Source organism: Lissotriton vulgaris, chromosome 7 (assembly GCF_964263255.1).
Source record: "Lissotriton vulgaris chromosome 7, aLisVul1.2, whole genome shotgun sequence".
Lineage (NCBI taxonomy): Eukaryota > Metazoa > Chordata > Amphibia > Caudata > Salamandridae > Lissotriton > Lissotriton vulgaris.
The window spans coordinates 196721461-196793549 of NC_141695.1; positions in this window are offsets into that span (position 1 = coordinate 196721461).

The following is a 72089-nucleotide window of genomic DNA, read 5'->3' on the forward strand; positions in this document are numbered from 1 at the left end:
TGGGGTTGCCGCTCCTCATTGCAAGACTATTGCTGGTCGGATGACCAAGAAGGGGTTTGAGCCAAATGCTCATTCTGCTTCCGGTGAGCATTGACTCTGGAACCTGCAACTCATCTTTACTCTATGCTGCCTCCCCTTGCCTCCTTTGAGGGAGCGTTCTCCAGCACCCCCTGTGTGGGGTTAATTGCGGATTGTCGCCTGTAAAATGTTTATTTTTTTTTTTGCTTTCCTTTCCTCTTTTTTTTCCTGCAAATACTAAATAAAAATTTTATGAAAAATCCCTACTCATGACGAAATTCACATGAACATCATCTCGGATTCTTGGAATATTCCAGCTGTAACATATGTCTTTATCTTGAAGTACTATGTTTCTTTTGTACTATGCTTCGTTTGTCTAACTACCTTACTTGTGAAGCGCTCTGATACCCATAAGGGTCTTGTTCGCGCTATACAAAACCTTTAAAATAAAATACAAATGTTAATGATAAAGTATTTATAGAGCGCATGGCTGCCGCAGCAACAGGGCGTCCCAGTGCTAAAACAACCAAGTGAGATGATGAAAATAAGAAAAATTAGCATTGTGTAAATAGCCATGTTTTTACCATGTGAATGGGGAGGGAGTTCCAGAGGGCAGGGGCTAACTGCCTAAAAGAGCGCTCGCCCGCTCTGGCCCTATGTATCTGGGGAATTCTGGCCAGAAGCAGGTCTGCCGTGCAGGGGCATATTAGGAGCATAAATCTCTCAGGATTCTAGGGCCACTGTCCGCCAAAATTCTGTGAGCAATCTACAGCATTTTAAAGTGCACTCTCTACTCAAAAGGAAGCAAGTGAAGCCGGCGAAGGAGACAGGAGACACAACAGTATTTAGGGCAAGCAAAAATTGCGCGAGAAACTGCGTTTTGAACGCCCTGGAGCCTTTTGACATTGGATTTATTAACTACCAAAAAAAGCACATTACAATAATCTAGTCTGGTGAGGAGAGAAGATTAAATGATCAATTGGCGAGTTTTAGAGTCAAAGAGGCCCAGTATAGATTTCAGCCCCCGTAGTAGCCTGAAACATTTCCCTGCCACTGATTTGTGATGGGTCTCAAAAGTAAGATCACTGTCCATCATTATGCTGAGATTTTTCACCACTGGCCTGGGTGTGGTGGGAAGTCCGAGAGCAGGGGGGCACCATTCCTTGCCCCAGAGATAGCGATCCCTGCCCACCAGAAGGATCTCGGATTTAGAAGAATTAAGTTGCAGATAGTTTGCAGCCATCTACTCTGAAATAGCTGTCAAGTCTTGTCCAAATTTCGCCCTATCCTGGCTGGAATTATAGAAAAGGCAAACACCAGCTGGGTGTCATCCGCATATGACACCAGGGAGATGCCCCGGGTTTTGGCCAGCAGAGCCAGTGGCCTCACAAAGATATTAAATAATGTCGGGCTGAGTGCTTAGCCCTGGGGAACCCCACAGCACAGTGGGTGAGTATTGGAGTGGGAGGGGCTGAAACGTCAAAGGTCCGATCCTTCATGAAAGATGACAGCCAAGAGACGGCCACGCCATTGACACCGATCTCCTCCAAACGGCGGAGCAAGTTCTCATGGGAGACCATGTCAAAGGCCGCTCTTAGATCCAGCAGATCCAGCAGAATTAACACTGTGGCTCTGCCGGCGTCCAAGAAGGTCCGTAGTTGTTCCGCGACTGCCAACAAAGCGGACTCAGTGCTATTCTGAGACCGAAATGTAATGAAGGTTTTTTTAGTAGAGGAAGCACCTTGGCATGCTTCTAAGGCTTAGAACCACCGCCGAGGACTGGGAGAGATGTATTAACTCCAAGCACTCCGGCAGAAGCCACTGCTGGTATTTCTGGAAGGCATCTGGATTCAATCAATCAATCAATCAATCTTAACACTTGAATAGCACGCTACTCACCCGGAAGTGTCTAAAGGCGCTTGGGGGAAGGGGTCCGCTACTGTTCGAACAGCCAGGTCTTGAGTTGTCTCCTGAAGGCGAGGTGGTCCTGGGTCAGCCGAAGGTGGTTGGGGAGGGAGTTCCATGTCTTGGCCGCCAGGTAGGAGAAGGATCTGCCTCCGGCGGTGGCTCTTCGGATGCGTGGTACGGCGGCGAGGGCGAGGCTAGCAGACCGTAGCTGGCGGGTGGGCGTGTGGAAGGTCAGGCGGCCGTTGAGGTACTTGGGGCCCAGGTCGTGGAGAGACTTGTGTGCGTGGGTGAGGAGCCTGAACATGATCCTCTTGTTGACGGGGAGCCAGTGCAGGTCCCTCAGGTGGCCGGAGATGTGGCTGCGTCGGGGGATGTCCAGGATGAGTCGGGCGGAGGCGTTTTGGATGCGTTGGAGTCTTTTCTGTAGCTTGGCTGTGGTTCCGGCGTAGAGGGTGTTTCTGTAGTCCAGTCGGCTGGTGACGAGGGCCTGGGTGACCGTCTTCCTGGTTTCGGTCGGGATCCATCGGAAGATCTTGCAGAGCATGCAGAGGGTGTGAAAGCATGAAGAGGAGAGGGCGTTGACTTCTCTGGTCATCGAGAGGGAGGAGTCCAGGATGAAGCCCAGGTTGCGTGCGTGGTCTGTTGGCTTAGGGGCGGTGCCCAGGGCTGGGGGCCACCAGGAGTCATCCCAGGTTGAGGGTGATGTACCAGGAGGAGGACTTCCGTCTTGTCTGAGTTCAGTTTCAGGCGGCTGTTCTTCATCCACTCTGCGACGTCTTTCATCCCTTCGTGGAGGCTGGTTTTCGCGGTGTTGGGTTCTCTGGTGAGGGAGAGGATCAGCTGGGTGTCGTCGGGGTAGGAGATGATGTTGAGGTTGTGTTGGCGTGCGATGGATGTGAGAGGTCTCATGTAGATGTTGAAGAGGGTGGGGCTGAGTGATGATCCTTGCGGGACGCCGCAGATGACTTTGGTGGCCTCGGAATGAAATGGGGGGAGGCGGACTCTCTGTGTTCTTCCGGTGAGGAACGAGATGATCCACTTCAGTGCCTTCTCTTGGATGCCGGTGTTGCTGAGGCGTTGGACTAGGGTGCGGTGGCAGACAGTGTCGAACGCTGCGAAGAGGTCCAGGAGGATGAGCGCCGCTGTTTCCCTGTTGTCGAGAAGGGCTCGGATGTCGTCGGTGGCTGCGATGAGGGCGGTCTCGGTGCTGTGGTTGGCTCTGAAACCGGAATGCGAGGGGTCGAGGGATCCATTCGTCTCGAGGAAGGCAGCAAGCTGTCTGTTGGCGATCTTCTCGATGACTTTGGCAGGAAAAGGGAGGAGCGAGATGGGGCGAAAGTTTTTGAGGTCGGTGGGGTCCGCTGTTGGTTTCTTCAGTAGAGCGCTGAGCTCGGCATGCTTCCAGCTCTCCGGGAAGGTGGCGGTGTCGAAGCAGGTGTTGAGTTGGGGTGCGATGGTGGAGTCGGCCTTGTTGAAGATGTGGTGGGGGCAGGGGTCAGTCGGAGATCCGGAGTGGATGGTGTTCATCGTGCGGGCTGTGTCTTTGGTGGTCACCGTGGTCCAGGTGCGGAGGGTGGCGGTGGGGTGTGTTGGTTAGAAGGTTGGGTACGAGGATGGTGCGCCGAAGCTGTTGTGGATGTCAGCAATCTTGCGTTGGAAGAACGAGGCGAGGGAGTCGCAGAGATCTTGTGAAGGGGTGATGTCGTTGTTGCCCGTGCTGGGGTTGGAGAACTCCTTGACGATGCTGAAGAGTTCCTTGCTGTCGTGGGCATTGTTGTCCAGTCGATCCTTCAGTGATTTCTTCTTGGTGGTGCGGATGAGATGGTGGTGCTTGCGGGTGGCGTGTTTGAGGGCGGTCATGTTGTCAGTGGTCTGGTCAAGGAGCCAGGCTTTCTCGAGGGTGCGGCAGGTCTTCTTGGAGTCCTTGAGTTCGCCGGTGAACCAGGGGGCCTTCTTGCCGCTGGGTTTGTTGGGAGGGTTCTTCAGGGGTGCGAGGTCGTCGGCGCAGGCGGTCAGCCACTGCGTGAAGTTGTGGGCTGCTTCGTTGGGGTCCGTTGTGCTGGCAGGTGGGTTCTGGCTGAGGGAGGTGGTGAGCTGGTCAGCGGTGATCTTGCTCCAGCTACTGTGAGGTACCTGTTGCGGGTGGTGGTGGGTAGTGGTTTTTCTAAAGCTGAAGTGGACGCAGCTGTGGTCTGTCCAGTGAAGTCCGGTGGAGTGGCTGAAGGCGATGTGCTTGCTGGATGAGAAGACGGGATCAAGCGTGTGGCCGGCGTAGTGGGTGGAGGTGTTGACCAGTTGCTTGACTCCGAGGTTGGCGAGGTTGTCCAGCAGGGTGACGGTGTTGCGGTCCTTGTTGTTCTCCAGGTGGAAGTTGAGGTCCCCTAGGAGGATTTAGTCGGCGGAGGGGAGGGCGTGTGGGCTAATGAAGTCCATGATGTCTTCGCTGAATAGTGTGCGTGGTCCCGGGGGTCTGTAGATGAGGGTCCCTCTGAGGGTTGTCTTTGGGTCAGTGTGAATCTGGAAGTGGAGGTGTTCGGCGGCGGCGTAGGTGTCGTCGGCGTCGGTCGTGATGTGGATGGTGTTCTTGTGGACGATGGCGATGCCTCCTCCAGTCTGGTTGACGCGGTCCCTCCTGATGATCTTGTATCCATTCGGGATGGTGATGGCGATGTCGGGGGCTGTGGAGGCGTTCATCCATGTTTCAGTGAGGAAGGCGATGTCTGGTGAGGTTGTGTCGAGGAGGTTCCAGAGTTCGACGGCGTGTCTGTGGACGGAGCGGGTGTTGAGCAGTCGCCATTTGTGGCTAAATGGGAGGGAGGAGCAGCTGAGAGGCGGGAGCGGGGAGGACACAAAACGAAAAGGGGGCGTGGCCACGTGAACGGCGGCGGGAAGTGGGGAGCGGGGTGGGCAAGGCATATGGGGACTGCAGTTGAAAACTTACAACAAGGCTAAAATTACAACAAGGCTAATCAGCAACGCACACAGGCACAGGGGGACAACAGCAGTGAAATACAAAAAAGACTATGAAGTAAACAGCATGCAAACACGGCGGAGGGGCAGGGAACTGCGAGGCAGGCAGTTAGGGTGGAGAGGCAGGCACAACGAGGCTGCAAGCAGAGAGGGTCGAGGGGCACCCACACAGCTGGTGGCCGTGCGGCGCGGGGGTGTCCTGAGAACAGGTCACCCATAGGATCTGCTGGAGATCCCGATTTTACCTTAATACACAGGGCTTCCATGACTTGATAATTGATCGGGGGAAGCCCTGCCAGCAATTGGGACTTGGTACCTGCCGATACGTGCTGGTCTGTGCCTTGAAGACTGTCCCCAGAGTGGGAGCTACTGAAAATACGCTCAACCTTCCCCAAAAAGAATTTGACCAGTGCTTCACATTGCAGACTTCAGGATATAACTCTGTCAGTGGCAACAGAGGGCTTTACCAGGTCCTACAGCTGAGAGAAGATAGTTTTAGTGGGGCTGTTGCTCGCGGTTATCTGGTTAGCATAGTGTGCAGCCCTAGTCTTATGGACCAGTTTATGGTAAGCCTTGATCGCCACTCTATAATCTATTTTAGCCAGCAGGTCATAGGATTTGAATTTGAATTTGAATTTAAAATTTCTTATAAAGCGCACGTATACCTGCGGTTTCTTGGCGCTGTTACTAACAGGATCCTAAATTAAAAAGCTGGGGGAACAGGAAAGTTATTATTCGAAATATTTTGTGAACAGGTAGGTTTTGAGTTGGTTGCGGAATTGTGGGTAGAGAGAGATGGTACGGAGTTCAAGGGGAAGGGAGTTCCAGAGGGTAGGGGCGAGAGTGGCAAATTTAGAGCCTCCCCACTTCTTTCTCCGGAAGCGTGGGATGGTGAGGAGGGACTGGGAAGATGAACGAAGTTCCCTGGTGGGAACATAGGAAACAATCTCGGAGGAGATGAACGCAGGTGCGAGTCCGTGTCGGGCCCGGAAAGTGATGGAAGCAAGCTTGAATTGAATTCTGGCTCGCACAGGGAGCCAGTGAAGTGATTTTAGGAGCGGGGTGGAGTGGTGAAATTTGGGGAGTTTGAAAACCAGGCGGGCCGCCTGGTTTTGGATCTGTTGTAGGCGACGCAAACTGTAGGCGGGGATGCCGGCATACAGGGCGTTGCCATAGTCCAGGCGGGATACCACCATGGCCAAGATGATGAGCTTTAGAGCAGAGAAAGTGAAGAAACGGGACACCCTGCGTATAGTGCGCAGTGAAAGAAAAGAAGAAGACACCACAGAGCTAACCTGGGAGTGAAGAGTGAGTTGAGAATTAAGTTTTATACCAAGTGTTTTGACTGAGGAAGCGGGGGAAGGAGGGGGGCCAAGAGAAGGGGGCCAGAAAAGAGGGGACCAGGGGCTGGATGAACCACCCGTCAACACCAACTCGGTTTTGTCGGGGTTGAGTTTGAGGTGATTGCGGTTCATCCAGTCCCTGATGTGAAGCATAACAGATTGAAAGTTTAGAACAGAGGAAGGAGAAGATAGATTGAAGACAAGCTGGAGGTCGTCCGCATAATTAAATACGCCGACCTCCATCTGTTGAAGAGAGAAGATTAGGGGAGCAATATACAGATTGAACAAGAGGTGAGAAAGAGAGGAACCCTGGGGAACCCCGCACTGAACTTTCCGGACGTCCGCCGTGAAGTCACCCAGGCGAACAGCCTGGGTGCGGTCACTCAGGAAGGAGGACAACCAGACCAGGGCAGTCCCCCCGATCCCCGCCGCTCCGATACGGGAGAGGAGGATGGTATGATCCACCGTATCGAAGGCGGCTGAGAGATCGAGGAGTACAAGGGCCTGGTGCTGATTAGTGTCCATGCCCTCCCTGAGGGTGTCCAAGACCGACAGGACAACGGACTCCGTAGAGTGTGCAGGGCGGAAACCCGCTTGACGGGGGGCAAGAGCACCGTGATTCTCCACAAAAGAGCTCAGAGCACAGGTGACGTGGCGCTCGAGCACCTTGGCTAGGAATGGTAGGAGGGAGATAGGACGGAAATTGGCGGGGACAGAAGGGTCTGCCCCGGGTTTTTTTAGGATGGGCACAATTACCGCAGATTTCAAGGGCTTAGGAACGATGCCTTGGGCGATGAGCTGTTAAGAAGGTGAAGGGGAGGGTCAGGGCAGGAAACAAAGATATGGCGGAGAATGTGAGCGGGACAGGGGTCTAGAGGAGAGCCAGATTTGACCAGGGGAACCAAGGTAATCAGGCTCTCCCGAGTGATAGGGGGAAGTGAGGTAAGCACGCCCTTGGGGGGGGGACATTGGGGGTCGACAAAAGAGGGGGAGGGTGGCGGGATGTTAGCCTTGATGGTGATGATTTTGTGAATGAAATAGTTGTTGAGAGAAGAACAGAGTTCTTCGGACGGGGTTGGCTTAAGAGTAGTTCTGTCCGAGAACGCTAGGTTGTGGATGATGGTGAATATCTCCTTGGACTGGTTTTCCGCGGCTAAAATTTTGGAAGAGAAGTAAGATGTTTTTGCCTCCAAGATGTCTTTTTTATACTGGCTCAGGATGTTGGTATACTCCAGTTTTAGAGTGGGCAGTAATTTCTTCTCCATGCCCGCTCCGCGCGGCGTACTGTTAATTTGGTGGTCTTAAGCTCTTCGGTGAACCACCGATTAGCGTCCTTGTCGCGTTTGGAGGTAATGCGCTTGAGCGGGGCAAAAGCGTCGCGTCCGAAGGAGAGCCACTGATCTATGGCATCGACCTGGGAAAGTGTGGGAAGACCCTGTAGGGGGGGGAGGGATGAGGTAAGAAGGGAAGAGAGATTCTCCAGGTTGACACGACCCCATGATCGGACCCAGGTGTTTTTAGGCCGGGGGGGCTTAGCTGGAGGGAGGATGGGAAGAAGGAATGAGATCAGGTGGTGATCAGACCAGGAGCAAGGGGTAATAGAGAGTGAATCCACAGGGCAGTTCAGGGACCAGATCTGATCGAGTATATGACCTTTGATGTGGGTGGGGGAATGGACATGGGAAATGAAGTTAAGGGAGTGAAGGGTTTCGGAGAATTCCTTGGAGGATGGGCACTCAGCGGGGTCGGAGGGCCAGAAATTAAAATCGCCAAGGAGCAGAATGGAGGAGTTGTTGACTGTGATGGTGGCCAAGACCTCCAAAAAGTCGGGGAGAAACTGTGAGGGGGACTGAGGGGGACGGTAGGTGAGGAAGCAGGTCAGGGGGGGAGAGGTGGAGACTGTGCGGATCACCAGAAATTCAGTGGTCGCAATGTCAGGTAAGGATAAAATTTGGAAGGGGAGATTGGTGCGTGCGATGACCGCCACGCCACCCCCGGCCCTGCCAGAAGGGCGGTCCGCCCTGAGGGCATAGTAGGTGGCCGGTAGGGTGGATAGTAGGGCAGGGAGGGAGTCATCGCAGAACCATGTCTCGGTTAAAAAAAGAAGGTCGGGAGCATGGAGATCCAATAAGACTGAGAGTTCATGTGCATGGGCAACAGCAGACCGGGTGTTGAGATAAAAGGCTGTGAAGGCTTTGGGGGTTGATGAGGGAGCGGTGCTACAAGACACGGGAGGGGTGTCGACTGTGGGGAAAGGACAGAGAAAGGGAGTAGCAGGAGAGAGACCAAGGGAGGTGATGCAAGAGCAGATAGAGGCCGGGATAGGCCAGGGGCCCTGGCAGCAGCGAAGTTGGTCCGTGGTATAGGTGATAGGCGGGGCAGAGTGACGAGCCCCTAGTCCCGGCCAGTCGCGGACGGGCGCAGACGGGCTTGCCTTAGGCGCGCCTTTGGCGCGCAATCGTCGCGCCCGCTGCGCTCGTCCGCTGCGCTTCCTGCCAAGGCACATGATTTATGGTGAAGGAACAGGAAATTGGAGGGGGTGTGGCCAACCGAGGGGGCGTGTCTCGAGGCGCGCCTCGCCCTCGTGAATGGCGGCCAGAAGGAGGGGGTCGTTGCAGCGTGGAGCGCTGTTTAGAGGATGTCAGCAGAAGGTAGGTAAGTGAGCAAAGAAGTAAACACAATATCACAGCAAGTTTTTAAAATAACGCAAAATCTAGCTCCCGGCTTTCCGCCTCAGGAGTCCATTGTTAGTGCAGCGCCCAGCGTTTGGCGCGCGCTATTTATATGCATGGTGAGGGGGCGTGGCCAACCGAGGGGGCGTGTCTCGAGGCGCGCCTCGCCCTCGTGAATGGCGGCCAGAAGGAGGGGGTCGTTGCAGCGTGGAGCGCTGTTTAGAGGATGTCAGCAGAAGGTAGGTAAGTGAGCAAAGAAGTAAAAACACAATATCACAGCAAGTTTTTAAAATAACGCAAAATCTAGCTCCCGGCTTTCCGCCTCAGGAGTCCATTGTTAGTGCAGCGCCCAGCGTTTGGCGCGCACTATTTATATGCGTGGTGAGGGGGCGTGGCCAACCGAGGGGGCGTGTCTCGAGGCGCGCCTCGCCCTCGTGAATGGCGGCCAGAAGGAGGGGGTCGTTGCAGCGTGGAGCGCTGTTTAGAGGATGTCAGCAGAAGGTAGGAAGTGAGCAAAGAAGTAAAAACACAATATCACAGCAAGTTTTTAAAATAACGCAAAATCTAGCTCCCGGCTTTCCGCCTCAGGAGTCCATTGTTAGTGCCTCCAGGTTCGCTCTAAGACTTTACAGTTTTTCCTGGCTAAGGTCAAAGATTCATTAAACTAACCATTGGCCCGGGCACTTTTAGGGTAGGTGAGTTTCAACTGAATGTGACATGTTCTCAGGACACCCCCGCGCCGCACGGCCACCAGCTGTAGCGTGTGCCTCCCGCTTGACGCTGTCCTCAGCCTCGCTGAGCCTGCCTGCTGACCCCGCCCCCGCCATATTTCGCGTGGTGTCCTGTAATAACTGTGTTTCATTTTTGTTGTAATCTAGCTTTTTCTGTTGTAATTTAACCTTTTTGTCCCTATTTTCTGTCATTGTATGGCCCCCTGTGCTGTTTTCCCTGTATCTGTCCACCCGCCCCGCTCCCCGCTTCCCGCTGCCATGAGAGCGGCCACGCCCCCTTTTCCTTCTGTGCCCTCCCCTCTCCTGCCTCCCAGCTGCTCTTCCCTCCCTCCCATTTGGCCATAAATGGCGACCGCGCAGCGCAGGTGAGTGTGTTCTCAGGTCACCCCTGCACCGCACGGCCACCAGCTGTAGCGTGTGCCTCCTGCCTGCCGCTGTTCTCAGCCTCGCTGAGCCTGCCTGCTGACCCCGCCCCCGCCGTATTTTGCGTGTTGTCCTGTAATACCTGTATTTCATTTTTGTTGTAATCTATCTTTTTTTGTTGTAATTTAACCTTTTTGTCCCTATTTTCTGTCAATGTGTGGCCCCCTGGGCTGTTTTCCCTGTATCTGCCCTCCCGCCCCGCTCCCCGCTTCCCGCCGCAGTGAGAGTGGCCACGCCCCCTTTTCATTCTGTGCCCTCCCCGGTCCCGCCTCCCAGCTGCTCCTCCCTCCCTCCCACTTGGCCATAAATGGCGACCGCGCGGCGCAGGTGAGTGTGACCTGTTCTCAGGACACCCCCGCGCCGCACGGCCACCAGCTGTAGCATGTGCCTCCCGCCTGCCACTGTCCTCAGCCTCGCTGAGCCTGCCTGCTGACCCGGCCCCCCGCCGTATTTCGCGTGGTGTCCTGTAATAACTGTGTTTCATTTTTGTTGTAATCTAGCTTTTTCTGTTGTAATTTAACCTTTGTGTCCCTATTTTCTGTCATTGTGTGGCCCCCTGTGCTGTTTTCCCTGTATATGCCCACCCGCTTCGCTCCCCGCTTCCCACCGCCGTGAGAGCGGCCACGCCCCCTTTTCCTTCTGTGCCCTCCCCGCTCCCGCTTCCCAGCTGCTCCTCCCTCCCTTCCACTTCGCCATGAATGGCGACCGCGCGGACGCGCAGCGTTGACGCGCAGCGGGTGCGCTGATTGTGCGCCGAAGGCGCGCCAAAGGTAAGCCCGTCTGTGCCCGTCCACACCTGGACCGCGCCCAGCGCCAGGAACCCTGGCCCCGCAGACACCAGCCCACCCGCAGGTCCTACAACGCCACCGAACTCAACGCACTCAACACCGGCCGGATCCCTGGATGCTACCGAGCCACCCCGAGACGCACCCACGGACCCTTCAGCTGCCACTCCTGCAAGTTCTCCTGCATCCGGACCTGCACTACACCCGCACAAGCCAAGCCGAACACCAGCAGCAACCACCTGAAGTGCATCCTGCTCAACACCCACTCCGTCCACAGACACGCCGTGGAGCTCTGGAACCTCCTCAACACAACATCACGAAAACCTGGATGAACGCCTCCTCAGCACCCGACATCTCCATCGCCATCCCAGACAACTACAAGATCACACGGAGGGACCGCGGCAATCAGACCGGAGGAGGCATCGCCATCATCCACAGGAACACCATCCGCATCACGACCAACTCCGACGACACCCTCACAACTGCCGAACACCTTCATTTCCAGATCCACACCGACCTCAAGACCACTCTCAGAGGCACCCTCATCTACAGACCCCCGGGACCACGCACACAATTCAGCGAAGACATCGCCAACTTCATCAGCCTGCACGCCCTCCCCTCTGCTGACTACATCCTCCTCGGGGACCTCAACTTCCACCTGGAGAACAACAACGACCGCAACACCACCACCCTGCTGGACAACCTCGCCACCCTCGGTCTCAAACAGCTGTTGACCAGCCCCACCCACTACGCCGGACACACACTCGACCCCGTCTCCTCCTCCAGAAAGGACATCGCCTTCAGCCACGCCACCGGACTCCACTGGACCGACCACAGCTGCGTCCACTTCAGCTACAGAAAGAACACGATCCACCACCACCATCAACAGGCTAAATGCAGAAGCTGGAACAAGATCACAGCCGACCAGCTCGCCGCATCCCTGAGCCAGGACCCACCCGCCAGCTCAGCGAACCCCAGCCAGGCCGCCAACAACCTCACGAAGTGGATCAGCAACTGCGCAGACGACCTCGCCCCACTGAGGACCCCGCCCAGAAGACTCGGCAGTTAGTAAGCACCATAGTTCACAGACGAACTCAAGAGCTCCAAGAAGAACTGCCGAGCCCTCGAGAGAGCCTGGCGCAGAGACCCAACACCAGACAACATGACCACCTTCAAGCTCGCCACTCGAAAACACCACCAACTGATCCACACCACCAAAAAAAACGCATTCAAGGAACGACTGGACAACAACGCCCACAACAGCAAGGAACTCTTCAACATCGTCAAAGAGCTCTCCAACCCCAGCGCCGGAAACAACAACATCACCCCATCACAAGACCTCTGCAACTCCCTCGCCTCCTACTTCCACAAGATCGTGGACATTCGCAACAGCTTCAGCACACAGCCGACGCACCCCATGACAGCACCTGCACCCCCCACCATCACCCTCCGCGCCTGGACCCCGATCAACACCGAAGAAACCCTACTCACAATGAACTCCATCCATTCCGGATCCCCAACCGACCCCTGCCCTCACCACGTCTTCAACATGGCCGACTCCGTCATCGCACCCCACCTGTGAGACATCATCAACACCTCCTTTGACACCGCTACCTTCCCGGAGAGTTGGAAGCAGGCCGAACTCAACGCTCTACTGAAAAAACCATTAGCGGACCCCACCGAACTCAAAAACTACCGCCCCATCTCGCTCCTCCCATTTCCGGCCAAGGTCATCGAGAAGACCGTCAACAAGCAGCTGGCCGCCTTCCTCGAGACGAATGGTTCCCTCGACCGCTCGCAGTCTGGCTTCCGGGCCAACCACCCCACCGAGACAGCCCTCATCGCAGCCACTGATGACATCCGAGACCTGCTCGACAACGGGGAAATAGCGGCCCTCATCCTCCTGGACCTCTCCGCGGCATTCGACACTGTCTGCCACCGCACCCTAGTGCAGCGCATCTGCAACGTCGGAATCCAAGAGAAGGCACTAGATTGGATCATCTCCTTCCTCGCCGGAAGGACACAGAGAGTCCGCCTCCCCCGTTCAGATCTGAAGCCACCGAAGTCATCTGCGGCGTTCCTCAAGGCTCCTCGCTCAGCCCCACCCTCTTCAATGGCTACATGAGCACCCTGGCGGCCATCGCACGCCAACACAACCTCAACATCATCTCCTACGCCGATGACACCCAGCTGATCCTCTCCCTCACCAACGACCCCGCCACCGCCAGAGCCAACCTACACGAAGGGATGAAAGACGTAGCCGAGTGGATGAGGAACAGCCGCCTTAAACTGAACTCTGACAAGACGGAAGTCCTCATCCTGGGATCGTCGCCCTCCGCCTGGGACAACTCCTGGTGGCCCCCCGCCCTGGGCAGCGCACACAAACCAACAGACCACGCACGCAACCTGGGCTTCATCCTGGACTCCTCCCTCTCCATGACCAGACAAGTCAACGCCGTCTCCTCGTCATGCTTCAACATCCTGCGCATGCTACGGAAGATCTCCCTGTGGATCCCCACCGAGACCAGGAAGACGGTCACCCAGGCCCTCGTCACCAGCCGACTGGACTACGGCAACTCCCTCTATGCCGGAACCACTGCTAAACTCCAGAAGAGACTCCAGCGGATCCAGAACGCCTCAGCAAGACTCATCCTGGACATCCCTCGACACAGCCACATCTCCGGACACCTGAGAGACCTGCACTGGCTCCCAGTCAACAAGAGAATCACGTTCTGACTCCTCACCCACGCACACAAAGCCCTACACAACCAAGGCCCAAGATACCTCAACGACCGCCTCAACTTCTACACTCCCACACGCCAGCTTCCATCGACCAACCACGCCCTCGCTGCCGTCCCCCGCATCCGCAGAGCCACCGCAGGAGGAAGGTCCTTCTCCTACCTGGCCGCCAAGACATGGAACTCCCTCCCCACCCACCTCCGCCTGACCCAAGTCCATCTCGCCTTCAGGAAGCAGCACAAGACTAGGCTGTTCGAGCAGGAGCGGACCCCCCCCCCCCCATCCAACAACAAGGCTAATCAGCAACGCACACAGGCACAGGGGGACAACAGCAGTGAAATACAAAAAAACTATGAAGTAAACAGCATGCAAACACGGCGGAGGGGCAGGGAACTGCGAGGCAGGGAGTTAGGGTGGAGAGGCAGGCACAACGAGGCTGCAAGCAGAGAGGGTCGAGGGGCACCCACACAGCTGGTGGCCGTGCGGCACGGGGGTGTCCTGAGAACAGGTCACCCATAGGATCTGCTGGAGATCCCGATTTTACCTTAATACACAGGGCTTCCATGACTTGATAATTGATCGGGGGAAGCCCTGCCAGCAATTGGGACTTGGTACCTGCCGATACGTGCTGGTCTGTGCCTTGAAGACTGTCCCCAGAGTGGGAGCTGCTGAAAATACGCTCAACCTTCCCCAAAAAGAATTTGACCAGTGCTTCACATTGCAGACTTCAGGATATAACTCTGTCAGTGGCAACAGAGGGCTTTACCAGGTCCTACAGCTGAGAGAAGATAGTTTTAGTGGGGCTGTTGCTCGCGGTTATCTGGTTAGCATAGTGTGCAGCCCTAGTCTTATGGACCAGTTTATGGTAAGCCTTGTTCGCCACTCTATAATCTATTTTAGCCAGCAGGTCATAGGATTGCCTCCAGGTTTGCTCTAAGACTTTACAGTTTTTCCTGGCTAAGGTCAAAGATTCATTAAACTAACCATTGGCCCGGGCACTTTAGGGTAGGTGAGTTTCAACTGAATGTGACATGTTCTCAGGACACCCCCGCGCCGCACGGCCACCAGCTGTAGCGTGTGCCTCCCGCTTGCAGCTGTCCTCAGCCTCGCTGAGCCTGCCTGCTGACCCCGCCCCCGCCATATTTCGCGTGGTGTCCTGTAATAACTGTGTTTCCCTTTTGTTGTAATCTAGCTTTTTCTGTTGTAATTTAACCTTTTTGTCCCTATTTTCTGTCATTGTGTGGCCCCCTGTGCTGTTTTCCCTGTATCTGCCCACCCGCCCCGCTCCCCGCTTCCCGCTGCCATGAGAGCGGCCACGCCCCCTTTCCCTTCTGTGCCCTCCCCTCTCCTGCCTCCCAGCTGCTCTTCCCTCCCTCCCATTTAGCCATAAATGGCGACCGCGCAGCGCAGGTGAGTGTGTTCTCAGGTCACCCCTGAACCGCACGGCCACCAGCTGTAGCATGTGCCTCCTGCCTGCCGCTGTTCTCAGCCTCGCTGAGCCTGCCTGCTGACCCTGCCCCCGCCGTATTTTGCGTGTTGTCCTGTAATACCTGTGTTTCATTTTTGTTGTAATCTATCTTTTTTGTTGTAATTTAACCTTTTTGTCCCTATTTTCTGTCAATGTGTGGCCCCCTGGGCTGTTTTCCCTGTATCTGCCCTCCCGCCCCGCTCCCCGCTTCCCGCCGCCGTGAGAGTGGCCACGCCCCCTTTTCATTCTGTGCCCTCCCCGCTCCCGCCTCCTAGCTGCTCCTCCCTCCCTCCCACTTGGCCATAAATGGCGACCGCACGGCGCAGGTGAGTGTGACCTGTTCTCAGGACACCCCCGCGCCGCACGGCCACCAGCTGTAGCATGTGCCTCCCGCCTGCCACTGTCCTCAGCCTCACTGAGCCTGCCTGCTGACCCGGCCCCCCGCCGTATTTCGCATGGTGACCTGTAATAACTGAGTTTCATTTTTGTTGTAATCTAGCTTTTTCTGTTGTAATTTAACTTTTTTTTCCCTATTTTCTGTCATTATGTGGCCCCCTGTGCTGTTTTCCCTGTATCTGCCCACCCGCCCCGCTTCCCGCCGCCGAGAGAGCGGCCACGCCCCCTTTTCCTTCTGTGCCCTCCCCGCTCCCGCCTCCCAGCTGCTCCTCCCTCCCTCCCACTTGGACATAAATGGCAACCACGCGGCGCAGGTGAGTGTGTTCTCAGGACACCCCCGCGCCGTACGACCACCAGCTGTAGCGTGTGTCTCCCGCCTGCCGCTGTCCTCAGCCTCGCCGAGCCTGCCTGCTGACTCCGCCCCCGCCGTATTTCGCGTGGTGTCCTGTAATAACTGTGTTTCATTTTTGTTGTAATCTAGCTTTTTCTGTTGTAATTTTACCTTTTTGTCCCTATTTTCTGTCATTGTGTGGCCCCCTGTGCTGTTTTCCCTGTATCTGCCCACCCGCCCCGCTCCCCGCTTCCCGCCGCTGTGAGAGCGGCCACGCCCCCTTTTCCTTTTGTGCCCTTCCCGCTCCCGCCTCCCAGCTGCTCCTCCCTCCCTCCCACTTGGCCATAAATGGTGACGGCTCAGCGCAGGTGAGTGTGACCTGTTCTCAGGACACCCCCGCGCCGCACGGCCACCAGCTGTAGCGTGTGCCTCCCGCCTGCCGCTGTCCTCAGCCTCGCTGAGCCTGCCTGCTGAACCCGCCCCCCGCCGTATTTCGCCTGGTGTCCTGTAATAACTGTGTTTCATTTTTGTTGTAATCTAGCTTTTTCTGTTGTAATTTAACCTTTTTGTCCCTATTTTCTGTCATTGTGTGGCCCCCTGTGCTGTTTTCCCTGTATGTGCCCACCCGCCCCGCTCCCTGCTTCCCACCGCCGTGAGAGCGGCCACGCCCCCTTTTCCTTCTGTGCCCTCCCCGCTCCCGCTTCCCAGCTGCTCCTCCCTCCCTTCCACTTCGCCATAAATGGCGACCGCGCGGACGCGCAGCGTTGACGCGCAGCGGGTGCGCTGATTGTGCGCCAAAGGCGCGCCAAAGGTAAGCCCGTCTGCGCCCGTCCACACCTGGACCGCGCCCAGCGCCAGGAACCCTGGCCCCCGCAGACACCAGCCCACCCGCAGGTCCTACAACGCCACCGAACTCAACGCACTCAACAACGGCCGGATCCCTGGATGCTCCGAGCCACCCCGAGACGCACCCACGGACCCTTCAGCTGCCACTCCTGCAAGTTCTCCGGCATCCGGACCTGCACTACACCCGCACCAGCCAAGCCGAACACCAGCAGCAACCACCTGAAGTGCATCGTGCTCAACACCCACTCCGTCCACAGACACGCCGTGGAGCTCTGGAACCTCCTCAACACAACATCACGGAAACCTGGATGAACGCCTCCTCAGCACCCGACATCTCCATCGCCATCCCAGACAACTACAAGATCACACGGAGGGACCGCAGCAATCAGACCAGAGGAGGCATCGCCATCATCCACAGGAACACCATCCGCATCACGACCAACTCCGACGACACCCTCACAACTGCCGAACACCTTCATTTCCAGATCCACACCGACCTCAAGACCACCCTCAGAGGCACCCTCATCTACAGACCCCCGGGACCACGCACACAATTCAGCGAAGACATCGCCGACTTCATCAGCCTGCACGCCCTCCCCTCTGCTGACTACATCCTCCTCGGGGACCTCAACTTCCACCTGGAGAACAACAACGACCGCAACACCACCACCCTGCTGGACAACCTCGCCACCCTCGGTCTCAAACAGCTGGTGACCAGCCCCACCCACTACGCCTGACACACACTCGACCCCGTCTCCTCCTCCAGCAAGGACATCGCCTTCAGCCATGCCACCGGACTCCACTGGAACGACCACAGCTGCGTCCACTTCAGCTACAGAAAGAACACGATCCACCACCACCATCAACAGGCTAAATGCAGAAGCTGGAACAAGATCACAGCCGACCAGCTCGCCGCATCCCTGAGCCAGGACCCACCCGCCAGCTCAGCGAACCCCAGCCAGGCCGCCAACAACCTCACGAAGTGGATCAGCAACTGCGCAGACGACCTCGCCCCACTGAGGACCCCGCCCAGAAGACCCGGCAGTTAGTAAGCACCATAGTTCACAGATGAACTCAAGAGCTCCAAGAAGAACTGCCGAGCCCTCGAGAGAGCCTGGCGCAGAGACCCAACACCAGACAACATGACCACCTTCAAGCTCGCCACTCGAAAACACCACCAACTGATCCACACCACCAAAAAAAACGCATTCAAGGAACGACTGAACAACAACGCCCACAACAGCAAGGAACTCTTCAACATCGTCAAAAACGTCAAAGAGCTCTCCAACCCCAGCGCCGGAAACAACGACATCACCCCATCACAAGACCTCTGCAACTCCCTCGCCTCCTACTTCCACAAGATCGCGGACATTCGCAACAGCTTCAGCACACAGCCGACGCACCCCATGACAGCACCTGCACCCCCCACCATCACCCTCCGCGCCTCGACCCCGATCAACACCGAAGAAACCCTACTCACAATGAACTCCATCCACTCTGGATCCCCAACCGACCCCTGCCCTCACCACGTCTTCAACAAGGCCGACTCCGTCATCGCACCCCACCTGTGAGACATCATCAACACCTCCTTCGACACCGCTACCTTCCCGGAGAGTTGGAAGCAGGCCGAACTCAACGCTCTACTGAAAAAAACATTAGCGGACCTCACCGAACTCAAAAACTACCGCCCCATCTCGCTCCTCCCGTTTCCGGCCAAGGTCATCGAGAAGACCGCCAACAAGCAGCTGGCCGCCTTCCTCGAGACGAATGGTTCCCTCGACCGCTCGCAGTCTGGCTTCCGGGCCAACCACAGCACCGAGACAGCCCTCATCGCAGCCACTGATGACATCCGAGACCTGCTCGACAACGGGGAAATAGCACCCTCATCCTCCTGGACCTCTCCGCGGCATTCGACACTGTCTGCCACTGCACCCTAGTGCAGCGCATCTGCAACGTCGGAATCCAAGAGAAGGCACTAGATTGGATCATCTCCTTTCTCGCCGGAAGGACACAGAGAGTCCGACTCCCCCCGTTCAGATCTGAAGCCACCGAAGTCATCTGTGGCGTTCCTCAAGGCTCCTCGCTCAGCCCCACCCTCTTCAATGTCTACATGAGCACCCTGGCGGCCATCGCACGCCAACACAACCTCAACATCATCTCCTACGCCGATGACACCCAGCTGATCCTCTCCCTCACCAACGACCCCGCCACCGCCTGAGCCAACCTACACGAAGGGATGAAAGACGTAGCCGAGTGGATGAGGAACAGCCGCCTTAAACTGAACTCGGACAAGACGGAAGTCCTCATCCTGGGATCGTCGCCCTCCGCCTGGGACAACTCCTGGTGGCCCCCCGCCCTGGGCAGCGCACACAAACCAACAGACCACGCACGCAACCTGGGCTTCATCCTGGACTCCTCCCTCTCCATGACCAGACAAGTCAACGCCGTCTCCTCGTCATGCTTCAACATCCTGCGCATGCTACGGAAGATCTCCCGGTGGATCCCCACCGAGACCAGGAAGACGGTCACCCAGGCCCTCGTCACCAGCCGACTGGACTACGGCAACTCCCTCTATGCCAGAACCACTGCTAAACTCCAGAAGAGACTCCAGCGGATCCAGAACGCCTCAGCAAGACTCATCCTGGACATCCCTCGACACAGCCACATCTCCGGACACCTGAGAGACCTGCACTGGCTCCCAGTCAACAAGAGAATCACGTTCTGACTCCTCACCCACGCACACAAAGCCCTACACAACCAAGGCCCAAGATACCTCAACGACCGCCTCAACTTCTACACTCCCACACGCCAGCTTCGATCGACCAACCACGCCCTCGCTGCCGTCCCCCGCATCCGCAGAGCCACCGCAGGAGGAAGGTCCTTCTCCTACCTGGCCGCCAAGACATGGAACTCCCTCCCCACCCACCTCCGCCTGACCCAAGTCCATCTCGCCTTCAGGAAGCAGCACAAGACTAGGCTGTTCGAGCAGGAGCGGACCCCCCCCCCCCATCCCAAGCGCCTTGAGACCCTCCGGGTGAGTAGCGCGCTATATAAATGCATTGATTGATTGATTGATTGATCTACCACATTTACTAAATTAAGGCAGCTAGGCATTTCTGTGACATTGGGGTCAAGGGTCATTGGGCAATATGTCACAGACATTTGAACACAATCATGTTTTTAAACAGGCACTGAGACAGCACCCTAGTGCCGGGGCGCAACTCTTTTTCTCTTTGACCTCTAGGAATGCTTTTGTGCAATTGTTGTCCAATGGAAGCGGATGAGACCCATCCTTGTGTGTAAGCCTCGGTCAAGGCTTAGCCACTAGGAAAAGGTTTGCTAACCACTGACTACAGCAGTCACTCATTCCCAAAAACATCCTGACCTCTTTCTTTCTTGAGGTAGATTCATCTGGTAAATTATTTCCACTCTCTCTGGTGACACCTTTCTAGCTCCTTTTCCAAATATGTGTCCCAAACATTCATCTTCTTTTTGACAGTACTCCTGACTATTCTCATGTAATGGCACTACGAGATGAATTTGACAAACATCAATAACAGTAAGCCATTCTTCAGCACATGAAATCTGAAAAAATATGTTGGCTGGATTCGGTACCATAGGACAACATGGAACAGTTGTGTTGCTAATCTCCTGCACTTTTCTGTTTTTTCATTTAGTTTCTGTAAACCTGTGATCAGAAAGTTACATAAACTTCCAATCAATTCCATCAAAAATCCTTTACTCAGTTTATTTCAAATTATGGGTGAAATGTCTGCAACTAATGGTGTTCTTAAATACGTCACCTGGTTCTAATTTAAATAAGACATGTTCTGCACATTTTATCAATCTGACATCTTTCTCTTTGAACTCCCCTACTTCGGTATTTATTATTTCTTTCAAATCAGAAGATCATTTTTCAACTGTCTGTTCTGAAAACAATCCTACAACTGTCTCTTGTTGGGCCATTTTAAACGGTACATCCTCATCAGCAATCTGATATTTAACATCATCTGGTGTACAGTAATCTGTGCTGTTCAATTTGCTAAACAAACGTTTTCCTGCCAGGCCTGTGTCACAAACAACAAATTGGTAATTTTCCACAAATGGGCCTATTTTTCCTGGAACCTTCTCTAAAACTGGGTTTGTAATTTCTCTTTTTAAAACTCCCACAACTAAGTCTGGACTTTCCACTGTTTTCACAATAGAATTGGTAATGTCAGAATGGTTAGGGTTAAAACTCAATTTCAAATACAGCAACCTGTTGAAATTGGTTCTGATTTTGTTTCAGGAAATAATTCTCACTTGCTCTGGACAACTGATTTAAATTAATGTGAGCATGTTCCATATTTTGTGGGAGCATTTGAGCTTGAAAAAGTCCTGTCATTGGTACCTGTTTCTGAACTGACATTTGCATTTGCTGAGCTGGCACATTTTGCACCTGCATTTCTCTCTGTGTTTGCGCATTTCGATTTACTGCATCATGTTTACAATTACATTTCCTCTTCCAATGCTCAAATGTGTTACAAGGATGGCAAAAGGACACTTTTTTCAACACTGCTACAACCATACCTGAATTTACACAAAACAATATACCTTTACTTCTATCCTGTGAAACACCTAGGCGCAGATGTGGGTAAATCTGATTTACCGACTCTAGAATACCGAATTTTACCGATTCTGTATTCTAGATTCGGTAAATCAGATGTAGGTAAAAATTCGGTAATTTTTGGCCCATAGGAATCAATGTCAATTACTGAATCGGTAAATACCGATTCGGTAAAATTACCGATTTTGCAAGGGTGACAGGGTGTCACTTTGACAGCCTGTTGCACCCCTGATTTTTGGCTTGTGTGCCCCTTAGGGCCCTGTATGTGTGCCACATGGCACAGATGTACATGCACAGATGTGCATGTACACAGGTATTCGTTATTTACCATGCAATAGAATTACATGGTAAATAACAAATCGGTAATGGCCTGTGGCACTGTTTTCAGTGCCACCTACATCTGGATTTACCGATTCGGTAAATTTACCGATTCGGTATTTTACAGAATCGGTAAATTTACCGAATCAGTAAATATACCGATTCTGTATAATTTTAGGCCCCTACATCTCCATTAGCAAATACCGGTCGGTAACGGCCAAAATCGGCCGCTACCGACCGGTATTTGCCGACCTACATCTGGCCCCAAATCTTCCTTCAGCACCTTTTACTACTCCTTGTGAAACAACACCCCGTAACACACTTTCCTCAAACTCGCTATGCTTCATTCCTTGTCCAGCACTATAGTACCCTTTATCCTTCAGAATCCCATCTATCAGCTTTCTTTGCAAACAAACCAATATTTGCTGTACGTGCGCACTGATCTGATCAGAGAACATTACACCAATAACCAACGGAGTCACAAAGAATCTCATTCCACTACCATCAGAACATTCTCTCCCACTGTGTTGTTGAAACTCCAGACACACACTTTCACAAAACTCACGAACCAATTCTTTTAGCTCTTGTGTTCTTCTTTTAATCTGTACACAATTAACATCTTTTGCTGGCACTCTGCCCTACAGAAAAGTAATCACTGCTTCATTTTTCTTCTTAACAACAGAAAATCGTGGTGCATTCATGCAAACATTTTTCATTGTCCCCACACCCGGTCCTTGCACAACAACTTTAGATTCAAACCACAATTCAGTTGCATGGCAGTGTCAAAGAGCATTTTCAAATCAATACAAAACTTTTTAGAAAGTTCAACAAAAACATCAACTTGTGGGTACCAGAGCATAGGCTTGTCTCTTAATGTTGGGAATGTGTTCATAAATGCTGCAAGTTCAATCAATCAATCAGTGACACTTGTAAAGCGCGCTACATACCCGTAGGGTCTCAAGGCGCTGGGGGGGGGGGGGTGCCGCTACTGCTCGAACAGCCAGGTCTTCAGCTTCTTCCTGAAGGAGAGGTGGTCTTGGGTCAGGCGCAGGTCGGACGGGAGGGAGTTCCAGGTCTTGGCGGCCAGGTAGGAGAAGGACCTTCCTCCTGTAGTTGCTCTTCGGATGCGGGGGACGGCGGCGAGGGCGTGGTTGGCTGATCGGAGGTGGCGTTTGGGAGCGTAGAAGTTGACTCGGCTGTTGAGGTAGCTCGGGCCTTGGTCGTGTAGGGCTTTGTGTGCGTGGGTGAGGAGGCGGAAGGTGATTCTCTTGTTGATGGGGAGCCAGTGAAGGTCTCTCAGATGTCCGGAGATGTGGCTGGATCGTGGGATGTCGAGGATGAGTCTGGCTGAGGCGTTTTGGATCCGCTGGAGTCTCTTCTGGAGCTTGGCGGTGGTCCCGGCGTAGAGGGCGTTGCCGTAGTCCATTCGGCTGGTGACGAGGGCCTGGGTGACGGTCTTCCTGGTCTCTGTGGGGATCCACCAGAAGATCTTCCGTAGCATGCGTAGGATGTTGAAGCACGCCGAGGAGACGCTGTTGACTTGCCTGGTCATGGAGAGGGAGGAGTCCAGGATGAAGCCCAGGTTACGTGCATGGTCTGTCGGTTTGGGTGCGGTGCCCAGGGCGGGAGGCCACCAGGAGTCGTCCCAGGCGGAGGGAGAGGAGCCCAGGATGAGGACCTCCGTCTTGTCCGAGTTCAGTTTCAGGCGGCTGGTCGTCATCCACTCGGCTACCTCTTTCATCCCTTCGTGTAGGTTGGCTCTGGCGGCGGCGGGGTTGTTGGTCAGGGAGAGGATCAGCTGGGTGTCGTCGGCGTAGGAGATGATGCTGAGGTGGTGTTTGCGTACGATGGCCGCGAGGGGGCTCATGTAGACGTTGAAGAGGGTGGGGCTCAGGGATGATCCTTGGGGGACGCCGCAGATGACTTCGGAGGCCTCTGACTTGTACGGTGGTAGGCGGACTCGCTGTGTTCTTCCGTCGAGGAAGGAGATGATCCATTCCAGCGCCTTGTCCTGGATTCCGATGTTGCTGAGGCGCCGTATTAGGGTGCGGTGGCAGACCGTGTCGAATGCCGCGGAGAGGTCTAGGAGGATGAGGGCCGCTGTTTCTCCATTGTCCATCAGGGCTCGGATGTCATCGGTGGCGGCGATGAGGGCGGTCTCGGTGCTGTGTTTGGCTCGGAAGCCGGACTGTGAGGGGTCGAGGGATCCGTTCGTCTCGAGGAAGGCGGCCATCTGCTTGTTGACGGTCTTCTCGATGACTTTGGCTGGAAACGGGAGAAGCGAGATGGGGCGGTAATTCTTGAGGTCGGTGGGGTCCGCTGTTGGTTTCTTGAGTAGAGCGCTGAGTTCGGCGTGTTTCCAGCTCTCGGGGAAGATGGCGGTGTCGAAGGATGTGTTGATGATGTCTCGCAGGTGGGGTGCGATGACAGCGTCGGCCTTGTTGAAGATGTGGTGGGGGCAGGGGTCGGTTGGTGATCCGGAGTGGATTGAGTTCATCGTGCGGATGGTGTCTTCTGTGCTGATCGGGGTCCAGGCGTGGAGGGTGGTGGTGGGGGGGGCTGGCTGGTCGGTCGTGGTGTGCGTTGGTTGGTTGTTGAAACTGCTGTGTATGTCCGCGATCTTGTTGTGGAAGTATGAAGCCAGGGAGTTGCAGAGGTCTTGCGATGGGGTGATGTCGTTGTTTCCCGCGTTGGGGTTGGAAAGCTCTTTCACGATGTTGAAGAGTTCCTTGCTGTTGTGTGCGTTGTTGTCCAACCGGTCCTTGAATGCTGTTCTCTTGGCGGCGCGGATCAGCTGGTGGTGTTTCCGGGTGGCAAGTTTGTAGGAGGTCCTGTTGTCCGGTGTCAGATCCCTTTTCCAGACTTTCTCGAGGGCTCGGCAGTTCTTCTTGGAGCTCTTGAGTTCGTCGGTGAACCATGGGGCCTTCTTGCTGCCGGGTCTGCTAGGCGGGGTCCTCAGCGGGGCGAGTTTGTCCGCGCAGTTGCTGATCCACTTCGTGATGTTATCGGCGGCCTGGCTGGGGTTCGCTGAGCTGGCAGGAGGGTGTTGGCTCAGGGAGGTGGCGAGCTGGTCTGCTGTGATCTTGTTCCAGCTTCTGCGGGCGGTGTGTTGCTGGTGTTGGTGGGTCGTTGTTCTCTTGAAGGTGAAGTGGACGCAGCTGTGGTCCGTCCATTGAAGCTCTGTGGCGTGGCTGAAGTCGATGTCTGTGCTGGATGAGAAGACGGCGTTGAGTGTGTGTCCGGCGAGGTGGGTGGGGGTGGACACCAGTTGCTTGAGTCCCAGGTTGGCGAGGTTGTCGAGCAGGGTGCTGGTGTTGTGGTCGTTGTTGTTCTCCAGATGGAAGTTGAGGTCTCCCAGGAGGATGTAGTCAGCGGAGGTGAGGGCATGCGGGCTGACGAAGTCGGCGATGTCGTCGCTGAATTGCGTGCGTGGTCCAGGGGGTCGGTAGATCAGGGTGCCTCTGAGGGTGGTGTTCGGGTTGGTGTGGATCTGGAAATGCAGGTGTTCGGCGCTGGTCAGGGTGTTGTCGGTGCTGGTCGTGAGGCGGATGGTGTTCCTGTGGATGATGGCGATGCCTCCTCCCATCTGGTTGGCGTTTCGGTCCCTCCGGACGATCTTGTAGCCCTCTGGGATAGCGATGGCGATGTCGGGAGCTGAAGAGGCGTTCATCCAGGTCTCCGTGAGGAAGGCAACGTCTGGGGCTGTGGTGTCGAGGAGGTTCCAGAGTTCGATGGCGTGTCTGTGGACGGAGCGGGTGTTGAGGAGGATGCACTTGAGGTGGGTGCTGCTGGAGTTCGACTTGGCGGGTGCTGGTGCGGGGCTGGTCCGGCTGCAGGAGAACTTGCAGGCGTGGCAGCTGAATGGTCCGTGGGTGCGTCTTGGAGTGGCTTGGTGGCATTCTGGGTGTCGGCCGGTGTTGAGAGCGGTGAGGGTGGCGGCTGAGTACGTCAGGCGGGTCGGTCGGGCTCTTCGGGGGCCAGGGGTCCTGGCACTGGGCGCGGTCCAGGCGCGGACGGGCGTAGACGGGCTTACCTTTGGCGCGCCTTCGGCGCACAATCGGCGCGCCCGCTGCGCGTGACCGCTGCGCGTTCGCACGGTCACCATTTAAGGCGAAGTGCGCGGGTGGGCGGGGCAGCTGGGAGGCGGGAGCGGGGAGGGTTACAGAAGAAAAAGGGGCGGGGACAAGCGGCGGTGGCGGGAAGGGAGGGCGGGGGGCGGAGCGGTAGGCGGACAACCAGGAAGGAGGGTACACACGTTACAATACTGAACAGGCACAAAATAGCGACAAAAACGGGGAAAAAGCAGAGAAAACAACAGATCAGTGAGACAAGCACAAATACCTGACAAAACAACCAAAACAAGGGGAAAAAGCGCTCGCAGCGGCGGCAGCCGGCGAACGAGGCAAAAACGAGGCAGCAGCGAGGCAAGGGGCACACGCAGCAGCTGGTGGCCGTGCGGCGCGGGGGTGTCCCACAAGTGGGTCACACTCACCTGCGTCGCACGGTCGCCATTTAAGGCCAAGTGCGCGGGTGGGCGGGGCAGCTGGGAGGCGGGAGCGGGGAGGGTTACAGAAGAAAAAGGGGCGGGGACAAGCGGCGGTGGCGGGAAGGGAGGGCGGGGGGCGGAGCGGTAGGCGGGCAACCAGGAAGGAGGGTACACACGTTACAATACTGAACAGGCACAAAATAGCGACAAAAACGGGGAAAAAGCAGAGAAAACAACAGATCAGTGAGACAAGCACAAATACCTGACAAAACAACCAAAACAAGGGGAAAAAGCGCTCGCAGCGGCGGCAGCCGGCGAACGAGGCAAAAACGAGGCAGCAGCGAGGCAAGGGGCACACGCAGCAGCTGGTGGCCGTGCGGCGCGGGGGTGTCCCACAAGTGGGTCACACTCACCTGCGTCGCACGGTCGCCATTTAAGGCCAAGTGCGCGGGTGGGCGGGGCAGCTGGGAGGCGGGAGCGGGGAGGGTTACAGAAGAAAAAGGGGCGGGGACAAGCGGCGGTGGCGGGAAGGGAGGGCGGGGGGCGGAGCGGTAGGCGGACAACCAGGAAGGAGGGTACACACGTTACAATACTGAACAGGCACAAAATAGCGACAAAAACGGGGAAAAAGCAGAGAAAACAACAGATCAGTGAGACAAGCACAAATACCTGACAAAACAACCAAAACAAGGGGAAAAAGCGCTCGCAGCGGCGGCAGCCGGCGAACGAGGCAAAAACGAGGCAGCAGCGAGGCAAGGGGCACACGCAGCAGCTGGTGGCCGTGCGGCGCGGGGGTGTCCCACAAGTGGGTCACACTCACCTGCGTCGCACGGTCGCCATTTAAGGCGAAGTGCGCGGGTGGGCGGGGCAGCTGGGAGGCGGGAGCGGGGAGGGTTACAGAAGAAAAAGGGGCGGGGACAAGCGGCGGTGGCGGGAAGGGAGGGCGGGGGGCGGAGCGGTAGGCGGACAACCAGGAAGGAGGGTACACACGTTACAATACTGAACAGGCACAAAATAGCGACAAAAACGGGGAAAAAGCAGAGAAAACAACAGATCAGTGAGACAAGCACAAATACCTGACAAAACAACCAAAACAAGGGGAAAAAGCGCTCGCAGCGGCGGCAGCCGGCGAACGAGGCAAAAACGAGGCAGCAGCGAGGCAAGGGGCACACGCAGCAGCTGGTGGCCGTGCGGCGCGGGGGTGTCCCACAAGTGGGTTCACTTATGTTCCATGGCAAACGAACATGCACTTCTCCCTCCATTTCTCTCAATGAGTAAGTAAAAGCTTCTCCTCATCCTGTTTATTATTTTCCTCAACAAGGTCTGGTAGTTTCTTCTTATTATCCAGTTTCCTTGCTAGTTCTGATGGTTTCTTTTTCTTATCCAGTTTCCTTGCTAGGTCTGGTGGTTTCTGTTTCTTTTCAAGTTTTCTTGCCCACTTGTCTCCTAATTTCTAAAACCCATTGCATTTGAAAATATATCTCATTATTTCTGCAATGTGTAATTGCATTCCTGAAGAACTCGTCTCATTTGCTTCATCATCCATATGTACCCTGAAACTTTTCTGAAATTGAAAAATTCCTGAAACATCAATTTCATATTTTTGAGCCAAATCAGTCTGTCTATCATGTGCTACATGTGTTACTGCACATGTAGTTGTTTACTTACTATGGGAAATTAATTATTTTTCCTGACACTGATTCACATTTTCATGATTTAAACAGCAGAGAGTTAATTTTTTCATGTTCAAATTGCAAATTTAAAACATTAAGCTGTCTCTCTTTTTCATTGTCTGGATTAATTTGTTCCCCCATACTCTCTATCTTTGTAATCGCTGCTGCATCCTCAAATCAAGTTTGAAAAATCCCATCTCCAAATATATTCATTTTATCCTGGGCTGTTGGTGTTGTAAAGACCATTTTTCCCCCGCCTTTTAATTTTGGACTGTCAGGGTAGTTTCTGTTCCATAATCTGTGCTATACATGTATCAGTGCCACATAAGGTGAAAGGTATGACCTGCGCTACATGTGTATATGGCACAGGATCTCAGCCACCCATACACATATATCCCATTCATACACACACATGTTCATACATCCTCAAAGTCAAAAGAACATGGAAGGGGAGTTCCCAATAGTAAGGAGGAGGTATTCCCAACTCTATAGGAAAAGCCCACAGAACACCTAAATAGTATCAAATATTTCTTTTTATTAACATAGAAAAATAATTCAGTTATGAAAGGTTAATATTCAGTGCATTTCTTTATCATAATATTGTTTGAGGTTATCATAAGAGACACAAGCAAGAAATATAATAACAGCCTTGGGACAACAAAAAGGAATACAAAATTGGCACACAACTCACTCACTCTTCCAGTCAAACCAAAATCATACCCATACTAATACACACACTCACATTCAAACAAGAAACAACCAAGAAAAGCGCTGATACGCGTTTTAGAACAGTGCCAATACAGGATTCCTTCATCAGTGCGCAAAAGGTGCTGATGGTATGGATAAGCGTGGTCTTTCAAGATCCAACAGCCCAATCCTGGGAAGGAGTCCTAATAACAACCAAGGCTGGCGAAATGTATCTGTGGGCAGAAAAAATTGTTAAAAATAAGGAAATATACAATACATTAAAATAGTAGGGGCGACTCCAGATGCACGCAGAGTCCAGATGCACGCACAAACCAGGAAGAATAACCAACTTGTGTGTTGATACCGATGTGCATAATTGAAAGAGAACCTTTTATATCCCATACACAGAACAGATACCTAGGTGCAGAAGGGAAGACAAACACCAGGAGGAGAAGGAAAGGATGAAGAAGAAAGAACCGTGGTTTTTAAAAAATAGAAATCTCTACATAGGGGAGACTAGAGAGATGCATACACCTATAATGAAGATAAAAATAAGTATAGATGCATACCATAAAGACTGTCTACAAAGGGCCCTCTAAGTAGTCTTGGATATCCAAGGCGAGTAATGTTCGCCCTCAGTATTAACACGAAATACCCGAAGTGCCCATTTCAAATCCGGAAAGGCAAGGAGCTGATGGGGACGATAGAAACTAATAGAGAAATAAGCATATGAAATGTTAAAACTAAAACTAGTGTCTAATACGGGAAAACAAAAGACTCCTTGATAGTTTGTAATGAGCAGTCCGCATTAACGAACTCCCGGCTACTAAAATAGCGAGGAATAGGAGATGGAATGGAATGTTTACCTTGACTAGTCGTTGTGAGTCCTGTATGGGTGATCTCCCAGATGTACATACAAATTGTAGGAATTGTAAAATAGCAGCTTATCAAATGGAACTAAGGATTCGAAACCTGTGGAGCACCCAAGGTCGATGCAAATACAGGACCTAGAGGGAGACAAGTACCCAGAGGTATATAAGCGGTGTATAAGATGATATAACAAAAATAGTCGTACCGGTTAAAAGGCAGTAACACAAATGAGAGCAATGTTTAAGGAGGACGGGTAGGCTCAAAAAACAAGGATTCCAAGAGAAGTGTCCAAGTTAGAAGAAGGCTGAAATGCCAGAAACCGGTCCCCGGTAGCTTGTCTCCTTTCTGGTGAAGAATTGGCTTGGTAGTTTAGTCTGCCCTGTTCCCATGATGCACTGGGCCAGGGACAGACTGATTTGCATATAGCCAGGTTCTGAGCTGGGATGGGGCAGTGAGATAAATAACGGTGATGGATCAAGCCCTGATCTTTCGACTGGGTAAGAGTGGTCTGTTTAACTCAGACACTCTGTTCATCACCACCCCCTTTTTGTAAATCAAGTTAGACTAATAGACACAAAGGTACTCAAAAATGTTTACCTATGAGAAATCAGTATGCCGGAACCGCCATTAGAAAGACTGCAGGAAGCTGGAAGCTTGAGTACAAGGTGGCATGACGAAATAGGCAACCTAAAATAAAACAATCATGTTGCTATATCGGGAATTATGACCAGAGATATCCCGCAGTTGACCCGAACCCCCTAAGCGGGTGCTTACCTAACAAGAAGCAGATGTCCTCCCCGATAGAAGAAAAAGCAGCAGGACCCATCAACTTCGCAGACCGGATACGGTAAAAGTGAGGTCGGGAGGGGTGTTTAAATACAAAGTGCAATGAGTGCAAGTCTTAGCACCTGGCCATAGCAACTGGCCGGAATATTAGAGCGTGAACCCTCACGTTCTAGGTAGGAAAGATGGCGGCCGCACGCTAACAATCCCGGATCGCGCTGCCAGGGGGACGAGGGCTGATTTGTCGTGCCATAAAGATCTATTTGTACCAGGAGATAGGGTGGTCTCCATGGTGCAAGTACCTACATTTTCATTCAATGCTCTTTGAACCAAGCCCAGATTTTGCATTAGGTCTTGCACTTTTGCTAACAGCTTGCAGTACAATAAATACTCAATGACTTTTTCCAGATAATTCTTCTTAAGGATGCTTCAAAATCTGATGTACCCCTACTGCCGTATTCAAATGTTACAAGTAGGTGCTTTTTGTTTGATTTATTGCATATTTCTATATATTAGATTCAATCAAGTTAGAAGATGTTGTACCGGGTGGACATAGGGATCTGATACTGCAAGGAGAATTTACTAGCCACTGGTTTACAAGCTAGTTGCCATGTGGGACAAATGAACTGACCCCAATAACTATAAGAGAGGCATCACTTCCATATTACTAACACTTCCCCTGACCAGCAACAACCTGACTTTGTGGGGTGAGGAGCAGTAAAAAAGGACTTCAGCTTTAGTTGCCAGGATGGTGGTGGCTGTGGACAGGGGTCCTTTCATATGGAAGTAAGCAAGGACTTTTCCATAATGCAAATGTGACAATGTCACCCGACTTCCACATCGGACAGGAAATCCCCAATTGCCGGAATTTATAGCATCCCTAATCATGTTCCATCCATCCCTGCTGCTCTCCGATCTCACTCTGCTCTGGAACTCAGCTAGTGGTTCAACAGGATAGACGTGTAGAAGCCAACAGCTAGTCTGGACCTGATTAATGAAGGTAACTTATGTGTAATAAAGTTACCGGTGTGACGTCTCCAAATTTCGAACAGTGTCTCCACATTAATGGCGAATCACTGCACTTGTGGTGGAAGGTTCGCACTGCACCCTGCAGAGAGTGCAGAGTTTCTGCCTAGAGTGTGGAGGTTTTGCCCCGACTGTGGAGATTTTGCCCCAAGTGTGGAGATTCTGCCCGAGTGTGGAGAGTCCACCTCAAATGTGGAGATTCTGCCCTGAGTGTGGAGATTCTGCCCTGAGTGTGGCGATTCTGCCTCAAGTGTGGAGATTCTGCCCTGAGTGTGTAGATTCAGCCCCGAGTGTGGAGATATTGCCCCGAGTGTGGAGATTCCACCCAGAGTGTGGAGGTTTTGCCCCGAGTGTGGAGATTCTGGCCCAAGTGGAGATTCTGCCCCGAGTGTGGAGATTCCGCCTCAAGTGTGGGGATTCCGCCTCGAGGGTGGAGATTCCACCCGAGTGTGGTGATTTCTGCCCCGAGTGTGGAGATTCCAACCCGAGTGTGGAGATTCCGCCCGAGTGTGGAGATTCTGCCCGAGTGTGGAGATTCAGCCCGGAGTATGGAGATTCTGCCTCAAGTGTGGAGATTCTGCCTCGAGTGTGGAGATTCTGCCTCGAGTGTGGAGATTCGGTCCAAGGTTCAGAGATTCCTGCGTGTGGAGACTTTGGACACGTAACCTTAATACACGTCAGTAATTTTGGGAATTGGGCCCTATGTCTGTTACAATTCTTGTGACAGTTTTATTATTAGCTCATGTTTCAGAAGCATTAATTGTATACTCCTAGGCGAGAAGTAGGTGTGCTCTACATTGCTTGAATTTGTTCTCTTCTGGGCCAGTGACCTAGGGGTGGGAAGCCTGTATATCGAGTTAAAAGGTTAAAGGAAATTCGGTAAGATTACATCAGTGCTATAAAATTGTGAGGGTAAACCAAGGCATCACAAACAATGTGTTATGGTGGAAATCTCCAAGATTACATAAATGTACTAAACGATACAGCGAATCACATGTGGACAAAAGAGGCGATGTTATTTTGTATAACAGCAACTACAGAGGCACAGGCAGCAAAGTAGTATTTCATGCATCAAAAAGAAATCAAATACAAATAAAAGTTAATGGGTTTTGCAAGTAATTGATATTTTTTATTAATTTTTATTACTTTGCAGTTAGAGCTGCTAAAAAGGATACATGTGTTTTAGGAGTTTTTTATTTTCACTACATCATATAATTTAGAATATAAATTGTTGTGCACTGCCTCATGAGTAGAGGAATACTTTTATAACGAAATACAAGTTTCTGAAAGGTAATGGAAATGGTATGCATGAAAAGTAAATATTTCTGCATATATGTATACTAGCTTACCCGTTGTGCGTTGCTGCGATCTTAGAAGAAAGGAAATTCAAGGAAACTTGTTATGATAACATTAAATTTGCATATTGTCATTGTTATTGAAACTTATTCATTTTATTTTTTAAAACATTTCTAAGTGTGGCTTGAGCAGTGCGTCCTCGATTGGCTTCCAATCTTGATTCTGGTTGCTCTCCTGTTTCATTCGAGCGGGCTTGAGCAGTGCTTAATTGATCGTTTTCCAATCTTGATTCTCGTTGCTCTCCTGTGTAATTCGAGCGGGCTTGAGCAGTGCTTAATCAATCTGTTTCCAATCTTGATTCTCGTTGCTTGTTCGTTTGAGAAGAACAGGCTTGAACAGTGCGTACTCGATCGGCTTCCAAGCTTGATTCTCGTTGCTCGTCTATTTCTGAAGCTCGTAATGCCTTTTTCTTTCGTGCTTCTGATGTAGATTGACCAATCGATTTCCGTTTGGGGGTCATAACTGTTGACGATGCTCGCAAATTCGCTGTCTATTTCAGTATTCGAAAGATTATAATGGCCCTGGGGGGCTGATTTAAAAAATGTTTTTTACAGAAACCTTCGCGGGAGTGTACTCAACAACTTCCTAAAGTTTCATGCCGATCGGATGAATGGTGTTGTAATGCATAAAGGACAAACAGACAGACAGACATACTTTTTTTATATATATAGATTAAGAAAGGCGTTTTTTACAATTTGAAAGTGGTATATATTTAGCATACACTAAGAAGGGTATTAGCTGCAATAGAATAGTAACATACATAATAGTGCTTGTGCAAAGGAATTGAGGTTGAGAGTGAACAAAATGCAATATTCTTGATAGACTGGCCATCGAAGCAATGGCAAACCGCCAAAAACATGTGTAAGCCAAGGGTTGACCCCCAAAGCCCACTCTCATTCTGGACTTCTTATTGAAGTTTTCAAAGAAACTGTGACACATAGGGCCATATTTACAAGGGGGTTGCGCCACCGGAGCATCACTTTTTAGGACGCTCCGACGGCACAATGGCCTGCTCCATATTTACAAAGTGGTGTTAAGCCACTTTGTGTGGCTTAATGATACTTTGTAAATATTGTACTCTTTCACACAGGTATCCACATAAAAGGGCCATACAATGGGCGTTGATGGGGCTTTCCACTGAAACACCCATTGCTTTTTGACGCTGCCACAGATTTACAAAGAAGTGTAAATCTGTTGCAGCACCAAAAACGAAAGCCTTTTAACAGCAGGCGTTATATTGGCGTAACAAGGAGAAATACTTTTATTTCTCCTTGTTTTTGCGTTTTTCACTACAGCACACATAGAAGAAGCAAATTGTCTTTAATGATTATTTAGGTGAAACGCAGACACCCTTGCACCATGGCGCAAGGTAGCCCGGGCCTTATTTATGAGGCCGTGCGTCACTTTTACGCCGCTGGTGCGTCACTTTTTGTGAGGCACCAACAGCATAAAAAATTTGCCGTGTTGTGCCATATTTACAAAGTGAAGCATCTAGGTAGATGCATCACTTTGTAAACCCCTGCGCCACATTATACCTGCGCCAGGTATAATGTATGCAGGGGGGGGCGTTCTCACGCAAGAAAGGGTCCTAAAAGTGACGCAGTGAAATCTGTAAGATTTCACTGCGCCACTTCTAAAACGCAAATGCGTCAATATCTTACGCTTGCCTCACAGCAGGCGTAAGACTGACGCAGCCCCATGTGAAAGGACACATTGCTGAAGTTGCGTCACTTTTGTGACACACTCCAGCAATGCATCATTTTTCCGCCATACAGATACGTCAGAAATACTGACGTATCTGTAACTCCTTGCGACATGATGCGCCATACAGTAAATCTGACGCATCAATCATGTCGCAAGGAGGGCGCACTGAGAAGTGACGCATCGCTGCTTTCACGCAGCAATGCACCACTTCTCATAAATGAGGTCCTCTGTGTTTATGATCAGCAACTTTTTTCAGAGCCAACGCAAGGGAAAACACAGAGGTGTGCCATATGTTTGTGAATAGACACATCCCTGCATTTTTTAAATGACGCAGTGGGGCCCTGCTAAGTTGCTTCCAGCTCTGCTCTGCGTAATTCGTTTGTGAATATGCCCCATGATCTTTACGCAGCTACAAATTAGAATTTCTGTCAGATATAATAAAATCGTTCATAGTTGGCAAGTGGATGTGTGTTTTTTCCACTTTTTATTATGTAAACAATCGAAAACAGTTCATGCCTTATGTGCACTTGTACTCATACCGTGTACCCCATTATTTCTCACACATGCAACAAAAACGGTGCAAACGGATTTGAAATAATATTTGCGCGGTGTAATCTTTTTGTAAATGGTGACAGGAAGTGAGTGTCAATTTCGCCCCTGTGGATGTCTTGGAGGGCTCAATGCTTTCAGGATATTTTGCTTTTTCACTTCAGACTTCCCTCCATTCTGGTTAAAATTGCTCGACTTCCCTATTAATGCTTGCATTTCATAACTGCACTTCTCTAAATAATGTGATATCACAAGCTTTCACAAATATAACTGTCTCCGTGAAGCAGTATGATTTAAGATGGGAACTACTTCCTCCGTTCAACTGCTTTCAGTATTCTTGTGCAAACAGTGCTGAGCAGCTGTGCCCACTTGCATGTTGTGGTGACGAGGTATTCCCGTAGCTATTTAAATGATGAGATATGTTATTAGTTAGTCATGAGACCCTTCCTCAATCTACAAATTACAAATTTGCTCTGGTCAGTGGTTAATTTGTAAAAAAAGAAGTGCCGGGGCTCCCGTCAGGAGGTAGCCTCGACCAGCCCATTTCTTCTATTAGCCCCGCCTAATGCAGCACCATTAAACCCGGCAAGTGGGGAGAGGATGTGGCCTAATGGCCAAAACTGCCGACTTTGGAACTAGGTTTGAGTCTTGGCATCAGTTCAACATCCTGTGATTCTGGGCGAATCATTTAATCTCCCTGTGCCTACTAAAAACGAATATGTCCTTAACTAATGCTCAGGTGTTGATGATTAAGTGTTGGTGTTGAGCACCGGAAACATCCGGCTCAAATTAAGCACTGGTTCTCGCGTAGATTAAGCAAGCATTTGTGTGCTGTGTTGGGAAGTGGATTGACAAACACTTCACCATTTTTTTGTAAACTTTGCAAAGTTTGTGAAGTGAATAGACAAAGGGTGGTAACTGTTCCTCTTACAAGAAGGGGATGTGCTGGGCAGGTGTTAGACACAATTCTACGCCCTACTTTGTCTGGGCCAGTTGTTGTTCTTCCCCAACTTTCAAACCTCTCCCACATCTTCACTTAAGCGGTGCCAGGCACCCATGAGACGAGTTATACCTCAGAATTCTATGGAATACTGTGGTGTAGGACATTGGATTTCTGGTGGAGGGTGTGAAACCCTACTCAAGCAGCAACCACAATTCTTGTGAGGGTGCAATGCAAGCAAATCCCAAATTAACCTGTGCTTAACTCTATGGTATCTTGGCACAAACACAGTCCAGATTAACTCAGAGGCTATGTGTAAAGTATTTAATAGGAACTCAACATAGTAAAAATCCAACAGCAATTTAGAGCCATAAAGTAAGATTTAATAAATTATGTGACACCAAAATGACAAAAATACAATTAGTAGAACAGTAGATATGCAGTTTTAAATATTTTGGTAAAAATAGTGCTTAAAGCAGAAGTCAGTACCGGGCTGGGACAAAGGCACAAGTTCAGGGTGACCATGATGGTGTGCAGGCCAGACTCAGGGACCAAGGGAAGCGTGCTGAACAAAGTAACTTAAATCCTGGTTGCAAAGTTTTGCAAGCGCTGTGTTAAGGAAGAGTCATGCAGCAGCGGTTCCAAGGAGCTGTGGGCTGCAATGCGAAGTACTGCATCTAGGATACATTGTGCAGCAGCAGTTCAAAGGAGCTGCAGCTCTGCGAATATCGGGTCCTGTATCGAGGATGCATCACGGAGCAGCAGCTCCAAGGAGCTGCGATGACCTGTATCAGAGACGTGGGGGTCAGACTTACAGCAGACAGAGTCCAGGTGCTGGGTAAAAATGTTGTTATAGCTTTTTATCGCTGATGCTATGGAGGCAAGCCAACTTGCCCTCAGAGTCCCTCTGGTGGTCCTGGGTTCAAGATACAGGCCCAGTCTTTCTCACTTAGGGGCATATCATCAGCAACCAGTAATAATTATCGCTACGCGCACTTAGCGCTAGGGTAATTATCGCCGGCTATCGCTTGTTTTTATCATAGAGATAGCGCGCTATCATCGACGCTCATCTCCAGAGCGATAAAAATACCTGAGTTAGCTGCCAAATGTGCAATTATCGCTGGGATTCCAGAGATAATCACACAATGTTTGGCGCTACGTTGTAGATAGGGCAGGGAAGACTTAACCATGATATCCACCTTCCGTTGGATATCATGGCTAAGTCAAACTGAAAGCAGGCATAAGGAAAGTAGCGATAACCGCGGTTAGCGCTACTTTTCTTATCGCTATGCTTGTTAGCGTGTCGATTGATGATTAGAGAAATGTCAGTTTGTGACATTTCTCCAGTTATTTTTGGGAGGAACGCCCACTTTGCATCTCATTAGAGATGCAAAGGGAGGCGTAGGGAAAAAAGGTGCTAAACCCATCCTTAGTAGTAAAGACTCTAAATATTTTCTAACTATGAAGACAATAGATATAGCTGAAGCACAGAAGTATAATCTAACATGTTAGTTGCATGAGGAAGAAAATATATTTTTGAATTCAGTAGAGAAGAGGAGACAGGATTTCCATAAGAAAGCCTCTGAACCGAAACCTCAGATACCTAAATGGGCTGAGAAAGAAGACTTGATAGCAACTGGCAAAGCTCTTGCTGCTATGTCCTTGGACCTTGAAAAGAAAAAGAAAATCTGTCTCCATAGGTTAAACACAGAGTATAACAATATATTTATTGGTTCCAGTGAATGTGAACACAATTGGGGACTAAAAGTTGGAACTAATACAGTATTTTCTGGAATTTATTATGTTGGTGGAAACAAAGCATATTTTAAGTTGCCTGACCACTGTTATGGGAGTTGCTATTTCGGAATAGCATTCCCAAAGGTATACCATGTAAAAAGAATCACTGGAAGCAATGAAGAAAATATGGATTAATACTTAAGAATAGAGCCAGTTTTTCAGAAATTGTGGAAGATATAGTCAGTGCGTTGATACTGTCAGTGGGAGTAATTCTGAACACACAAAGAATTTGCAAATAGTCCACAGTGGTTGATCGCTTATCGACTGACACTGCTGGAGGATTTTTATTGATCAATACCAAATTAGTTGCTGTCAGATCTACGGTTTTACAAAATCGACTTGCTCTTGATATATTATTAGCAGAAAAAGGCGGAGTCTGTAAAATGTTGAAAGCGCAACATTGTTTCACGTACATACCAGACAGAAGAGTAGAAATCGGAAACTATGTCAAAAATATTACAAATTTGGAAGAAGATTTAAAACCACTAGAAGTTGATAGTGCATGGACAAAGTTGAAGAATAGTATTTCCTCTATAGGCAGTTGGGTTTCTAACATAGGTAAAAGTATTTTAGGTAGAATCTTGATGCCAATAATGGGAATTATCTTACTAGTCCTGGCAATAATGGTATGGAGTGAATGAGAAAGGGAAGAAGAGAAAGTATGATGAAATACAACTTGGAAACATAAAAGGTGACATCTAAAAAAGAATGAAAGGTCTGCAAAATAAGGAGAAAGTAAAAATCTAAAAGGGTTGTTGAAGAAATAGAATTGGGAGTCTGCTAAAAGTTGTCATCTGGTTTAGTAATTGGAATTAGTTATGGCATAGAATGCCGTCAAAGAGGGGATTGATGGAGCAAGGTTTCATAAAGAGACTCGCTTGGATGCAATCCTCTCTAATAACATGTAATAGTGTGACCAACATGTTTCGTAAATGACAAATAATGTATTACACACTCTCTATTACAAGCTGTGGGAAGCGTGCCAATGTGTTTTACTATAGCCTTATAGCCCGCCGTAGCAGGCTATACCGGCTATTGAAGGCCCGCTGCAGCGTTAAAGACCCGAGCCGAAGGCGAGGGACTTTAATAAAGCAGCTGCACTTTAATTGACGATATAGCCCTGCTACGAAGGACTGTAAGGCTTTAAGAACATTCTGCCACTAGAGGGCAGAATGCTCTAATAAATAAAACAAAGCCTTCAGGGAACGCAAGGGGATTGAAATTGCCTCAGGCTCCCTGATGCCTTTGTTTACAGCCAGAGCGGTGAACAAAGAAACATTGGAATGTTGGAGTTGGGGGCTTATACCAGCCATTATGCCCGGAGCACACCATTGTTTTCAATGGAGCTACCAACATTCCAATGTTCTAATAACAAGTTATCCGAGTGGCTTATTATGGCTGACAAAAACGCAGGAATCTTCTGCGCATGCGTCTACTGCAAATACGTAGTATGACGTCTTTGCTTTTGGTGGGAAATCTTTGCAGCTGCGCAGTAGTATTAAAGATAGCCGCTTTGAAACTCACATGTTAATGCACATGCTACACGCAAATTAAACCTCGCATATATTACTAAACTCGCTAATGCCATAGATAATGTAAAAAAGGGAAGTAGAGTAGGAACAGGTGGTATACACTGCATTCATTTATTTGCTTATTCTAACATGTTCTTCTTTGACTTTATCATTAGTTCGTATTTGGGCCTGGAGGGTGACTAGAAACTCCATCTTTGAAACTCTATGCGCAAGCGCACAGGACTTGTCACACTCTGCAGAAATGACATTGAATCTCAGCCAAGGACCATTTTGCAATGAATGGGCCTGGGAAATTCACCTCTTGACCCGAAGAGGGGAAGAAGATGAAATAAAATGTATATACATTGTAGATGAAATTAATATGAAATGCGGGTGGGAATAAAGTTTGGAAAAGCAATATTAATGGGCGGGAATATTAAACAATAGCCTAAAGTAAAGTACTAAATTAGTATGGTGTGATGACCTAAACTCATCTCTCTTGTCCAATCACAAGTAGGGGATTCACGAATATTGAAACATTAGAGGGTGGTAAATACACTGAGAATAGTATAACTAAAGTAGGCTTAGACAGTTAGTTTGTCAGACTTGTCACCGACCTGTCATAAACCCATCACTGAAGCAGATGACCGCAGATGCCATGGAGGTCAGAGAGGCTAATCCAGCACTCTGAGAGAAGAATTGAGAGAGGCGGAGGGAGAAGAATCGGAGATTGCTGAAGAAGAATGGATCTATCTAGATGAGAGTAGAGCCAGAGAAGGGTGTAACGCTGGCGTTGTACTAGAGGAGGTTACCTGTCTTGTCCTGAACCTGTCCTGATCCTTCAGTCGAGGAGTCCTTTCTTTTCAACCCTTGGCCAGGGGTAGGTCCTCACACCATTCTAGGTAAATATAAATCTGTGTGGTATGTCCTTGTACTGCTCTCTCTTTCTTCCCACCCCTCCAGGTGTCGTCTTCTGCAATATTACTGAAATTATTGTGGTTTTAAAATGTTATCTTTGATTTAAAACATACTCATTTTCCTTGAAGAAATTGGTGTTTTGACGTGTATTGGTATCTGACTTACAAAATTATTTACTAGATAAACTTTTAAAACTCTCTTGAGCCTGTGGTCATTTAAATAAATTAAAAGTAAATGTTGTTTTCTACCTATGCTGCTAACTGCCTGATCTATCGACAATAGGAAAGATCCTAGGAGTGATAGGGTTGCTAAGTTTGGTCTAGTGAAAAAACTACATAGGGGTCTATTAGGATGTAGGGCAGAGGTAGGGCGGATCACCACAGCCCAAGTGGGTGTTGCAATATGCCCTACATCATACAGCACCTCCACCCATTTCCCCACCACCATATTAGTATAGCGGGGGAACCCGGCGGATAGAAAGATCGTCTGCCGGTTTTCCACCAGTCAACCAGTCGACTGGGTGGAGAAGGGGTTAGATATGATGACGGTGTCTGCTAGACACTGCCATCCATATTAGCATGGGCAGCAGTCCAGTCCGAACTCTGTCCATGAACTGTGTTTTTTGCAATTTTCACCCCGAGTGTGCTGGGTATACTCAGACATGAGTCCCAGGCTCTCCACACCACTGGAGTCAAGCTATCCAGGCTGAAGAAGGCTGATAGCCAGAAACCGGTCCTTGGATGCTTGATTCCGGTCTGGGAAAGACATGGCTTGGTAGTTCGGACTGGACTGTTCCCATGAGGCACAGGGTCAGAGCTGATTTGCATATAGCAAGTGTCTGACCCAGGGTGGTGTGGAGTGCAAAAAAACGATGGATTTAGGCCCAGATCCTTGTACTGGGTTGAATGTATGACATTGTTCTACATTCTGTCCATCAACTGTGTTTTTTTCAATTTTCATCCCGAGTGTGCTGGGTATACTCAGACGTGAGTCCCAGGCTCTCCACACCACTGGAGTCAAGCTATCCAGGCTGAAGAGGACTGATAGCCAGAAACCGGTCCTCGGATGCTTGATTCCGGTCTGGGAAAGACATGGCTTGGTAGTTTGGACTGGACTGTTCCCATGAGGCACAGGGTCAGAGCTGATTTGCATATACCCAGTGTCTAACCCAGGGTGGTGTGGAGTGCAAAAAAAATGATGGATTTAGGCCCAGATCCTTGTACTGGGTTGAATGTATGACATTGTTCTACATTCTGTCCATCAACTGTGTTTTTTGCAATTTTCACCCCGAGTGCTGGGTATACTCAGATGTGAGTCCCAGGCTCTCCACACAACTGGAGTCAAGCTATCCAGGCTGAAGAAGGCTGATAGCCAGAAACTGGTCCTTGGATGCTTGATTCCGGTCTGGGAAAGACATGGCTTGGTAATTCGGACTGGACTGTTCCCATGAGGCACAGGGTCAGAGCTGATTTGCATATAGCCAGTGTCTAACCCAGGGTGGTGTGGAGTGCAAAAAAACGATGGATTTAGGCCCAGATCCTTGTACTGGGTTGAATGTATGACATTGTTCTACATTCTGTCCATCAACTGTGTTTTTTGCAATTTTCACCCCGAGTGTGCTGGGTATACTCAGACGTGAGTCCCAGGCTCTCCACACCACTGGAGTCAAGCTATCCAGGCTGAAGAAGGCTGATAGCCAGAAACCGGTCCTTGGATGCTTGATTCCGGTCTGGGAAAGACATGGCTTGGTAATTCGGACTGGACTGTTCCCATGAGGCACAGGGTCAGAGCTGATTTGCATATAGACAGTGTCTAACCCAGGGTGGTGTGGAGTGCAAAAAAACTATGGATTTAGGCCCAGATCCTTGTACTGGGTTGAATGTATGACATTGTTCTACATTCTGTCCATCAACTGTGTTTTTTGCAATTTTCATGCCGAGTGTGCTGGGTATACTCAGACGTGAGTCCCAGGCTCTCCACACCACTGGAGTCAAGCTATCCAGGCTGAAGAAGGCTGATAGCCAGAAACCGGTCCTTGGATGCTTGATTCCGGTCTGGGAAAGACATGGCGTGGTAGTTCGGACTGGACTGTTCCCATGAGGCACAGGGTCAGAGCTGATTTGCATATAGCCAGTGTCTAACCCAGGGTGGTGTGGAGTGCAAAAAAAACGATGGATTTAGGCCCAAGTCCTTGTACTGGGTTGAATGTATGACATTGTTCTACATTCTGTCCATCAACTGTGTTTTTTGCAATTTTCACCCCGAGTGTGCTGGGTATACTCAGACGTGAGTCCCAGGCTCTCCACACCACTGGAGTCAAGCTATCCAGGCTGAAGAAGGCTGATAGCCAGAAACCGGTCCTTGGACGCTTGATTCTGGTCTGGGAAAGACATGGCTTGGAAGTTCGGACTGGACTGTTCCCATGAGGCACAGGGTCAGAGCTGATTTGCATATAGCCAGTGTCTAACCCAGGGTGGTGTGGAGTGCAAAAAAATGATGGATTTAGGCCAAGATTCTTGTACTGGGTTGAATGTATGACATTGTTCTACATTCTGTCCATCAACTGTGTTTTTTGCAATTTTCACCCCGAGTGTGCTGGGTATACTCAGACGTGAGTCCCAGGCTCTCCACACAACTGGAGTCAAGCTATCCAGGCTGAAGAAGGCTGATAGCCAGAAACTGGTCCTTGGATGCTTTATTCCGGTCTGGGAAAGACATGGCTTGGTAGTTCGGACTGGAATGTTCCCATGAGGCACAGGGTCAGAGCTGATTTGCATATAGCCAGTGTCTAACCCAGGGTGGTGTGGAGTGCAAAAAAACGATGGATTTAGGCCCAGATCCTTGTACTGGGTTGAATGTATGACATTGTTCTACATTCTGTCCATCAACTGTGTTTTTGCAATTTTCATGCCGAGTGTGCTGGGTATACTCAGACATGAGTCCCAGGCTCTCCACACCACTGGAGTCAAGCTATCCAGGCTGAAGAGGGCTGATAGCCAGAAACCGGTCCTCGGATGCTTGATTCCGGTCTGGGAAAGACATGGCTTGGTAGTTTGGACTGGACTGTTCCCATGAGGCACAGGGTCAGAGCTGATTTGCATATACCCAGTGTCTAACCCAGGGTGGTGTGGAGTGCAAAAAAAATGATGGATTTAGGCCCAGATCCTTGTACTGGGTTGAATGTATGACATTGTTCTACATTCTGTCCATCAACTGTGTTTTTTGCAATTTTCACCCCGAGTGCTGGGTATACTCAGATGTGAGTCCCAGGCTCTCCACACAACTGGAGTCAAGCTATCCAGGCTGAAGAAGGCTGATAGCCAGAAACTGGTCCTTGGATGCTTTATTCCGGTCTGGGAAAGACATGGCTTGGTAGTTCGGACTGGAATGTTCCCATGAGGCACAGGGTCAGAGCTGATTTGCATATAGCCAGTGTCTAACCCAGGGTGGTGTGGAGTGCAAAAAAACGATGGATTTAGGCCCAGATCCTTGTACTGGGTTGAATGTATGACATTGTTCTACATTCTGTCCATCAACTGTGTTTTTGCAATTTTCATGCCGAGTGTGCTGGGTATACTCAGACATGAGTCCCAGGCTCTCCACACCACTGGAGTCAAGCTATCCAGGCTGAAGAGGGCTGATAGCCAGAAACCGGTCCTCGGATGCTTGATTCCGGTCTGGGAAAGACATGGCTTGGTAGTTTGGACTGGACTGTTCCCATGAGGCACAGGGTCAGAGCTGATTTGCATATACCCAGTGTCTAACCCAGGGTGGTGTGGAGTGCAAAAAAAATGATGGATTTAGGCCCAGATCCTTGTACTGGGTTGAATGTATGACATTGTTCTACATTCTGTCCATCAACTGTGTTTTTTGCAATTTTCACCCCGAGTGCTGGGTATACTCAGATGTGAGTCCCAGGCTCTCCACACAACTGGAGTCAAGCTATCCAGGCTGAAGAAGGCTGATAGCCAGAAACTGGTCCTTGGATGCTTGATTCCGGTCTGGGAAAGACATGGCTTGGTAGTTCGGACTGGACTGTTCCCATGAGGCACAGGGTCAGAGCTGATTTGCATATAGCCAGTGTCTAACCCAGGGTGGTGTGGAGTGCAAAAAAACGATGGATTTAGGCCCAGATCCTTGTACTGGGTTGAATGTATGACATTGTTCTACATTCTGTCCATCAACTGTGTTTTTTGCAATTTTCACCCCGAGTGTGCTGGGTATACTCAGACGTGAGTCCCAGGCTCTCCACACCACTGGAGTCAAGCTATCCAGGCTGAAGAAGGCTGATAGCCAGAAACCGGTCCTTGGATGCTTGATTCCGGTCTGGGAAAGACATGGCTTGGTAATTCGGACTGGACTGTTCCCATGAGGCACAGGGTCAGAGCTGATTTGCATATAGACAGTGTCTAACCCAGGGTGGTGTGGAGTGCAAAAAAACGATGGATTTAGGCCCAGATCCTTGTACTAGGTTGAATGTATGACATTGTTCTACATTCTGTCCATCAACTGTGTTTTTGCAATTTTCATGCCGAGTGTGCTGGGTATACTCAGACGTGAGTCCCAGGCTCTCCACACCACTGGAGTCAAGCTATCCAGGCTGAAGAGGGCTGATTGCCAGAAACCGGTCCTTGGATGCTTGATTCCGGTCTGGGAAAGACATGGCTTGGTAGTTCGGACTGGACTGTTCCCATGAGGCACAGGGTCAGAGCTGATTTGCATATAGCCAGTGTCTAACCCAGGGTGGTGTGGAGTGCAAAAAACCGATGGGTTTAGGCCCAGATCCTTGTACTGGGTTGAATGTATGACATTGTTCTACATTCTGTCCATCAACTGTGTTTTTTGCAATTTTCACCCCGAGTCTGCTGGGTATACTCAGACGTGAGTCCCAGGCTCTCCACACCACTGGAGTCAAGCTATCCAGGCTGAAGAAGGCTGATAGCCAGAAACCGGTCCTTGGATGCTTGATTCCGGTCTGGGAAAGACATGGCTTGGTAGTTCGGACTGGACTGTTCCCATGAGGCACAGGGTCAGAGCTGATTTGCATATAGCCAGTGTCTAACCCAGGGTGGTGTGGAGTGCAAAAAAAACGATGGATTTAGGCCCAGATCCTTGTACTGGGTTAAATGTATGACATTGTTCTACATTATGTCCATCAACTGTGTTTTTTTGCAATTTTCACCCCGAGTGTGCTGGGTATACTCAGACGTGAGTCCCAGGCTCTCCACACCACTGGAGTTAAGCTATCCAGGCTGAAGAAGGCTGATAGCCAGAAACCGGTCCTTGGATGCTTGAGTCCGGTCTGGGAAAGACATGGCTTGGTAGTTCGGACTGGACTGTTCCCATGAGGCACAGGGTCAGAGCTAATTTGCATATACCCAGTGTCTAACCCAGGGTGGTGTGGAGTGCAAAAAAACGATGGATTTAGGCCCAAGTCCTTGTACTGGGTTGAATGTATGACATTGTTCTACATTCTGTCCATCAACAGTGTTTTTTGCAATTTTCACCCCGAGTGTGCTGGGCATACTCAGACGTGAGTCCCAGGCTCTCCACACCACTGGAGTCAAGCTATCCAGGCTGAAGAAGGCTGATAGCCTGAAACCGGTCCTTGGACGCTTGATTCTGGTCTGGGAAAGACATGGCTTGGAAGTTCGGACTGGACTGTTCCCATGAGGCACAGGGTCAGAGCTGATTTGCATATAGCCAGTGTCTAACCCAGGGTGGTGTGGAGTGCAAAAAAACGATGGATTTAGGCCCAGATCCTTGTACTGGGTTGAATGCATGACATTGTTCTACATTCTGTCCATCAACTGTGTTTTTTGCAATTTTCACCCCGAGTGTGCTGGGTATACTCAGACGTGAGTCCCAGGCTCTCCACACCACTGGAGTCAAGCTATCCAGGCTGAAGAAGGCTGATAGCCAGAAACCGGTCCTTGGATGCTTGATTCCGGTCTGGGAAAGACATGGCTTGGTAGTTCGGACTGGACTGTTCCCATGAGGCACAGGGTCAGAGCTGATTTGCATATAGCCAGTGTCTAACCCAGGGTGGTGTGGAGTGCAAAAAACCGATGGATTTAGGCCCAGATACTTGTACTGGGTTGAATGTATGACATTGTTCTACATTCTGTCCATCAACTGTGTTTTTTGCAATTTTCACCCCGAGTGTGCTGGGTATACTCAGACGTGAGTCCTAGGCTCTCCACACCACTGGAGTCAAGCTATCCAGGCTAAAGAAGGCTGATAGCCAGAAACCGGTCCTTGGATGCTTGATTCCGGTCTGGGAAAGACATGGCTTGGTAGTTAGGACTGGACTGTTCCCATGAGGCACAGGGTCAGAGCTGATTTGCATATAGCCAGTGTCTAACCCAGGGTGGTGTGGAGTGCAAACAAACGATGGATTTAGGCCCAGATCCTTGTACTGGGTTGAATGTATGACATTGTACTACATTCTGTCCGTCAACTGTGTTTTTTGCAATTTTCACCCAGAGTGTGCTGGGTATACTCAGACATGAGTCCCAGGCTCTCCACACCACTGGAGTCAAGCTATCCAGGCTGAAGAAGGCTGATAGCCAGAAACCGGTCCTTGGATGCTTGATTCCGGTCTGGAAAAGACATGGCTTGGTAATTCGGACTGGACTGTTCCCATGAGGCACAGGGTCAGAGCTGATTTGCATATAGCCAGTGTCTAACCCAGGGTGGTGTGGAGTGCAAAAAACCAATGGATTTAGGCCCAGATCCTTGTACTGGGTTGAATGTATGACATTGTTCTACATTCTGTCCATCAACTGTGTTTTTTGCAATTTTCACCCCGAGTGTGCTGGGTATACTCAGATGTGAGTCCCAGGCTCTCCACACCACTGGAGTCAAGCTATCCAGGCTGAAGAAGGCTGATAGCCAGAAACCGGTCCTTGGATGCTTGATTCCGGTCTGGGAAAGACATGGCTTGGTAGTTCGGACTGGACTGTTCCCATGAGGCACAGGGTCAGAGCTGATTCGCATATAGCCAGTGTCTAACCCAGGGTGTTGTGGAGTGCAAAAAAACGATGGATTTAGGCCCAGATCCTTGTACTGGGTTGAATGTATGACATTGTTCTACATTCTGTCCATCAACTGTGTTTTTTGCAATTTTCACCCCGAGTGTGCTGGGTATACTCAGACGTGAGTCCCAGGCTCTCCACACCACTGGAGTCAAGCTATCCAGGCTGAAGAAGGCTGATAGCCAGAAACCGGTCCTTGTATGCTTGATTCCGGTCTGGGAAAGACATGGCTTGGTAGTTTGGACTGGACTGATCCCATGAGGCACAGGGTCAGAGCTGATTTGCATATAGCCAGTGTCTATCCCAGGGTGGTGTGGAGTGCAAAAAAAACGATGGATTTAGGCCCAGATCCTTGTACTGGGTTGAATGTATGACATTGTCCTACATTCTGTCCATCAACTGTGTTTTTTTGCAATTTTCACCTCGAGTGTGCTGGGTATACTCAGACGTGAGTCACAGGCTCTCCACACCACTGGAGTTAGGCTATCCAGGCTGAAGAAGGCTGATAGCCAGAAACCGGTCCTTGGATGCTTGAGTCCGGTCTGGGAAAGACATGGCTTGGTAGTTCGGACTGGACTGTTCCCATGAGGCACAGGGTCAGAGCTGATTTGCATATACCCAGTGTCTAACCCAGGGTGGTGTGGAGTGCAAAAAAACGATGGATTTGGGCCCAGATCCTTGTACTGGGTTGAATGTATGACATTGTTCTACATTCTGTCCATCAACTGTGTTTTTTGCAATTTTCACCCCGAGTGTGCTGGGTATACTCAGACGTGAGTCCCAGGCTCTCCACACCACTGGAGTCAAGCTATCCAGGCTGAAGAGGGTTGATAGCCAGAAACCGGTCCTTGGACGCTTGATTCTGGTCTGGGAAAGACATGGCTTGGTAGTTCGGACTGGACTGTTCCCACAAGGCACAGGGTCAGAGCTGATTTGCATATAGCCAGTGTCTAACCCAGGGTGGTGTGGAGTGCAAAAAAATGATGGATTTAGGCCCAGATCCTTGTACTGGGTTGGATGTATGACATTGTTCTACATTCTGTCCATCAACTGTTTTTTTTGCAATTTTCACCCGAGTGCCGGGTATACTCAGACGTGAGTCCCAGGCTCTCCACACAACTGGAGTCAAGCTATCCAGGCTAAAGAAGGCTGATAGCCAGAAACCGGTCCTTGGATGCTTGATTCCGGTCTGGGAAAGACATGGCTTGGTAGTTCGGACTGGACTGTTCCCATGAGGCACAGGGTCAGAGCTGATTTGCATATAGCCAGTGTCTAACCCAGGGTGGTGTGGAGTGCAAACAAACGATGGATTTAGGCCCAGATCCTTGTACTGGGTTGAATGTATGACATTGTACTACATTCTGTCCGTCAACTGTGTTTTTTGCAATTTTCACCCAGAGTGTGCTGGGTATACTCAGACATGAGTCCCAGGCTCTCCACACCACTGGAGTCAAGCTATCCAGGCTGAAGAAGGCTGATAGCCAGAAACCGGTCCTTGGATGCTTGATTCCGGTCTGGAAAAGACATGGCTTGGTAATTCGGACTGGACTGTTCCCATGAGGCACAGGGTCAGAGCTGATTTGCATATAGCCAGTGTCTAACCCAGGGTGGTGTGGAGTGCAAAAAACCGATGGATTTAGGCCCAGATCCTTGTACTGGGTTGAATGTATGACATTGTTCTACATTCTGTCCATCAACTGTGTTTTTTGCAATTTTCACCCGTGTGTGCTGGGTATACTCAGATGTGAGTCCCAGGCTCTCCACAACACTGGAGTCAAGCTATCCAGGCTGAAGAAGGCTGATAGCCAGAAACCGGTCCTTGGATGCTTGATTCCGGTCTGGGAAAGACATGGCTTGGTAGTTCGGACTGGACTGTTCCCATGAGGCACAGGGTCAGAGCTGATTTGCATAAACCCAGTGTCTAACCCAGGGTGGTGTGGAGTGCAAAAAAACGATGGATTTGGGCCCAGATCCTTGTACTGGGTTGAATGTATGACATTGTTCTACATTCTGTCCATCAACTGTGTTTTTTGCAATTTTCACCCCGAGTGTGCTGGGTATACTCAGACGTGAGTCCCAGGCTCTCCACACCACTGGAGTCAAGCTATCCAGGCTGAAGAGGGTTGATAGCCAGAAACCGGTACTTGGACGCTTGATTCTGGTCTGGGAAAGACATGGCTTGGTAGTTCGGACTGGACTGTTCCCACAAGGCACAGGGTCAGAGCTGATTTGCATATAGCCAGTGTCTAACCCAGGGTGGTGTGGAGTGCAAAAAAATGATGGATTTAGGCCCAGATCCTTGTACTGGGTTGAATGTATGACATTGTTCTACATTCTGTCCATCAACTGTTTTTTTTGCAATTTTCACCCCGAGTGCCGGGTATACTCAGACGTGAGTCCCAGGCTCTCCACACAACTGGAGTCAAGCTATCCAGGCTAAAGAAGGCTGATAGCCAGAAACCGGTCCTTGGATGCTTGATTCCGGTCTGGGAAAGACATGGCTTGGTAGTTCGGACTGGACTGTTCCCATGAGGCACAGGGTCAGAGCTGATTTGCATATAGCCAGTGTCTAACCCAGGGTGGTGTGGAGTGCAAACAAACGATGGATTTAGGCCCAGATCCTTGTACTGGGTTGAATGTATGACATTGTACTACATTCTGTCCGTCAACTGTGTTTTTTGCAATTTTCACCCAGAGTGTGCTGGGTATACTCAGACATGAGTCCCAGGCTCTCCACACCACTGGAGTCAAGCTATCCAGGCTGAAGAAGGCTGATAGCCAGAAACCGGTCCTTGGATGCTTGATTCCGGTCTGGAAAAGACATGGCTTGGTAATTCGGACTGGACTGTTCCCATGAGGCACAGGGTCAGAGCTGATTTGCATATAGCCAGTGTCTAACCCAGGGTGGTGTGGAGTGCAAAAAAACCGATGGATTTAGGCCCAGATCCTTGTACTGGGTTGAATGTATGACATTGTTCTACATTCTGTCCATCAACTGTGTTTTTTGCAATTTTCACCCCGAGTGTGCTGGGTATACTCAGATGTGAGTCCCAGGCTCTCCACACCACTGGAGTCAAGCTATCCAGGCTGAAGAAGGCTGATAGCCAGAAACCGGTCCTTGGATGCTTGATTCCGGTCTGGGAAAGACATGGCTTGGTAGTTCGGACTGGACTGTTCCCATGAGGCACAGGGTCAGAGCTGATTCGCATATAGCCAGTGTCTAACCCAGGGTGTTGTGGAGTGCAAAAAAACGATGGATTTAGGCCCAGATCCTTGTACTGGGTTGAATGTATGACATTGTTCTACATTCTGTCCATCAACTGTGTTTTTTGCAATTTTCACCCGAGTGTGCTGGGTATACTCAGACGTGAGTCCCAGGCTCTCCACACCACTGGAGTCAAGCTATCCAGGCTGAAGAAGGCTGATAGCCAGAAACCGGTCCTTGTATGCTTGATTCCGGTCTAGGAAAGACATGGCTTGGTAGTTCGGACTGGACTGTTCCCATGAGGCACAGGGTCAGAGCTGATTTGCATATAGCCAGTGTCTAACCCAGGGTGGTGTGGAGTGCAAAAAAAACGATGGATTTAGGCCCAGATCCTTGTACTGGGTTGAATGTATGACATTGTCCTACATTCTGTCCATCAACTGTGTTTTTTTGCAATTTTCACCCCGAGTGTGCTGGGTATACTCAGACGTGAGTCACAGGCTCTCCACACCACTGGAGTTAGGCTATCCAGGCTGAAGAAGGCTGATAGCCAGAAACCGGTCCTTGGATGCTTGAGTCCGGTCTGGGAAAGACATGGCTTGGTAGTTCGGACTGGACTGTTCCCATGAGGCACAGGGTCAGAGCTGATTTGCATATACCCAGTGTCTAACCCATGGTGGTGTGGAGTGCAAAAAAACGATGGATTTGGGCCCAGATCCTTGTACTGGGTTGAATGTATGACATTGTTCTACATTCTGTCCATCAACTGTGTTTTTTGCAATTTTCACCCCGAGTGTGCTGGGTATACTCAGACGTGAGTCCCAGGCTCTCCACACCACTGGAGTCAAGCTATCCAGGCTGAAGAGGGTTGATAGCCAGAAACCGGTCCTTGGACGCTTGATTCTGGTCTGGGAAAGACATGGCTTGGTAGTTCGGACTGGACTGTTCCCACAAGGCACAGGGTCAGAGCTGATTTGCATATAGCCAGTGTCTAACCCAGGGTGGTGTGGAGTGCAAAAAAATGATGGATTTAGGCCCAGATCCTTGTACTGGGTTGGATGTATGACATTGTTCTACATTCTGTCCATCAACTGTTTTTTTTGCAATTTTCACCCCGAGTGCCGGGTATACTCAGACGTGAGTCCCAGGCTCTCCACACAACTGGAGTCAAGCTATCCAGGCTGAAGAAGGCTGATAGCCAGAAACTGGTCCTTGAAAGCTTGATTCCGGTCTGGGAAAGACATGGCTTGGTAGTTCGGACTGGACTGTTCCCATGAGGCACAGGTTCAGAGCTGATTTGCATATAGCCAGTGTCTAACCCAGGGTGGTGTGGAGTGCAGAAAAACGATGGATTTAGGCCCAGATCCTTGTACTGGGTTGAATGTATGACATTGTTCTACATTCTGTCCATCAACTGTGTTTTTTGCAATTTTCACCCCGAGTGTGCTGGGTATACTCAGACGTGAGTCCCAAGCTCTCCACACAACTGGAGTCAAGCTATCCAGGCTGAAGAAGGCTGATAGCCAGAAACTGGTCCTTGGATGCTTGATTCCGGTCTGGGAAAGACATGGCTTGGTAGTTCGGACTGGACTGTTCCCATGAGGCACAGGGTCAGAGCTGATTTGCATATAGGCAGTGTCTAACCTTGGGTGGTGTGGAGTGCAAAAAAACGATGGATTTAGGCCCAGATCCTTGTACTGGGTTGAATGCATGACATTGTTCTACATTCTGTCCATCAACTGTGTTTTTTGCAATTTTCACCCCGAGTGTGCTGGGTATACTCAGACGTGAGTCCCAGGCTCTCCACACCACTGGAGTCAAGCTATCCAGGCTGAAGAAGGCTGATAGCCAGAAACCGGTCCTTGGATGCTTGATTCCGGTCTGGGAAAGACATGGCCTGGTAGTTCGGACTGGACTGTTCCGATGAGGCACAGGGTCAGAGCTGATTTGCATATAGCCAGTGTCTAACCCAGGGTGGTGTGGAGTGCAAAAAACCGATGGATTTAGGCCCAGATACTTGTACTGGGTTGAATGTATTATGACATTGTTCTACATTCTGTCCATCAACTGTGTTTTTTGCAATTTTCACCCCGAGTGTGCTGGGTATACTCAGACGTGAGTCCCAGGCTCTCCACACCCCTGGAGTCAAGCTATCCAGGCTGAAGAAGGCTGATAGCCAGAAACCGGTCCTTGGATGCTTGATTCCGGTCTGGGAAAGACATGGCTTGGTAGTTCGGACTGGACTGTTCCCATGAGGCACAGGGTCAGAGCTGATTTGCATATAGCCAGTGTCTAACCCAGGGTGGTGTGGAGTGCAAACAAACAATGGATTTAGGCCCAGATCCTTGTACTGGGGTGAATGTATGACATTGTTCTACATTCTGTCCGTCAACTGTGTTTTTTGCAATTTTCACCCAGAGTGTGCTGGGTATACTCAGACATGAGTCCCAGGCTCTCCACACCACTGGAGTCAAGCTATCCAGGCTGAAGAAGGCTGATAGCCAGAAACCGGTCCTTGGATGCTTGATTCTGGTCTGGGAAAGACATGCCTTGGTAATTCGGACTGGACTGTTCCCATGAGGCACAGGGTCAGAGCTGATTTGCATATAGCCAGTGTCTAACCCAGGGTGGTGTGGAGTGCAAAAAAACGATGGATTTAGGCCCAGATCCTTGTACTGGGTTGAATGTATGACATTGTTCTACATTCTGTCCATCAACTGTGTTTTTTGCAATTTTCACCCCGAGTGTGCTGGGTATACTCAGATGTGAGTCCCAGGCTCTCCACACCACTGGAGTCAAGCTATCCAGGCTGAAGAAGGCTGATGGCCAGAAACCGGTCCTTGGATGCTTGATTCCGGTCTGGGAAAGACATGGCTTGGTAGTTCGGACTGGACTGTTCCCATGAGGCACAGGGGCAGAGCTGATTTGCATATAGCCAGTGTCTAACCCAGGGTGGTGTGGAGTGCAAAAAAACGATGGATTTAGGCCCAGATCCTTGTACTGGGTTGAATGTATGACATTGTTCTACATTCTGTCCATCAACTGTGTTTTTTTGCAATTTTCACCCCGAGTGTGCTGGGTATACTCAGACGTGAGTTGCAGGCTCTCCACACCACTGGAGTCAAGCTATCCAGGCTGAAGAAGGCTGATAGCCAGAAACCGGTCCTTGGATGCTTGATTCCGGTCTGGGAAAGACATGGCTTGGTAGTTCGGACTGGACTGTTCCCATGAGGCACAGGGTCAGAGCTGATTTGCATATAGCCAGTGTCTAACCCAGGGTGGTGTGGAGTGCAAAAAAACGATGGATTTAGGCCCAGATCCTTGTACTGGGTTGAATGTATGACATTGTTCTACATTCTGTCCATCAACTGTGTTTTTTGCAATTTTCACCCCGAGTGTGCTGGGTATACTCAGATGTGAGTCCCAGGCTCTCCACACCACTGGAGTCAAGCTATCCAGGCTGAAGAAGGCTGATAGCCAGAAACCGGTCCTTGGATGCTTGATTCCGGTCTGGGAAAGACATGGCTTGGTAGTTCGGACTGGACTGTTCCCATGAGGCACAGGGGCAGAGCTGATTTGCATATAGCCAGTGTCTAACCCAGGGTGGTGTGGAGTGCAAAAAAACGATGGATTTAGGCCCAGATCCTTGTACTGGGTTGAATGTATGACATTGTTCTACATTCTGTCCATCAACTGTGTTTTTTTGCAATTTTCACCCCAAGTGTGCTGGGTATACTCAGACGTGAGTTGCAGGCTCTCCACACCACTGGAGTCAAGCTATCCAGGCTGAAGAAGGCTGATAGCCAGAAACCGGTCCTTGGATGCTTGATTCCGGTCTGGGAAAGACATGGTTTGGTAGTTCGGACTGGACTGTTCCCATGAGGCACAGGGTCAGAGCTGATTTGCATATAGCCAGTGTCTAACCCAGGGTGGTGTGGAGTGCAGATACCTGTACTGGGTTGAACGTATGACATTGTTCTACATTTTGTCCATCAACTGTGTTTTTTTGCAATGGCAGCGTTGTCACAACGCTGCAATGGCATTGCAGCATTGTGATTGGTGAGGCTGCTGCCCCACACGGGTCATTTTCTCTATGTATGCGTCAGCATACATAGAGAACAGGGAGAGTGGGCGGAGTTACTCGAGGGCAGGGGGGAGTGGCTTGCCCACTGTTGTTAATACTGTCTGTTTGGGCAGCCTCAGGCTGTCCAAACAGACAGTATTAACAACAGTGGGCAAGCCACTCCCCCCGGCCCTTCAGTAACGCCGCCCACCCCCAACCAGGAACTTCTGCTTTCTTGCCGTGCGCGAAGGCAGAAACATAAATGGTAATTATTGCCATTTAAGTTTCTGCCTTCTCTCACGGCAAGAAAGCAGGGGGGCGGTGCCCAAACAATTAGTAGACCCGGAGGTTCAAGAGTTCGAAAAGAATGGTGCCATAGAGTTAGCATCAAAATCCTCCCCAGGCATGTTAAGCAATGTATTTCTGGTCAAGAAAAAGGACAAGGGCATGAGGCCAGTCATAAACTTGAAAGATTTGAACGAATGAGTGGAATACAACAATTTCAAAATGGAGGGTATCCATATGTTAAGGGACCCTTTAAGGAAAGGAGATTGGTTAAACCGCATGGACCTAAAAAATGTATACTTGACCATCCTCTGCACGATCATAGGGACCTATTTTTAAAAAAATATAAAAAAATTTATTTTAAGTTCAAGAGAATTTTACTATAGAGTAATAAAAAAGTAAACCAGGTGTCAAAACAAAGTACAACGTGATATCAAAGTAAGAATCTAAGCAGAGTAATACGATCATACAAATGCAAACATTATAATAAAATAGATCTGGGTACAAGGTGAGAAAAAGGGAAAAGGCAAAGAAAAAATACGGTAAGCATAAAATATGAAAAGCATGAGAACATTGGGAAGTAATAAATACAGTTGATACGGTGAAGGATAAGTGGAACGCATCGGGCAATTAAGGAGGTTTAGGAACTTCCTGTTGTGGAGGCGGAGGGTGAAACAAGCGTTTACTACATGAGTCTAGATAAAGTGTAACGGGAGTCCATAAGTCCATGCGTTTTGTAGCCAGACATGCCGGGAAGACATGGGCAGTGTCCAATCTGTGGTTGTGGCATACATTAAACCACCAGGCTTTGAAGGAAATTTTAGAGAAGTCTTTCCAGTTGACTGTTATTTGTTGGAAGGCAGCGGCAAGTAATAGGTCAACAATCTGAGGTTTTAGATCAATGTTATTCCAACAAGGGGAAAGACTGCCCATAAAAACATGTGTTTGAGAGAAAGGGATAGAGGTGTGAAAGATTGAATTAATTTGAGCCCAAACCTGAAGCCAAAAATTACGCACATGAGTACATAAAAATAACATATGAAATAAATTGGCTTGTGGTGACGAGCAAGACCAACATATGTGGGGAGTAGCAGGATAACGTTTGTGAAGGTCAGAGGGTGTGAAAAGGAGTCTATTGTAAACAAAGAACAAAGTCTGAGTAAGGGTCGCTGCTCTGGAAGATTTGCGGAGTTTGGTCCAGATTTTGTCCCAGAGGGAAACCGACCAGGAGGCAGACAAATCATGTTCCCAAGATTCTTCTACTTTAGATTTGGGTCTCGGGATCTTACCATCGTGAAGGTATTTGTAAATAGCAGTAGCTTTTGGTGTAGTGCGTAAGAAGGAATGAAGTTCGGTAGTGGGGGTGGATGGAGCAGGAGGAGGGCAGGACTGAGAGAGGTCATTGTATTTCGTTAGGACTGTATCTTTAAGCAGTTGATATTTGCGTGCAAAGGAAGTAGGTAAGTTATAGAGGGAGCGAAGGGTGTCGAAAGATAAGAAAGAGGAGTGAGAAAAAAGTTGGGAGACCCACTGCAGACCTCGAGTATGCCAAGTTTTCCAAAAAAAGGGCCTATCACGAATGAGTAAGGATGTATTATGCCATATGGAGGAGGAAAGGAAATCAGCAGTGGTAGTAGGAGGTGTGTGCGTGGAAGAGAGGAGTAATTTAGTGGTAAACTTATGAATCGGAGTAGAGATAGAGGTGGGTTTGCGAGAAAAGGAGAGGTATTCAGCAATGGAGAATGGGGAAAGAAGGAGGCGTTCAAATTTGATCCATAAAGGACAAGGGGTGTCAGGGTCCTGTAACCAAAAAGAGGCTTGTCTCAACTGGAACGCCTTGTGGTAGGCTGGAAAGTCAGGGAAGTTAGCTCCACCTTCTGATTTAGGACGAATCAGACGTGCTAGGGACATTCTTGGCTTCTTTTTATTCCAAAGAAAGGACGTTAGAATAGAGTTGATCTTTTTGAAAAATTTGGAGGGGACAGGGACCGGAATATTAGAGAGGGTATAGAGAACAATGGGAGATAACATCATTTTAATAGTGTCAAGGCGACCCCACCAGGATAGATAAAGGGGATGCCACCTAGAAGTGAGATCCGTTCATTTTTGAATGCATTTGGACATGCACAGGGAAACAGTATCCGGGATGGTGGGGGTAATGTGCATTCCAAGATACTTGATATTTGAAGGTTTCCATGTGAAATTAGAGACTGCAAAGTCGGGTTTGAATGTGAATTTAGTCAAGGGGAGGATCTCACATTTGTCATTATTGAGTTTATAGCCAGATAATTGGGAATAAGTGTGAACTTCGGCAAGAAAGGCAGGAATGGAAACGGAGGGGTCAGAGATAAATAGCAAAATGTCATCCGCATAAGCGACTAATTTGATGTGGGAGTCTGATAGTTGGAAACCATGAATAGAGGGATTTTGACGGAGTTTGGAAAGGAAGGGTTCTAAGGCCAGATTGAAGAGAAAGGGACATAGGGGACAACCTTGGCGAACGCCTCTTTTTAAATCAAAAAAGGAGGATGTTTGACCGTTGGCACACACCGCTGCACGCGGGTTAGAATAGAGTAGTGAAATTAAAGAAATGAAAACAGGACCGAAACCAAACCAACGGAGAGTATGGAAGAGATAAGTCCATTCGACCCTATCAAACGCCTTTTCGGCGTCCAGGCCAATAGCCGCAAGGGGATGGGTTAAAGGGCGAGATGTAGAAAGGATGTTAAAGAGGAGTCTGGTGTTATCAGTTATAAAACGGCCTTTGACAAAGCCCGACTGTTCCTCCCCCAAGAGGTCTGGAAGAAGAAGGTCTAGGCGTGCCGCAAGAGATTTCGCAAAAATTTTGTAGTCAATATTAACTAAAGAGATCGGCATGTAATTTTTGCAATGTTGAGGATCCATTCCCTCCTTGGGTATAAGGCAAATATGAGCGTCTGAAAAAGAGCCTGAGGAGGATCCCAAGGAAAGGAAGGTGCCAATAAGGGAGTGGAGTCTGGGGATAAGGAGTTTTGAAAAGTGGAGAAAAAATTCTACTGTGAAGCCGTCTGGTCCGGGGGCCTTGTCTTTTTGGAGGGTTTGAAGCGCCTTGAGTAGTTCTTGTTGGGATATGTCAGTTTCTAAGTGAGAGAGGTCGATTGGAAAGTGAGATGGTTTATGAATAGAGGAGAAAAATGCGTCTAGGGAGTGGGAAGAAGGTTGAGTTTCAGATGAGTACAGGGTCTTGTAGAAGGTAGAAAATTCTGTGAGAATTTCTGCGTCAGTGTGTTTGAGGTTCGAATTGACGTCATAGACTGATTCAATGTTTAATTTGTTGTGTTTCACCTTTAGATAATTGGCTAAAATTTTTCCAGCCTTATTTTTGCCTCCGTAGAACTTGGCACTAGATTTTAATAAGTACAATGACGCATCATCCGTTGACTTTTTGTTGAATTCCATTTTAGCATTGACCAGGGCGGTTAGAGTTTGCTGTGAGCGAGAAGTAAAATAAGAATGCTCCAATTTCTTAATATCGAGAAGGATAGCCTTGATATAATCGTGAGCAGCTCTACGTTTTTTAGCAACAAAGCCAATGATAAAATCTCTTGCTGCTGCTTTATAGGCATCCCAAATGGTGTGTTTGGGGACAGGGGAGTTATCGTTAAGGGAGAAAAATTCATGAGAGAAGGAGGTGAACGAGGTGGTAAATTTAGGGTCTAAGAGGAGAGAATTATTGAAACGCCAACGCTTAGGACCTACAGATTTGGGTAAGATGTCCAATTGAGCTAGTGTGGGGGCGTGGTCAGAGAGTAGAATTGGACCAATTTCCGCATTAGTGAGAGTTTGGGCGATATTGTGGGTAACAAAGATGTAATCTATTCGGGATTGGGAATGATGACATGGTGAATAGAAAGTGAATTCCTGGAGGTCCGGATTACATAGACGCCAAGCATCAGTAAGTTTGTGTTGGGAAATAGCTCGAGAGAAGGATTTGTGGGAATTGTTAGGGATGAAGTGTGCTTTGGAGTTTCTATCTAGGAAGGGATCTAGGGGTTGGTTGCAGTCTCCCGCCAGTATAAAGTTATCATCAATAAATCTGGTGATGTGCTGGGAAAATGAGTGCCAGAAAGTGGGGTCACCAGTAGTAGGGGCATAAACATTTAGGAGAGAAATTGGAACATTCTTGATAGAGAGTTTGGTATATATCCATCGTCCTTCGGCATCAGATTCTTGGGTAATTAGGGAATGGGAGAGAGCTTTGTGACACAAAATTGCAACGCCATTACGTTTACCATCCCCAGGAGAATAATAGACATCGCCTACCCAACTTCTCTTCAATTTGACAGATTCTTCAGCAGTTAAATGAGTTTCTTGCAAAAAAGCAATGTCCACATTCAAACGAGAAAGATGTGATAAAATTCTTTGTTGTTTGATAGGAGAATTGACGCCCTTAACATTCCATGTAATTATCTTCAAAGACATATCATATCAGAGAAGAGGAAGAAAACAGAGGAAGAAAAGGAAGTGCAGAAGTGACCCAGAGGAATAAAAAAGCCAAGGAGAATTAGAAAGTCAATAAAAGTCAGTGCAGTGCGACATTGAGTCAAAGGATGAGGAAAGAGGAAATGGGGCAAGGAAAAAGAGAGTAAAAGCGGGTGATGAAATAGAAAATAGAGCAGAGGAGAGAAAGATAGAATCAATTGACATAAGAAATATGAGAAGGTAGACCGTGAAATAGCAAAAATGATAGGAAGAAATTGATAGTAGAAGAGTAGTCGAGAAATAAGAGAGGAAGACACCTGTGGAAAAAAGGAAACTAGTGAACTTGAAAGGGAGAAAATCGCAATGAGGAATGTGAACATTCGGGAAGAAAGGGAAAACATACTTACGGAGGGTAGAGGCGGGGAGGAATGATCACCAGGGAGAGGAGACGAGGAAAAATGAGTGGGAGGGGAGCGCCAGGCAGAGGAAGGAAGCATCCAATGCAAGTGAACCGGCAGGTCGAGGGGGAAACGCCAAACATATTATAAACCTGCAAGAGAAAGGGAGGGAAAACGTACATGAGTAAGACAAATGAAGGAAGAAGAAAACACAGTAACGTTAAGAGAGAATACATGTCTATCCAACACAGATGGAAGAACGATAGGGAGGGATCAAGAGAGGAGCATAGAAACTGAGGATGCTGGGAAACCCATGAAAGGCAAACAGCAAAACATCAAACATCAAACATGAAACATATAATTTGGTTAAGCCAATGAAGTCACTGAAAACAAGATTCATGGAGGGAAAGCAGATGAGGAGCCAGAGAAGTCCATGTCAGATGACTGTGCAGCGTTCAAGAAACTTCGTAGACGAGCAGGATCCTCGTAGGTCGTGGTCTTGTTGTTGTATGTGACTCTGAACAGGCAAGGATGAAAAAGGCCGTATCTGGCTCCAAGAGCGCGAAGTTCAGGTCTCATGTCTAAAAATGCTTTACGACGGCTTGCTGTAGCTTTGGCATAATCCTGCGCAAAGAAGAGATTGGATCCTGACCATTGGAGACGAGGTGATGCACGTGCTGCTGAGATGACTTTGAGAAGGTCAGTATACTCTAAGAAGTACATGATGACACCTCTCGGCCGTGAAGAGGGAGAAGGAGTAGAAGGGAGGCGGCCCAGTCTATGTGCACGCTGGATATTAAGCGTAGTACCCTCAGGCAAATGAAGGAGCTTGGGTAAAAAAGACTTGAAGAAGGCGATGGGGTCAGTCCCTTCACAATTCTCTGCCAGGCCGTAGAGACGGAGGTTGTTGCATCTGTTTCGGTTCTCCAACTCTTCAACCTGCTTATGAAGAGAGGAAATCTGGGACTGCATGTGTGAGACCTTGGAGGACGACTCTTGGAGAGAGGTCAGAGACTTTTCTACTGTTGTGACCCTGGCATCCATCTGAGACCAATTGTCGGTGAGAACCTGCAGCTTAGAATTAGTTTCCTCCATGAAAGGTGTGAGGGCGCGAATTTCTTCCAGTAGAAGCTCCGTGGAGACAGTAGAGGTGGATCATGTTGGTGACGGAGGATCTTTTTTAAGGCGTTTCGTCGTGACTTTCCCTGGTGGTTGGGCAGGCCGCTCTGTGCTAGACTGCGACATCTGAGTGACGAGCGCTTGAGAGGCCTCGAGGTGCGCCAATGCAGAGAAGACTTTTGAGTTCTTGATGAATACACGACGTGGAGTCTTGGGAGTGCGGGCAATTGCCTTTCTTTCCATAAAAAAGGAGTTGTTGGTGAGAGAAAATAAAGTTCAGTAGTAATCTCTGCTGGTCTATAGACAACTGCAAGTGTGCGCAGGAGTTGTTGAGAGGAGGAAAACAAGCAAATTCCTCCCCCCCAAAAAAAAGGATTTACGCAGATAAATGGAGCAGCATTCGAGTCATTTGAAGAGGCAGTACATTAAGAGTGAGAGCGGAAGAACAGCACTGCACTAGGGCATACAGGAGTGGTACATGGCGATGCAGCAGAGAATTAATTGGTGAGGAACATCACAGATGCGGGAAGAGCATGTGGAAAAAAAGAAAAAGAAAAAAAAGAACTTGTAAAAATAATGCGCAGGACAGCTTCATGTAGTAGATAGCCACTGAAATAAGAGCATGAGGAACTGAAGCGCTCTTATAATTTAGAGTGGGCTGCAGCTGCGTAGACATGCAGGGTGCCTGAGGTAAAGAAGCAACAACCAGGTAACATGGCCGCCCAGGTCGCCAGAGGATAAATAAAGTCTATGTATTTCACTGAGGAAAAGGCGCCATGAAAAAAATGTTGCCCAGCGATGGTGCTAAAATGCATAAATTAGCTCACCAAAGGTAGCTGGAGGCACGAAGGGCTCTGTGGCAGGCTGTCATGGGTAGCGAACGGGAGCGCCGCCGTCCGCGTTGACAGGACCCAAGATGGCGGGCGCGACAGTCTCACAGCCGCGTCCGCTACAACGTGTGAGAAACGGCCATTCCGCTGCTCGTTTCGTTCCGCCGACGGGAGCCTGCTGGTGTCCGTGTGCTCCGGTGCCTGAAAATCCGTCTTGCAGGGATATTTGGTGCGAAATTAGAAGCGAGAGCCCCTTCAGACCGGGAGCGCTCACATGAGAGCCGCCGTCCTCGTCGGGCGCCAAGCCACGCCCCCCAAATTTTTTATTTTAAAACTTTTTAATAAAAGAATAAATCAACATTATGCGTACAGATAGGGTGAATAATGCAGCGTTAAATTACAATTACATATTTGCATAGAGCCACACAGGTGTTAGTGACAAATTGAGGACTCAAGGCATTACAGGTTCCTCTTGGTAGGGGATAGCTGATGGAACACAAATGTCAGCCTGATAATCGTTCCATTTGTCTCAAATCGCTGGCCACTTTTCAGGGCATACACTGTATTTTCTCTAATCATGCACCAATCCATGTCTGCCCTCCATTTTTCAAGTTTAGGTGGCCCTCCAGAACCCCAGAGATGGGCTATATTCCTCTTAGCCCACATCAGAACTAGTGTGACCCATAGTTTGTCTTTGGTGTTTAAGTCTGTGGGTTCCCAAACATTTAAGAGACATCGGTTGGCTTCAGGTCTGGGGCTTACCCCAAGGACCTCTTTCATGCACTCATGTATATTTTTCCAGTAAATCTGAATATACCAACATTCCCAAATTATGTGCATAAATGTACCTTCCTGACCACACTGCCTCCTGCACCTCCCTTCATTCACTCTTCCCATACTGACAAGCTGAGACCCAGACACATACACTCTATGAAGAATCTTTAACTGTACCAGACGCAACCTAGAGGAAATCGCTACCTCTTGTGGGGAGGAGACCGCTTCTTGCCACTCTTCGTAATCAAGCTTTAGTCCATCCTCTCCCACCATTCCCTGATCAGTCTAAGGGGATCGGACATGTTATTGATCAGTTTTTTATATGTTAGGGAGATCGCTTTCATAGGCATATAGCCATCTAGCAACCTGGCTTCCAACGGCGAAGACTCTGGGGGAGAGGCACCTTTGGGTAAATTTGCCATTAGTGCATGCCGCACCTGCAAATAACGGAAATACTCAGTGTCAGCTAGTTTGTACTCTTACTTCAAGGCGGCAAATGACACTACCCCCCTTCCATAAATCCTCTATCTTTGAGATCTCAAATTTGTCAAACCCCTCTGGTGTCCTCAATGTGCCTAGCTGTTCAGTGTCACACAAGGGAGTAGCAAGTGTAAGCTTCTGGTCCCATCCCAGGCTCATATTTGCTGCCTGCCAGACATGCACTGAATGTTTGATTGGCCCTGTTAGCGGAAACGTTTGAGTTCTGGAATAGAGGGCCATGTTGTAATTACCACCCGGAAGCAACCATTTGTCCATTCTATACCCCGGGTAATCCCAGCACTGATATGTGCAATGACTGATTGCGGCCAGGTGAGCGGCCCAATAGTATTTTGTAATATCTGGAAGACCATTCCCTCCATCATACCAGCCCAGAACTAGCTTCTGTAAAGCTATTCAGGGTCTGACGTCCCATAGTAGTTCTCTCTGGAGGCCCTCTACTTCGTGTTGAGATCAGGTCTGGGTAGTTCTGCAAGGCATAACTGAAGCATGGCAACAACATCATTCTGAAAAGTCCTGCTCTACCCAATAGATAGAGACGGAGTGCCCTCCAGTGTGTAACTTCTCGTATCAATCTTTGAAGGGGGGAGCAAGTTTCGGTCATATCGGGTCTTGGGGTCCGCCGATATGAAGTGTCCCAAGTATTGGAAGCCCCCTTCGGCCACCTGAATTGACAAATCTTTGGCGGACGCGGAGGATCACCACTGAGAACGTACATCAAAGACTTGGTCCAGTTGAATTTTTACCAGAGAATTACCCAAAGTTGGTAAATGTTAGAAATGGGATTTCTGGCTAGATAGGGCTTTGCACCTAAGCCAGGGAGAAACCACCACTCTAGTCAGGGCAAGGGAGTTACCCGCTGAAGATAACCCCTGCTCATCCCCTTGGTAGCTTAGCATGAGCAGTCAGGCTTATTCCAGAGGCAATGTGTAAAGCGTTTGCGCAGCACACACACAGCAGCAACCTACTAGGAACACCACAAAAGGAACTTTACACAAGGTTATATAAAAATAGCCTTTGTATTATCATAAACACATTTGAATAGTAATCTCACAATATACACTGTACCAACTGGCACTAAGCAATATTTACAGGGGATTATATACACATGACGGGGCCAATTGGGCCACTGTCAGAACCATCACAAAGTGAAAATAGTAAATGTAGAACCAATAATAAACGGAGAACACAACCAGTAATTACTGGCAAACACTGTACTCAGCATTATATCCTGCAACACAAATCATAGTATGCAATCAGCATCATATCAGGCGTAAAATACATTATGCGCCAACCTCATAAGCCTAAACATATTAGACCATAACCTCCTAATCATAAATCACATTAGAGGCAAAAATCACAGAAGATAATAACCTCACAAGCATAAACCACAGTATGCAAATAATCTCCTAAACATAAACAACATTAGAGGCATAAATGAGGGTGCATAAATCACATTATCCAAATAACCTCATAAACATAAACCACATTAGAGGCATAACTCAGGGTGTATAACTCACATTTCCTGTGCACTACATAAATCACATTAGGACCTTGCGCCATATGTCCATAATGTCAGGGCTGGCTGCGAATGCCATTATAGCAACATCAAAAGTCTGCAATTGCGCTGAGGCAGAGGAGTGAATCTCACTCCTGTCTCATCCAAAATGCCCCAAAGAAATGATGGCCTAAACATTGCAGCTGTTGCTAATTGCCGTGCAGCTGTGAAGGTACTGTAGGCATGGCACTCACTGAGCACTCTGGGTGGGGCCCCCCTGGGACTCTCTAAAATAGATGTGCAAAACTTTGCCGCTGCCCGCGCTGATGTGGCGCAGATGTGAACTAGAACAACAATAGGAGAGGCAGGGAGATTCAGGAACACTCTCTTAGTCCCCGGTTATCGTACATAAACAAAAGAAGAGAGGTTAAATGTGTCTCAGAAGCCACAGAGACGGAGCGATGCAAGGAAGGAATTAAACACCCATTTTGGGTAGATAAGAAAGCCCTCACACACCGACCTAGTCAGTGTCATGCTTCATCATAGGGCCCCACCACAGAGGCCGAGTGCCTCTTTGGTGTGCTACGACGCCAGAAGACTGCGGAGCTGGTTGTGTGAGTGGGCGTGCAGTGAGGTATATAGATAAAAGTGCCTAAAGAGTATCTCAAAACTAAAATTTTTTTATTGGTAGATCCCTAAGACACGGTTAAAAAGTTCTTATGTGTCTGAATTTACAGCCAAAGGTAATGGTTTGGTTTAATTCAGAAATTACATTAAATCAGTCTGTAAGGGCAGCAAAAAGTCCTTAGAGATGCAGGGGGCAAGGCTAGGCCCAGGGATGAAAGCCCTCATGGCGGTTCCTCTTGGGCCCCAGCAGCAGCATGCCCCAGCAAGGTCAGGAACAGCACAAGCACACCATCATGGGGTCAAAGCCCCTATACTTATACTCAGTTTTTCCTTTGTCTGCAGTGCAGGGCTTGGGGGAACCAGCTATAACTCTTTCAGGGGGGAATTAGAGCCCTTTTTTTACCAAGGTTCTCTTCCCCTTTGTCAGGTGGGGTCTCAGTGATCAGACACACCACAGGGGGTGGAGCCAGTATTGTACTGGATAGGCACACTCCTATTCAGGGACAGGGGACTACTCCTCCTACCACTCCAAATGTATTTATTTATTTATTTATTTGTGATATTTGTAGAGCGCATACAATGGCCCAAGGGCGTCTCGGCGCTAAGTGTCTGAGTGTTTACCCTAGAAAAGATGGATGATTTATTGATTAAAGAGCCAGGTCTTAAGTTGTTTTCGAAAGGACCACAAAGATGGACTGGCTTTAATTGTTGATGGCAGGGTGTTCCACAGCTTGGGGGCTGAAACCAGGAGTCTTCTGTCGCCCCATGAGACCGTTTTTGTCCGGGGTATAACAAGATCTCCTGAACAAGATGACCGTAGTGTTCTAGACGGACGATAAGGGGTCAAATTGCGGACAAGATGTGCTGGAAATGTAGATGTCCTATTCAGCCTAGTGCTGACTTACCCTGCCCCTCCTAGAGCCACACACACCTCCCAGCCCCTGTCACTCAAAAGCTAGACATGCAATTCACATCAGGCAGGCAGACACAAAGCACACAGAAATGCCAACTTCTAAAAGTGGCATTTCTAAAAAGGTCATAATAAATCTGCCCACACCACTGTGCAGCATTTATTATTGCAATTTCAAATATACTAAACTCAACCACACTGCTCCTCTCATCCCAGGAATTACCACTGACACACTCATCAGGGAATCCCCAATGCATTCCCTTGGGAGGGTAGACCAATCTTACCAAATGTAACACAGAGAGCGCATGCACTTTACACTGGACAGCAGTGCTAAAGTGCCCAGTGTAAAACCACCAACACCGTGTCAGAGAAAAGGCCAGGAGAAAGGCAAAACATTTAGGGATGACCCTGCAAAAAGGGCCAAGTCCAACCGTAAATATATCCAGAACTCTGTTGAGCGATGACCTGGCATGGGGGACCTTTTGAGGTTCCAATGGCAGGGAACCATGTGGAGATTCAAAAGCCTTCCCCTCCGTTTAACATCAGCTCCATGGGACTTTACAAAGATAATGAGACCGATAGCGGCTTGGTTGCGATTGAGAGGGGTCTGGCTAATCATCTACTTAGACCATATCTTGATTATGTCTCAAAGCAAAGAGATAGATTAGGAACACATCACATTGGCAGTTTGTGTGATATAGGACTTGGATTTTGCGGTAAACAGAAAGAAGTTGTGTTTTCATATTTGGACATTGGACTGTGTGTTGAAGTTACCAATGGAAAGGTGAGGAAAATTAGCAGGGAGATCAGGAGGATGTTAGCAAGTGATTAGGTAACTTTGAAACAGATAGTGAGAGTTCTGGGTATCCTTTCAGCCACCATTCAGGCGGTCTACCCGGCTCAGTTACAATATCGGGCTATCCAGAGACTAAAAACTTTGTATTTGCGCAAAGGGCTAAGATATTCTCAGAAGGGTCAGACGGATTGGGAAACAAGAGAGGAGTTAAGGTGGTGGCTGGAGAATCTAGAGGTTTGAAATGGAAAGCAATTTTCAGGCCGAGCTCGGATGAAGTTATAGAATCAGATGCCTGTCAGCAGGGTTGGGGAGCGAGATGTGGCTCTCAGACAAAAGGTGAGAAATGGACAGGTCAGGAGAAAAAGAGGCACATCAACTCACTGGCAGGTTTATTTTCAGTAAAGAGTTTTGTCAAGGATCAGGTGAGGTGCTGTGTACTCTTAAAGATGGACAACATTTTGGCGGTAAGATATGTAAACAAGTTAGGGGACCCTCATTTGAAAGCTCTAGCAGAGTTGTTGAAGGAATTTTGGCATTACTGCCTGAGCAGAAACATTATGATTCTAGCTCAAACACCTTCCAGGAATAAACAATTCATTTGTAGATTGGAATTCAAGACAGCTGGTGGATGTCAGCGATTGGAGGTTGAACAGGGAAATGTTCAATTCTATAGACAGGAGATGGGGTCCTCTGGCTGTGGACTTGTTTACAAACCGGGTGAATGCTCAGATTCACATGTTCTACAGTTGGAGGCTGGACCCAGCAGTCAAATCTGTGGATGCTTTTCTGCAGGTCTGGGGCAGATTACGGAATTACGCATTACTTCCCTTTGAGTTAATTCAGAGGGTGTTCCTAAATGTATAGAGGGAGAAGGAGGAATTATTGCTAATAGCCCCTTTCTGGACTTCCCACGTTTGGTTTCCCGATATTTGGAAATGCTGACTGTTGACCCAGTTCTTCTTCCGAGTGTCCCAGAGTTGTTGACGGATGCATCAGGGCTGTATCACAAATTGATTCTTCAAGGGCAGTTAAGCTTAATGGCCTATCTGGTTTTGGGAAAGCCTGGCAAGTGTCAGGCTTATCATTGGAAGCTTTGAAACTCATTAAAGACTCATGGGCTCCAGGGACTTCAAAAGCATTCAGGTTGGCCTGGAGAAATGGGGTGGTGGTGTTCTACGAGGAGTCTGGATCCTGTTTCGGCACCTCTGGTGGAAGTAGGGAATTATTTGAGAGAGTTTTTCCTTGAAGTAAAATCTTACAGTTCAGTTAACATCGGCAGGTCTGCCATCTCAATGGGTCATGACTTAATAGACACCTTGCCTGTAGGTCAAAATGATGTGGTTATTGAGAAGTGTAAGAATAAAGGCTCCACCGGGGGCGCAATTTTCATCCCAGTGGGATGTTGATCTAGTTCTTAAATAACTATTGAGTTGGAGCGAAAATTAGTTTTTCGACTCGAATTAACTCTCTGGGATAGTTTTATCTAGATTTGGAGCTCACTCTGCTAAAGGGGTAATGGCTTTTAAGGCACTGCTTTTAGGTGGAGGTTTGCAGGGGATCTTAGCTGCCACCGACTGGTCATTAGATACCGTATTCAAGAAAATCTATTTTAAACATGTAGAATGTGCTGTTAGGAATATTATGGCAAGCTTGAAACATGCATAATATTGGCCTCCGTGCATGCCATAAAATTCAGATTTTCCACAGCTAGAAGGGGTAGAAAATCATGATTGTATTAAAGTCACGGAGGCTGATATCCCTCCCTTTTGATTCCCACCCTTTAATACATTTGTGATTCTTTTCTGGAGGGGACTTCAAGAAGTAACTTGAAAAGAACAAAATGGATTTTATTTGTTCTATTGGATATTTAAGGACTGGTTTATTAAACAGTTTTTATTCAAGGTTCAAGGTGGCAGGATGTTCACAGCAAAAAGAAGTAAGATGGCTGCCACACACAGGATGAAAATGACTTTAGAATGTTAAGTTTACAAGTCTAAGTTCTTTCAACTGTTTTGTAGTTGCTGCTGCAAGTTGGCAATTAAAGAGATTTGCATATTATCAGCCTCTGTGTCTTTATTCAAATTATGATTTTTCACCCATTGTAGCTGTGGAAAATTATAATTATGCATAAAAGGGTCTTTGGCGCTGCACCTACATTCTGGGAATCAGTAGTATTTCAATTACTCAATTCAAATGAGGGAGAAGGGGTGCATATCGGTCCAGCACAAAGGCCCCAATAAATACAATGTAGCACCGAAGGAGTATGCAGTTCCTGTAGGGTGGATAAGGAAGAAGGAGACTAGGTTGGTCAACACTCTTACTCAGTAGTGGAGTCTCCCAATTTTGGAAGTGGGGCCCTCACACACCCATTTGGGTATCATGCTTCATCATCAGGCTTGCTTCTCGTCAGGCCGGCGCTGCAAATGGCTGACGGCACCTTATGAGGGGCTCTTTGTCTGAAATCTTTCTCCCAAGCCGCATAGTTGAGGTGCGTGTGAGGGGCCTAGTGGTATAGATGTGAGGTGATGTGAGGAGAAATGAAATGAGGCGAGGTGGTGCTCCAAAACAAATTTTACTCTGCGACCCCACTCGTTTTAATTAAAACCAGAATAGGGATACTGCCGATTATACCTTGACCGCCGATTATAATGGTCAGAGGTGTCTATATGTGTGTAGGTATGGTCAACATGTTTCTTGCCCTATGTGTGAAAATCACTCGGCAATATTTCAGGACCTCTCTTGATGCACTATCTACATGGGTGGTTAGTTATGGAAAATGAACCAATCACTCTGAGGAAGCTCCCAACGAGGCAGAGCGAGGGGTAGGTTCCCGGCACCAGTTTTCCAGGAAAACTCATCACATTAACTTTTGTAACCATCGTTGCTCTACCTAACTATTGATGAGGCTTGACTTGAACCCAAATTGGGTTTGTTAGACCTGGCATCTTTGGCGTGGTTTCCCCCTATCTTTTTGCCTCTACCTCCTGTATTTTTGATGCTGTGCTGGTTTACATGCTTTGGGCACTTTGCCACTGCTGTTTAGTGTCAAAGTGCAAGTGCTCCCTGTGTAAACTGATACTCTGATTGGTTATCTATGATTGGCATATTTGTGTCACCAAGAAGTCCCTAGTAAAGTGCACTGAGTGTACCAGGGCTGGTGATAACAAATGCTACTAGTGGGCCTGCAGCACAAATTTTGCCACCCACATGAGAAGCCCTAACATGGTGTCTCAGGCCTGCCAACACAGTGCCTGTATGCAGTTTGTGAACTGCCATTTCCTCCTGGTCAGTGTCTCCACTGGCCAGGACTAACCCTTCCCTTTCTGTACACATTGGTCACCCCTATCGAAGGCCCAAGGTACCCCCTTGGGCAGGGTGCAGTGTATATGAAAGGTAGAGCATGTACTTGTGCAGGTGACATGCTCTGGTAGTGAATTACAGCCCTTTTCGTCTTTCACTATTGTAAGGCTATCTTGCCCCATAGGCTATCATGGGGGATGCTGGCTACAGTGGCTACCAGCATATCTTCCCATAGGAGCAAGATAGGACATAAAAGTCTGATATCCCTGAACTCAGAATTTAATAACACATCTTTTAGGAAAGGTTGTTTTAAATCCTGTGTCTGAGAACAGCATTTTTAGAAAGTTGCTGTTCTCTTGTCTGACCCTTCTTTGTGCCTTGGCCTGTTTGTGAATTGGCTGTCTGGTTTGAGAGTGACAGGGGCTGGGAGCCCCCAGGAGGCTGGATGGGTCAGTACTAGGCTGAATGACTGCATCTGCATCTAGAGTGGTGGGAGGGGATAGCACCTGGACCTGGATAGGGCTTTGCCTGCCACAACAATGTGGCTCCACCTCCTGCTGGGCTGCTGATGACCCTGCCACTTTCCCTGAAAGGAAAGGAGAGGCCAGGAAAACAAAGTGCTCAAGGAACACCCAGAACTGGTTCAGACCGGGCTCAGAGCCCTCCTGCACAAGGGCTCAAAGACTTTTAGGGGTATAAGTACAGGATCCCTGACTACAGAAAATTAGATCATCCCGGAATCAAGAAAGAACCTCTGCTAAGGAGAAAGCTGAAACTGAAGAAGGAAGACTGTCCTGCTGCTGCTCTGCTGGACTGACCTGCTGTTGCTTTGCTGCCAAGGAGAGGGGAAGGACTTTGCTTTGTGCTGTGTCCCCATGCTTGAAGGAATCTCCAACGGCCTGAGAAGAGCTGGCTCCCTGTTATGAAGTCCCAGGAACAAAAGGACTTCACCCCCAGCTTCCATGAACTCTACTGAGAGAGTGCTGTCCTTCCTGGAGTGCTTGGCCCATGTGTGGTGCATCTGGAAGTTGTACCTGTGTTGGGAAGCTGGAAACCAAGCTTTTAAGGAACTTTCTGCAAGTTTTATCGCATCCCCGGCATAGCGAGAAAATTCCCGCCGCTACAAAAGACCGAGATCGTCGCAGCGCCTGTCGCCGCTGCCTGAAGACGTCACATCCTTCATTTGCGGGAAAGATTTCCATCGCTGTGAACATCGTCGCAGAGCCTGTCGCCGCTGGGTGAGATCACCGCATCATGTCGCTGCGAGAATCGTCACAGAGTCTTCGCATCAAGGAACTGCAAGTGAAAGATCGCCACCTGAGCTGCACATCGTCGCCCCAGAGATCGTCACAGTCCCTAAAGATTGTCGCATCATGCTTTTGCGAGCATTTTCCTACAGAACCTCCGCACCGGAATCCGTACAAGGTATTGCCTCCCTCCCCATACAGACCGGATTCGTTGCAACACGCCAGCGGGGTTGTCCATCGCCTCCCCAGGGTCTCAGGAGTGACACATTGCTTGTTTTCCACCGCACCAGCTTCTGTTTTGGAACTTTGTCGCATTTATAGGTACTGTTGGCTAAATGTGACGCAACTGTGAACTTTTCACGCAACTGTGGATTATTTTAACGCTAACCTTAAGAACTCTTTCGCAACCATATTCTTGAACTGTGTATGTTGGATTTTTGTTGTTTTGGTCTTGTGTAGTTTAGATTAAATACCTTTATTTTTCTAAACGGTTGTGGAGTCAGCCTGTGGTGTTTTCACTGTGTTACTGTGAGTTTTGGTACAAATACTTTACACTTTGCCTTCGATAAGCCTTGACTGCTCATGCCAAGCTACCCGGAGGCTGAGCAGAGGTTATCTAAGAGTGTTTCCTCCTTACCCTGACTAGAAGCAAGGGTCCCTTTTTGGACAGTGGTACCTACCTCTGCCAACTAGAGACCCCCAGTTCTAACAGGGTTGATACCATGATTTGTATTATTAAGTCACCTCATTGAAAGTTCATCAGAGAGATTGGTTCATTTTCCATAACCAACCACCCTTAGGGTGCCCGTCAAGCTTTGCAACGCTGGCCTGACGAGGAGCAAGCCATATGATAAAGCATAGCACCCAAATGGGTGTGTGAGGGCCCCACTTCTCAAATTGGGAGACACCCATACTCCACTACAGAGTAAGGGTGTTGACCAACCTAGCCTCCTTTTTCTTTCTCCACCCTACAGGAACCACATCTTCTGTGCTACATCTTATGTTTTAATTAGACAGGAGTTGTTTGCTTCCAGAAAAAGTGCTTGTCCCCCACACAGCTGTGATACTTTTGTTTATTTGTCCAGCTGCCTAACCTTGAAATTTAAGATGCACACACATGAGATTGGAATGCTATTAAAGTGTCTTAGATAACTAGATCATTTATTTTGCGTTTCTCCAGCAGCACC